Source organism: Microchirus variegatus (genome assembly GCF_963457635.1).
Source record: "Microchirus variegatus genome assembly, chromosome: 10".
NCBI lineage: Eukaryota > Metazoa > Chordata > Actinopteri > Pleuronectiformes > Soleidae > Microchirus > Microchirus variegatus.
The window spans coordinates 10,727,679-10,799,767 of record NC_139811.1 but is presented as its reverse complement, the minus strand read 5'-3'; the positions used below and the strand labels follow the sequence as shown (position 1 = coordinate 10,799,767).

The window sequence follows — 72,089 nt, the reverse complement described above, 5'->3', positions numbered from 1 at the left end:
TTCAAGTTGAAGGTTGAGGGTTCAATTCCTGGCTCTCCTACAATCTTAGAAATAAGTGTTCCACAAGGGCTGAGGTTCTACCTGGAACCATTTGCTTCTGAAAAACCCTTTCCCCAAAGAAAGGGTTTGTCAAGGGTTCTTGGTATCACTAATGGTTCCATAAGAGAACCCTTTAAAACCCCTTTCCTGAATAAAGGGGTTTAAAAGGGTTATTGGTGGAACCCTCCAAAAGGGTTCCAGGTGGAACCTTTATAAAAAGGTTCTACTTGGAGCCAAAAAGGGTTCTCCTACGAGGACAAGCCGAAGAACCATATATGTCTATATATGTCATTGAGCAATACACACTTAAACAAGACACTTATATAGCTCTATGTAAATACAGACCATTACCATCTCTTCTTCTTCTGTTTTTTGTAGTGGAGTAAAAGTAAAAGTTGCTATAATATAAATAACAAAGTAAAGTATAAATATGTGTACTCAATAAACTAAAGAAGTATTTGTACTTTGTCGTATTACAACACAAAAAAGTGCAGCAACACATTCCAAATCAAACCTGACATGCTTATCTGCAGCCCAGGGGTTAGACCACTGTCAACCACAAGAGGGCGCCCCACAGAAGGAAGACTGCCATCCATCAAAACTTTAAAAGTACAAGTCAGTCAACAACGGTATTTAAAGAATAAAGTATGAGCAGCCCTGAAGAGTTTAAAACGGATGGAAAAAGTAATTAAGTTTTGTTGTTTTCTGCATTTATATTAAATCAAATGTACTCAACTGACATGTCCCTGAAGAAGAGACACAACGGCATCAATAAAAGTGTTAAAAAATAATTGAATTCCAGCGAAAGCAAAGTAAAAGACAGTGGATGATGATGATGTAGTGTCACCATATGGACAAAACAGAATGAGAAACACACGAGAAAATACACTTTATGTGAGTAACCCACGCAGGAACACGTTTCCTGTGTCCAAGAAGAACAATAACATTATTTATTATCTGGCACATTTGAGTGCACATAGTTAAATAAATGTGAACTAAGAGAGAAGACGAGACACGCACACATTTGGTGAGTGACTGACAACGCCCCTTTCATTCCTAACGTCCGGAGAATTCTACCAGCAACAAGCGTCACGTTATAGTTCAAATAAACCTGAATTATTACAACAACCAACTACGAAAAGAGCTCTTATACACTACAAAATAGTTATATAAAGAGATGCACGTGTGTTTACAGAGCTCGAGGTGTTTATAAATGATATACTAACCATATGTGAAAGTGTTTAGTATATAAGTAGAGCATGAATGAGGGTGGAAAACACTCAATAAAAGTGCAAATAAGAGAATTGAACTGACTCTGAATGGAGCAGCAGTTAAAACAAAGTGAAATACTGACGTTTACTCACCGAGTTTGGAAAAGAGATGGAAACTGTGTGGAGCTCCAGATGTGACAGAGAAGAGAGAGAGAGGGGGAAGTGGATTTTAGATAATAAATAAGAATAAAGGAGGAAAAAAATCTACAAGTAAGCGATTAAACACAAGAGCGACGAAGCGGGAGCTGGAGTTCTGTTGCGGCGCTAAAGTTGGGAAAAAACTTTTTTTTTCAGAAGCGCAAGTTCGCGCGCGGGTGCGACTGTCGGGATCGCGCGTGGGAGGTTCTGGAGCTGGAGAGGTGGGTGTGGTTTGGAATTAAATATGCTTGTGTGTGTGTGGGGGGGGGGGGTGTGAGAGAGAGAGAGAAATATTCACAACTTACACTGAATACGTTTATAGCTTGAGCGTCTAGTGTGTAAGAATGAGTGACTCCTCCACTCAGTCACTCACTGTCAGGGAACAGTGCAGTGGCGTGCACGGACATTTGGGAGGTCAGGGGGCGGAGATTAAAAAGGGCACCACTGGTGGGGCAGGCACCTCTTGTAATCTTAACGCAGACATGTCCAAAGTGGTGGACCTGCTAAAGCCTGAAAACAAGCTGTTCATTTGAATCCGGTGTGTGAGGACCAGGATTGAGAAACACTGCGGGCTTTAGAGACCACATACTGTATGAATGGCAGCCAATAGAGGTGAATGGTGCTGTCGTTCTGTAAGTTTCGTACCTGCTACACGTGTTAATCAGGATACAAATTAGATGGAGCATGGCTCTTGTGTTTGCTGTATAACAGTATATACGTCGTCTTTTAAGACAGGGGAGGCAATTTTGGTGCATCCATGCATGGCCAGAACGCCAAGTCCGACTCCAGTCCGACTGTGCATATACATGCGGGAGTTATCGGACTATGAATCACATTCCCCATGTATGTTAGTCTACGAGTTTAACTGTTTTACATAACCAAATTACGACTAAAATCGGACTTTTAACATGCATGTAAATGCACTTAGTGACTTGTTATTGACCTCCGCCAAAGAGGTATATGTTTTCGCTGGAGTTTGTTTGTCTGTCTGTCTGTTAGCAACATAACTCGAAAAGTCACTGATGGATTTGGATGACATTTTCAGGAAAAGTCCACAATGGGACCAGGAACAAGTGATTCAATTTTGGGCGTGATCCGAAGTTATCACTGGTTACAAGACTCGCTGTCTGACCCAGGCGCATTGGCAGGGTGTATTTTGTAGGCACTGTGCCTGCAACTTTTTTACAGCAACTTCCCCCTTAATGATGAGGCTAAAATATGTTTATATGTTATATATCTCTCTCTGTTTTTCCGTGTGTGTTGTGTGTAGGAGTGACACATGAGAAGATTTAAAGGTTTAAAGCTCGGCGGGAAAAGTGCCTATAAAAAACATTATGGGAGCCGGAGTTGGGGGGGGGGGGGTTAAAAGTCCTTACAAGTTTCCTTACATGGCAGACGAACTGAGAAGGAGAGAGGAAAACAAACAACAGCTGGGTCAGCCAGAGTAGGAGACAAAAGGGGAAATTAAGAAGAGATGAAAAAGTCAGGAAGAAGAACATGGAGTCAGTCGAGGAGCAGTGGAGAAAACGTGGCTGAAAAGAAATGAGAATGAGTTCTGATTCACACATGTTTTCTTTGGACAAGTCACTTTCCTGTGTTAGTGTAACCTTTGACTCCTTGACTTCTGTTTGTATTCTCCGTCTAATTCTTATTCACCTGGGATTGGTCCGTTTTTAAAGAGGCACAGTGCCTGAAATCAGACTCCCTTTCTGATTTTCTCTGAATAAAGTGTGCCTTTTCACATCGCTCATACTTAACGGGAGCCACATATTTGACTCGCGTGTCTAGAATGTGAAGTTTTCCACGATCAGCGCAGAGAAATCAGCCTCTGCTTCCACGTCTCTGCTTTTGTGCAGAAATACTTGGACCCTCTGTCTTCTCACAGTCAAGCTCAACCAGCTGCTGCACTAAATTTTCTTTATGGCAGCTTCGACAGTCATTCCTGCACACAGGAGCATATTTGGTCAGGGATTTCTTGTGTGTCCCAGACTTAAACCTGCTCTCTGTCTAATCTCTGAGATGTCACGGATAGGAGGCTTTCGGTTAAATCCTTACTATAAGTAGTGTCAGTTAAATGTGTATACATCATTAGAATGAGGTCCCTGACACTAACTGATACTGATTTAAAAGCAGTCCATATAGGTTGGTTGAATTGTTTTAAGTGTAAATTATGTAAGCGTGTTGTAGCAAGAGTTCCAAATGTCTCAGAAATATGTACTAAACTGGAGCTGGGAACTGCAAAGTAAAGGGACGAGGAAGTTTAAAATGAGAGCATCTATTTGTGGAGAGCTGTGAACAAATGGACCAATGTGTAAATGGAATGGATGGAAGACCGTGGAAACCTAAATGAAGGAAGTGATGTATCTAGGATTCATATTTTCGCTGCTTTTGGATAAAACTATTTTCCCAAAGCCTAACTACTATTTTAGCTCTCCCAGACAGTACAAGCAGCCTCATTTAAAACATCGGCTACATAAACAGGGGTCTGACAGGAATGGTGCAAAGGTGCAAGCTGTCATTTTGTGGAGACACTTGTTTATTCCAGGTGAGTTACTCAGGTGTGTTTCACTGTTCCCAGTGTCACTGCATTATTTTGCCAGTGAGGGTGTAAAAAGACTTTTGTTTACATAATACCACGCCCAGCTCTGAAGGCATATCAGCTCCAGGGCTGAGTCGACAAATAACTGTCCCATCAGGTCTTGCCATATATAAATAAATATAATAATAAATATCAACTCTCTCTGTTACTCTCCATACTCACTGTAAGCTCGACAAATGGGGCCTCGTTTGAATAAGTTTTGCTGTGCCGGACAAAGTTCACGCTGTGACTTCAGCACATTAGGCTCTTTGTCACATGTGAGTGGATGGGATTCTTTTGTGAGGTCATATGGAAATGGTTAGTTAGCGCTGGCATGACATGATGAAGAGTGTATTGTGAGGGCACATGCAGCCCATAATTCTTTGCATTTTCTATGGCAGCTGCAACACTGCACTGTTACACTGAGAGTTTGAAAGTTTCTGCAATAGTAGCGCATTCCCAATGTTAACAAGACTGCTTATTATGACAGAACAAATACATTATTCATAAATGCCCATCTTTTGCTTTACGAATCAATTTAATAATTTTTCATTCCACCCTGTGTTGTGTTTTTTATTGTTGTATTTGCATTTTTAAATTTCATTTTAGTTTTATTGTGAAGCTGCAAAACTTGGGTGAAAGGTGCTTTACAAATAAAGTTTATCATAGTATTATTAGTAGTAGTAGTAGTAGGAGTAGTAATATGTTTAAAACTAACTCACTTCTATATATTTTTTCACCATTTATTTTAAATATAAAGTGTATGTATATGCATATAAGTGCGTATATGTGTACATATTCATGGATACATCTATTGTATGTATGTATATTTTCTTGCAGGATGGCATATATATGTGAGTGTTTACTGCTGTGTGTATTTATGCTGATATCTGTGACATTTGTGTGACTGGATAAAAAGTAATTCTACTTCATTCAAATCTATTACTTGACAGCCACACACTCCTATAACAGACAGCAGGAAGGAAAAAGTCATTAGTATTCATTTTCTAGCCTCGGGACACCGTGCTCGTGTTGCTGTGTATTAACAGCCGGTTACCACGGTCAAAAATTCTCGTTAGACCACAAATCACTCTCAGAATGTTAGCACAGGGTCGACGTTACGCAGGGTCGACGTTACGCAAACACACATATGCATATAAGTATAGCATAGATGCAGTGCACAATATGCAATGCACACATATTTGTGGTTTGCAGTCAGGACAGGAATGGATGGAGTCAGCACGTTAAGCTGATGAGACACAACACTGAAGGACTTAACGCAACGATTTCTCTTTCTCGTCCCTTGTTAAAATTGTCATGTGCCGTAAATGTCTGCTCATCTGCAAAAGATGGCAGAATGTTCCAAACTCTTAGGCCCTTGCTTTTTTTTTTTTTTTTTTTTTTTTTAAACACCATAAAACCACTGCTGGTGTGTGTTTTATTTTGTGTCCGCGCGCTGCGTTGTTGTTCGTTTCAACATGGCAAGTGTATGGGCCCACAGCCAGCGCCTGTTTAAACACAAATCAATCCCGTCATCTTCAGCTCCTCAGGCAAATGACCACCTGCCCCCATCCCCTTCAGTGTTGCTCTCACTCAAATACACTTTTCCTACTCACAAAGGAAGGAAGTTGGCGAGGGGGAACAGGTTTAACCTCTCTGCCAGGTGTCAAGTGTTCGGTGTCCACCACACAGGTATAAACACACAGCAAACATTAGAGAACCCCCGCCACACACACACACACACACACACACAGACACATTACACTGTACATCACTGTCAAAACATATCAGTTTCTTTTCATTGTTATGGACCCATATGGAAATAGTAAGGTGTACAATACCCCTATAATGAGACTTTATAGCACAGTGTATAATCTCACCTGGGTCAGATTGTCTCTTCCTTATGATTTAGGAACACATTCGGAATTAAACCAAATGTTATTCTCTGTTATAAAATCTGTTTTTTCCATTATATGCTAAAACATATATACAGATAAGAAAGTGCAACATAGAGTGTCTAACCCTACTGTATATTCAATCTGATGACCGATTTGTGTTTCCATTTTCACCAACTATATAAACACAACTAAGCAAAAAGTAACTATAATGTGATGTGAAACCCATTTCTCATGTGTGGAAATGGTTTCCCACTGCTGAGCTGAATGAATCAGATGTGAAGAGTATGACATAATAAAAGTAGAAAAGGCCTGACCACTGCAACAATCCCTAAAAACACCACGAGCATAGTCAGAAGTGGCAGTTGTCTTCGTAGTCATCTGTATCTCAGTTTTTTTGTTTTGTTTTGTCCACAATAGAGTGCTTATTATGCAAAATGCCCACTTTCATTGCATTGTATTGTCATATTAAAGAGAAATAATAAGCAGCAGCGTCATGTTGTGCCATCATATCCAGTCAGTGTATCTGATCAGTGCAATGTGTGTGTGTGTGTGTGTGTGTGTGTGTGTGTGTGTGTGTGTGTGTGTGTGTGTGTGTGTGTGTGTGTGTGTGTGCGTTTTAATTACTTTTTCCTTTTTGACATGGTTTTAAAAACAAAACTACATTTGAAAAAAAAAACTGCTTTGGCCTGTTTATTTTATCTTCAAAGGTGTCTCCAGCATTTCTACTACCTGGATGTACACAGAGAGGAGGAGATGGAGAGAGAGAGAGGTGTGTGGAGGGGGGGGGGGGTAGTGAAAGAGATCTGCAGGCAGGAAGCAGCCCCCACCTCCCCTGTTCCTGTTTCTCACAGTGTGTGTGTGTAAGAACTTGTATTTATATCTTTGTGAGGTCCAAAAAAACATACACAAGGATTAGGGTTAAAATTAGGTTTAGACTAGGGTTAGGTTAAAGGTTAGGGTTAGGCGGTTAAGTGTGATGTTTAAGTTGTTAGGGTAAGGGGCTATGGAATGCATCATGTCTATAATGTGTCCTCACGAGTCACAAGTTTGTGCATGTGTGTGTGTGTGTGTTTCCATTCTTGGCAATACTGTTGACAATCACCAGGAGGCCGATTGAACAGCACATGAGAGAAAATAAATACTCCGAAAGGAGGTTGTAGGGTGGCTTTATTACTGGAGCACGAGGGGGAAAAAAACACAAAGAAAATGACACAGAAATAATCAGAGTGTGACCAAGTCACGACGGTGTGATTATGGCACAATGCTGGCACTCGAAATGTTTTCTATCCCCTCAGCCTTCCTCCCCTCTGGTGAAATGGGTCAGTGGGTGTGTCAGACTCCACATTCGTCATGTTGTGTTTTTTCTTTGTGTACGAATGTACAACAGGACATCCTTTTTTCTTGTTATCAAAGGCTGTCCATGTGTGAAATAGTGGCTTTATCCATCCATCTTCTACCACTTTATTCTCCACATGAGGGTCGCGAAGAGCTGGTGCCAATCCCTGCTGACACAGGGCGAAAGGTAGTGGTACGAGAGCACGGATGTGCACAGTCTTTTGCCCCATGTGACTAAATTAAAAGTGCATAATAATGCATCAAAAAATTTGCCATTTTAGACAACGCTAATTGTCATTTTGTAGAGACTTGTCAACACGCTGCATGAGAGTTTGGTCATTAAAATCAATCAATAGCTAAATATAAGATCATTTAATTATTCATAATGTGTTTTTTGCACTTGTTAGTGCTGAAATACCAGCACTAACTCGTGTACCAAAGTTTTCCCCCTGTAGTCTTGACATGTATCCACTTTGAAAATCCAGTTTTGGCAGTCAAATAGAAAGAGGAACAAGAGTCCTGAAGGGTGTTTATGGTGGATACCGCCTCGGAAACAAGCAGAAAGTTGAAAGTTGTCTTGTTTTACCAGGTAATATAGGTCGACTTGGAGGAGTTGTGTTTGCATCGACAGCCTGCAGGGGAAACAGTAAGGTCACAAAGAGCAAACACAAAAGAGTCGCTACACAACTCTCTCCTCTCTATATTACACTTCCAATTCAAAGGGTGTGTCATGGACGTACAGTATGTTTGTGGGTGGGGGTGAAGAGGAAAGATCTCGCACAAACACAGGCTGCTTTTCATCGCATTTGCATCCTCGTATTTTCATTTATTTGCCTAAACACGTGGCAGTCGGAGGGAAACGTTGCACACTGTAAAAAAAAAAAAATACAATAAAATGTGGGAAGTAAAGAAACTGGTAGTGACGAGTTATGACGGTTTAATTCTTTTTCAGCGAACACACACTCGTGCAAAAAGGGCAGAGCTGTTCAAATACCACAAGTCAACAAGGAAATTACCACTGGCACAAGTATTACACTGATAAGAGCGCCGCTAATAAGGAGGCACTGTATGGGGAAACACATGCATCATGATTTGCTTGGGCGTTCTCTGTCTGCTCATGAAATACAGGTGCACTCACTTTCACACGCAGCAAATAACTGAAACAAATGTCTTCCACCGCTTAATTAAAAACGACAAAAATAACAAGCGATTTTGTGTCACTTTCATATCTGTAACACAACAAAGTCAAGTCTGTTTATGGTTGCTCTGCGGTGCCAGAAATGAAATCATCAGAACATAACAACTGAAGGTTCATATAAAGCAGGGTCAAACTCATTTTCTCTGAGGGCTACATCAGCATAATTCTTACCCTCAAAGGGCCAGATGTAACTGTCATACAGTATAAATGTAACTAAATGTAACCAAATATAATGTAAAATAAAGGTAACTACTCCGTAACATATTGCTATATGACTTTCTGTATTTATTACTTATTCAAGTTACAAATATGATGCATTATCGATGTAACCCTGTCCGCGATGGTGATGCCGTCACTTTGCTGGTAACGCAATTGCCATGCATTGTGGGAAATGTAGTTTATGGTCAACGCACGCCTTAAAGCAGCATAGATCTATTTTAACACAGATTTTTAAGACCAATTAATCACTCGCGGGCCACATGAAATGACGTGGCGGGCCACATCTGGCCCCCGGGCCTTGAGTTTGACACATGTGATATACAGTATATATATGATCTATAGCCTCTTTTATTTGATATATACTGTGTTAATAATCATTTAATACTGATTTTTGGAAGTGCATAGACATCAAGACATCAGCTCACAATAATACATTAGTATTATACACCTATGTCACCTATATGTCAACACTTCCACAATCGACAAAAAACCTATTACAAAAGTAAAATGAGTAAGTAAATCAAGAATAAATGACGTGTTTGTGACTACGTATGCTTACTATATAGCAGATATCGCAATATATATAGAAGCAGAGTGGCCATTGTCCGTCTCATGTCGCTTCCGCAGAGTGTATGTGCACAAAAACGTTTTTATCTAACCCTGTGCGACCAAAAATAGGCTGTTAGCTTAGATAATCTTCCTTCCTTTACATAAACACACTGACGTGAGACACACACTTACACTCACACACACACACACACACACACACGAATGCCTTCCTTTGAACCAAGATATTGTCATCACAACTGTCCAACAACTGTTGGAGTCTGACACACACACACACACACACAATTTAGTCAGAGAAAGATAAGAATAGTTATTCTGGGGCCACTGTTCTTGTGTCAGGACAGCGAAGACGCCGTCTCATCTGAGGTCACTGTCCAGCCTTATGACCTCTGACTACCTCAGGGTTAGGCATTCTTTTCAATGGGGAAAAAAGAGAAATGAGTCACTCAAAACACATTTTGTGAAGCGACAGCATTTCTGAGGATCAGTTTCGAGCGGGAGAGTCGAGCAAATCTGCTCCCCAGCAGCGGAGAATGTGAAGAGAGGGCAGGGTTAAGAGTTGCAAAATCTGAACGCGAAATGAGGAAATAATCACACTCTAAATAAGTCGTAGAGAGAGACTTTAGTGGAGCTGTGTGGTTGCAGGTTGAATTTGTGGGCTGTTAAAATGGACACTGGGGGACTGGAGGTATGGAGACCCATGGTTTGATGACTGGGATTCCTGACCAGAATAACTGCAAGAAGCATCTGAAATTCCTTTTCCACTTGAGCACAACTGCTGTCCACACCTGCTGCCTCGTGCTGTATATAGTGCGCTTTTTATGTGAATACCGTGCTTCTTTTAGCATTTTACCGTGATCAAATTAAACCTACGCGCACTCCTCCAAGTGCTGGTCTTTTCGACGAGAATGTTTCCATTGCGGCTTTTGTTTGCCTTTAAGTTCCTGCTAATGTATGGCAACTGGGTTTCTAATAAACACATAAATGTTGCATTTTTTTTTTTCAGTCGTTTCAGTTTTACCTTCATCACTGCTGTCAAAATACCTGCAGGCTCTGCCAAGATGGTGCTGAGTGGAGAGACATACAGAGTTTGCTATTTGAGTAACTAATATTGATTTGCATGTGCGTACACACACACACGGGGGTTAGTTCAGCTTTTCCTCATAGGACTCTACACTCATTGAGAGCGCATTATCTCTAACCTCAACCATAACTGGTTAATATCTAACCCTAACATTGACCTAACCACAATTCAAATCTCATCCCTAAACTCAACCAGTTCCTTAAAAATTAGGTTTTGCCTCATGGGGGAGCAGGTTTCAGTCTCCATGAGCACTTCTGGTCCTGACAAATTCAGTGTTTATGCCAGAAAAGGTACCACACACACACTTAATAATTTCAGAAACAGATATAAGGATTTTTGCATGGCACATGTTTATGCTTGTGGGTGTGTGTAGCTTTGCATTTTCGTGAGGTGTGGACAGAACAAACACTGCAGTTTCTGTAGCACACAGAGAAGCATAAACAAAGGTAAAGAGTCTCCCTTTCTCTCTCTCTCTGTGGACTGTTTTCCAGTCCATCCCTGTCAATGAATAATGTTAAGCGTTATGTATAAATGTTGTAATCCCTGTCACTCTCATGCGTTCTCTGGACGCACAAATGTTGTGTGATCAGACACCAGACTGTAGGGCAACAAGGTGTGGATAAAAGGGACGACCTGGTGTGACCTCAACAGCTGAGAATGTCATAACAGAGAGGAGAAAGGGGAGTCAATGAGGGAAGAGGATGGAGGGACGAGGGCAGTGTTTGACGCAGAGGAATCAACTTGAATTGTACATTAAAATAAGCAAAATTGAGATTCTGTCACTCCTACTATCAAGTACGCGTGTCTATAATCCCCCAGAAAAAAAAAAGAATCTTCTGAGATTCAATCTGCTTGTGCGAAATAGAGACAACATCCTCTGATATGATGACAAACAACACGGGGTCAAAGAAAGGTTACAGTTTGGGTTAAAATAAGTTCAGAGTATCAGATAACCAGCTCAATATGTATAGATCTGTAAGTGCCATGGTTACAATAAGACGTGATTGTTGTCATGGCTAAAATAAACAAATGCTACTCAAACTGTTGTGTGTCACTGAACAGAGGTGTGCAAATATAGTAGTATTATAATGTGTAAATGACCACAAGCTACTGAAGGAACTGGATCACTATTTGTTTAGCTGAAATGTTACAGCAACTAAAACACTTTTTTACACTTATTTCATCATATTTCGTGATGTTGTGCAACTGTATAATTTCCCATTCTGTATCTCATTCATTCCGTGCAGCTGATCATCACATAAATGAGTTGTGTAATAACTATGTCTACCCTCACACACACACACACACACACTGTTAAGGGTTATAGAAAAAGTTGTGCTGCATTGTTACCAGTGTGATAACTGCTAAGTGACCAAAATCTGACCTCCATTAGTGTGTGTGTGTCTTGTCCACTCTGAGAAATAAAAGTGCTAAGTAGAACCATATAAGGTTCTTCGGCTTGTCTTCATAGGAGAACCCTTTTTGGCACCAGGTAGAACCTGTTTATAAAGGTACCACCTGAAACTCTTTAGGAGGGTTCCACCAAGGACCCTTTTAAAATCCTTTATTCAGGAAAGGTGTTTTAAAGGGTTCTCTGGATCGAAATGGTTCTTACTGGAACCATTAGTGTTACTACGAACCCTTGAAAAACCCTTTCCTCGGGAAAGAAAGTGAGCTGACTTTAGTCTCAACAAAAAAAAGTATCTCGGAATGACTTGAAATTTACCATCATAATAGTCGGCATCACCCTGAACAAGGATGTGTTGAAAATATTTGCAAACCTCTTAAGGAATAATTTGAATTAATTTTTGAAATTCAGGAAATGATCCATTTGCCCTGATGCACTTTGACAGTGAGCTGACTTTAGTCTCAAAAACAAAAAGTATCTCGGAATGACTTGAAATTTTCCATCATAAAAGTCGGCATCGCCCTGAAAAAGGATCTGTTGAAAATATTTGCAAACCTCTTAAGGAATAATTTTAATGAATTTTTGAAATTCAGGAAATTATCCATATGCCCTGATGAAATTTGACAGTGACTTTCTTCTCAAAAACAAAAAATATCTAGGAATGACTTGAAATTTACCATCATAATATTCAGCATATGTTGCTAATACTGTTAATATATGTATGTTCATAATACTGTTTTTAACATGCAATTTGTTCAGTATGTTACATTTTTAGATGTCATCTTTACATTCAAATAAAATAATGTGCAATCAGAAGCTGCTTTTTCTCTTACATTTTAATCACATGATTGAAAAATCACTAGGTTAATTTTATTATGGTTTGCTTTCCGTGCTTGTGGCCAGGTTCAAACAGAGATTTTGTGAAACCTAAAGTAAATGACATGTAACATGTTTTTCTTAACAAAAGTGCCTTTAACTGTGTGCAATCATATTTTTAATATATTGTAATGTACAAATAATACAAGCTAAATAGTTATTTAATTGTAAAATACAGTGAAAGTAATTTTAAATTTCAGTTTACACTGAATTTTTTCATTTACTGGGCAAAACTGTATATTTCAGTGACAGTAAAACGATGTTAATTTTACAGTAACATCATGGCAACCCAGCTGCCAGTTCTTTACTGTTTTTTTTACAGGAACATTTCTAACAGTGTGGCAGTGGCAGTGGAACACTGCTGCCTTACAAAGACCTGTTTCCTGTTTGAGTTTGCATGTTCTCCTCATGTGTGCTCTGCCCTACAGTTTCCTCCCACAGTCCAAAAAACACACAAAGTTAGTTGGACGTGAACTTCTTTCTGTGAAGCATCAAGATCTGTTTTTTTTTTTTGAAAGCAGAGTATCCATGTGCAGTATGTGGATAACAAGTTTTGGATACAGTGGAAGAAAGAATATACTCATTAACATAAAACCGAGACCAAAATGGAAGAAGAGCAGGTGAAACATGAAGGTTGACCTATCGTTCTACACTATGCGTTGACTTAGCACCCCGCAATTAATTCAGGTTAGTCAGAATCCAGGGTCAGGTGACACAGTGATAAAAACAGTGATACTGTTTGACTGACAGTCTATGCTACATTGTTAGTATAGAAAATCTTCAGTGAGAGGTTGAAATGCTTAATTAGTGTTATATGTTTGAGGAAATCCCACCTTCAGGTGTGTGTAATTTGGTGGGAGTGTAACTGTTATTTTTATATGAAATGTACATTTAATATGATATTTGCTTTTATTTTGAAAACTCAAAAGTTGAGGGGACGATCCAGAGGACCTCGCTGCACCTCGTCTTTTGTGAAAACCTGAAAGGAACATGCGGTTATATTAAATTCTATTGTGTTTAGTTTTCACAGTGGAATTTGAGTTTTAATTCTATTAAACCAGTCCACTCGTGTCTGTGCATAGAGGCTCTCTCATCCCTCTGCACCCATTCCTACTTATGGGAATGTGTCTGTGTCAGCCCCTATCTCTCTTTTGATGTTTATTTTTATCCGTCAGGCCTGCCTCTTGGGGACTTCTCTTTTCTCTTCTTTTCTTCCCCTCCTAAATCAGACTCATCTGTAATTACAGATCCAAGATAAGCCCATGCATCCATGACAAATCAGACATACTTTAATAGAAAGGTACTAATGTTAACTAATATACACCCACTGCCGTCTACAACCTTTAATATTGTCTCTATTCACTGTGTATATCGTTTTCAAAGACAATAGGGCAATCCAGATTTAAATGTTTGTGTTCTGGTAAAACCAAGTCGTGAGTAAAGTCTGTAGACGTCTCATGTTAATAGGTTTGTCAGGCAGTGATGGATGGCCCAACACAAAGAAAATATCACATTACACACTCTTGACTGGGCTAACAGTTGGCTGAGGAGACGGCACAGACAGACACACACTTACACACAACTTCTTTAATACACGCGCACAAAAGGCCGATGATGTTTATAAAGACACATACTGACACAATATTTGGTTTGAGGTCTGTTTTACTCGCATAAAGCACAGGTGCACTCAAACACACACACACACACACACATGCACAACAAATGAGTTCCTTTGTTCTCCGATTGCACAGCTAAACAATGATGCTCTTCTGGCCAATCAGCCTTTCCTAATGTGGCAGGGAGCCAATGGAACAGCTTGTTCTCACATTTTAAAAAACGAGTTTGAATAGAGACAGCCGTTCACTGTAAAGTCCCACATAACATGATACGCAGCGCACACACATAGGCTACAGGTGGTCACCTGTCTGATGAGTGACAAAAGGTTAGAAAAGTGATCCATCAAAGGTGATACGTTTTGAATGTGTTATTCACTATATGCACCATGTTTTGGAGGATATATACTTTCAGCCTCTGGGTTTTTCACTTCCTTGGATGTTATTTGTATACAAACATGTCAATATTAATGCATGATTGGTCAGAATATATATATGTATATTGTCATTTTTCTGTCATTGTCTTTTCCTGTGTGTTCAAAAGTAACTGTTATTTTTTTTTTGTCTGGCATAATTGAATCAACATTACCCCCTAGTGGGCACAGTCAGGCACTACATGTTGTAGACTGGAGCAATAACTCAACCAACTGTCTTAAAATGTAGTAGTCGTTGTTTCATAATATTGACCATCTTTGTTTTACTTTAATATGGTTTATTCCCACATATTATAAACAGCTATATGTTCCCCTTTCCTTGAGCATGTCATCTCAGGGATTGCCTATAGCGTAAAATCAGTAGATCCATAATGAAGAATAATTTCTCTTTTCTCTCTCTCTGATTTCTAAAAATCTTCCCACAACAGTGCAAATTCTTGCCAAAAGCATGTGTATGCGAATAATGTCAGAAAAGCTGTTGTACAGTTTCCGAATGTGTCGCATCACATTTTATGCCAGAGGCGCAAATAAACTAGACGGCACTGAAGTTGGAATGTTGCGCCTATGCGGAACCATTTAAGGGGGACGACTTTGACAGTCGGACGCATATGGCGTAAACATGGCAGAGGTGCTAAATAATGTTCCAGAACGTAAGTTGTATTAAAGTTAAGTTTTGTGGGTGATTTCAATATTTTAGAATTCGTTTAGATGTTCGGTGAATTGTGTTTTACTGCCCCCAATGCGTTTTGTTTAACAATGTGCTTGTCTGTCGCAGTTATAGTGTACCTGTTATGTTTCATCACTGATAATATCCACAGCCCGACTTGAAGGGATGAGTTATTTTGTGTTAAAACGGAATAATGAAGCGCCATAAAGCGTTAATTACGTCAAATAAATGCCATAGGATAAATGTTACTGCAGATAACATGTCGTCCTTAATGCCACAATGTCGCTTAATATTGTGCTGAGTCATTACATGGTCCAGCGTCAGTGTGAATGGTGACTATTCTCCAACGATTTCCTTGAGTAATCAGTTTTGATTAATTAATACATTTTTAATTTCAAACCAAAGTTATAGGAGTTTTGATGGCTACACTTTCAGTCCTGAAAGAGTCCTGTTCCATGTATTTCAGTGTACTTAAAAACGTATTTGAACACACACTAACTGTACTGTTTTGGTTTTGAAATCATTTTAGATTGTCCAGGTACAGCAAGTGAGCAAGCAGGAAAGTCATCGACATGTCAGGGCTGCCCCAACCAGACGCTGTGTGCATCTGGAGCCACCAAGGCTCCTGACCCTGGTATGGCTGTTATGACATCTTGATATTATGGTTATTTGTTGTAAAGTACTGTGCAAAAGTATCGGGGCACCACCAGCTTTGTTGTGTATATGCTGTGATAATTGACATTTGCATTGGGATTATGTGACTGAAAGTTATTCTTATATATTAGCAAACTGTCTCCTGTATTTTATGGATGTGACTCCCACGACTTTTGCAAAGTACTATGTATTAAGAGCTAGATATATTATCAAAATCATAGGGGATTAGTAGCAGACTTCAAGCTGTATTTTGTACTTTTTAAATGTAAATGAATGTCTGTTCAGCAATTGGCTAAAACATTGTATCAGAAACAAATTTTGAACTCTGTACCCAAAAAAGATAAGTGAAATGAATTACTGTCTAATTTGAGAATGTCATGCTGCTCTTTAAAACCTCAACATCCTTCCACTTCTCTCTCAGCCATAGCAGAAATAGGGGCAAAGCTGGCGACAGTCAAACACAAGATCCTTGTTTTGTCCGGAAAAGGAGGCGTGGGGAAGAGCACGTTTAGTGCTCACCTGGCTCACGCCCTGGCAGGAGACAGCACGAAGGAGGTAATATTTTAATTTTCATATTTGGCAAAACGAGGCTGTCTGAGACTTTTTGAAACTCGAACTTTAAAATGTTTAAAGTCAGAGGTTCAGGTCGTCAAGTATTGTGGAGGACTTCAAAATCACATTAATTTTGATAAAGTTAAACTATGATTGAATAATGCATTTGTTTTTAATTTGATTGCACACTCATATTTGAAAGATAGCATAGAATAGAACTTTTTATTTATTTATTTATTCACCAAGGGGGAAGCTTGCCGTCGGCTCACCAGCATTAAAACATAAAATCTTAGAAGGAGGCATACCGAAAGTAAGCACATAGTTGGAATACAATAAAAGGCAGTCATAAAACAAGAAATAAGAGACATTGTAAAAGACAAGACTGTGAGACTGACACAGACGGGGTGTCAGATGTGTATACAGATGCCACATTGTGGACTTGTAACTGGATGGTTGCTGGTTTGGAAGAGGGTCAAGGGCTGAGGTACCCCAGAGCATGGTACCTGTTATGGAAATTGTTGCTGAATAGTAGTCGGAAAATACCAAGAGTGGTGTTTTGTTATTTCTTGCAAGAAAGAGAGAAAGTCAATGAAGCACTGTATGTGTGCGAGTCCAGTGAGGCCTGCACCTGGACCTCTATTTTTAAAGTAGGCGGTGCAGTGGGAGGTAACCACCGCTGCTTTAGTTAGGGTGTCTTTGTAAAAATGGAAGTGGAAATAGTATTTGTTGTTGTTCACTGGGTGCAGATGTGTGCTGCTCAATGCTCCCCTGTCTGTTTTGTGTATTCACTACTGATGTGTGATAAGGATGGGTTAAATGCAGAAGGAGGATTCAGTTAATGTATAATGTTTTGGAGGTGTTTCTAATGTTCTTCTGTGAAACTTAATAGTGTAATTAGTACTGTGATATGGAAAATATAACTGTTTTCCAAGTGAATGTTCAACATTATTGTGCAGCAAGTGACCAGGGTGGACATAACATGGTTTTATTTTAATTAAACCACAGCCAAGGTGGCCATTGACACTGTGTCACTACATATTACTGTAAACACATTACATATCAAAACTAGTCGTCCACTGGTGGAGACTTTGAGGAATGTGAAGAGGCCGCCATCTTCACACACTGTTGGCATTGGAACAGGATTACCAAACTGATCATCACATCTGTGTCTTTATGTTTTTAGGTTGCCCTGCTGGACATAGATATCTGTGGTCCATCCATTCCAAGGATCATGGGCTTGGAGGGAGAACAAGTTAGTAAATATCGGAACTGAAATTTGCAGTAGAACTGCATATAGTAATGAATTAATGTTACAAATGTGTTGAAGGATGGAGGATAGTCTGTGTTAAGCAAAGTGACTGTTTTTGTCAACACATAAAGTATATAGTATAAAATATTGTTTTGTGTTTTCCGCTGCTCCTCTGTAATCTGTTTTCTCGTGTGTAGGTTCATCAGAGTGGCTCAGGCTGGTCTCCAGTGGTGAGTCAATTTCAAAGTGTGCTTTAAAAAAAAACAAAAAAAACTCCAGTGTTGAATTCAGAATTATCATCCATATCATAAACACTGTGTCTTCATTTGTGTGCGTGTGTGTTGTAGTATGTGGAGGACAACTTAGCGGTCATGTCCATCGGCTTCCTGCTCAGTAGCCCCGATGATGCGGTGATCTGGAGAGGACCCAAGAAGAATGGTATGTCTGCGTGCGCGATTAAACTTCTCGTTCAGCGTGTCATGCTGTAACGCGTGTGATTTCCGTCTCCGTCAGGGATGATCAAGCAGTTTTTGAGGGACGTGGACTGGGGGGAGCTGGATTACCTCATTGTGGACACGCCCCCTGGCACCTCTGACGAGCACCTGTCAATTGTCCAGTATCTTAGCGCCACGCACGTGGACGGAGCCGTCATCATTACCACACCACAGGTATGCGCGCACACACATGCTCAAACAAAACCTCTGGAGCACGAGCAGAGGGAAATTTAAATTCTCTACCAATTTTTTTTTAACGGTAAATACCACTTGTGCTTGATGTGGAGATTTCCAACAACCACCTGGAGCGGCTCGTGTAGCTGGTGGTTTTTATGTGAGTCATAGTGACAGTAAAAACTACAACGAGATTAACTGACGACAAAGGAGAGCTGGAGGGGGGATTTGACACTTACTACTCAGAACACACCATTACCACCACACCACTACAGCTTTTGCAGCCTTCTCTGCTAAGCATTTATTGGAATGTCTTTTTAAAAGTCATAAGCGAAGAATTTATGATAGGAGTATTATCATTACAGAAGAGAAGGTCTTTATACAGTGTTGTTTCAGGTGGTTGGAGGTTGATCTCATCTCAGCCGGAAAACCCCTCACTTCTCCACTGCTGCAGCTGTCACCAGCCCCTCCTCTTATCCAATAGATGCACTCGCATGTCAACTGTTGTTGGTGGCAAAAGGAAAGTAATTTTTGGGGAGGTGACGTACATAAGACGGGTGTCAAAAATAACAAGAAGTAAATCGAGATACATTTGGATTCTTTCTTACCAGTTTGTGTAAAGCCTTGAAATATGATGAACTCCTTTAATGACTTGCAGAACTGACATTAAAAAAACAGTTAATTGATAATTATTGTGGTAACAAACAAGGGGTTCCTCTCGAGCTGAGCAACTAAGGATCTAAAACTGAAGCACTGATGTCTACAAAGCAGGCAAAGACAACTAATGCCCATATATAGCAATGTTTTTCAAGGGGGCTTGTTAAAGTCTTGAAGAATACACTTTTACAAAACAAAACTGCACTTTCAGGAAAACGAAAAACCCTCACTATATGACTAAAAGTGCTGCAGGAAGGTTCCACTGTTGCAGCACTATAGACGGACTACATGGACGAGTAAAACCTAGAAAACGCAGATGACTTGGCATTCTTTCTTCTTCACGTTCCTAGTCATATGGAAATCATCAATGTCTATCTCACTCTCAATCTGTCTCAGTCGGATCAAATCTCCATCTGCCGTTAAAACATCCATAAAATGTTTATATTCCCCTCAGCGCTTTGCAGTGCGGCGCAAATCTTTTTTCTGATGCACATCTGTGAACACGTTCAGTCAGCAATCACAGCCGACGTTAACAAGCTCTGTCGACCTCACTCCTTAGCAGTAAATCTATTGTCGTTTTTTTTATTCACAAAGAGCATCGTGTCCCTTTGACTGTGTCTCACTTCACATACAGCTGCGCTGCATCAGTTTTGTCATTGCTATTTTTATAACTGCACTGCAGGCACCTCATTACCTCTGTGTTAGCGACCGCTGATCTAGATTAGAGTCATTTTTGCAAACATGTGCTGTGGTGATTCACCTAATCATCAAACTGCAATGCACTCTAATCGCAAAGCTGTTTCCCCTGAATGCTTTTATTTCACTAAACGTTTTACCAATTAGCAATCACAGGTGATGCTATTTTATCATTAACTCATCAACAGTTGTGCCTCACTGACCAAAGGGTTTCTTCTCCAACTGTAAGGCACTATGTGAATTTGAATTCAATTCAAGTAATAAAATCAGAATCAGAATACTTGATTAATCCTTGTGGGGAATTGGGGTAAATGTATACAATACAGAAAAGAAGAAAATAGTTAAATTAGATTAGGGAACACATATTCACCATTAACTATTCTACATAACCTTATTCTACCACTGTTACGACATGAATTAAGATTATTCCTACATAAGGTGTTAATACGTGCTTAATAATTACTAATAAAGGCCAGTATGCTGCCTGTATGCATGTTAGTAAGCACCTAGTTAATGGTGAATATGTGTTCCATAATCTAAAGTGTTACCGAAAATATTATATGCAATACCCCCAAGATAAACTACAAAAGAAAGTTAAAATAAATCCTGTACATTTTCAGGTGTCTTCTGCTAAAATATACGTTATTTTCTGTATTATCTCTAGTTGGTATGAATATATGTATTAAGTTAAAAGGTATATGTGAATTCCATGGATACATGAAATAATGTCAACAAATGACATCACAAATAATGTAAAATTTCCCATTTTGTGAGGTAATTAAACAGCTCACTGTACTCCATGTTTGAAGTCTGTTCACTCCTTTGTTTTAATCACATCCATTCCCTCCACACTGTGTCACACAGAGGCTGCATTCTTGTTTTTTGTTTTGGCATTTTGTTTCCTGATGCCTAAGTTAGGTCACAACTGGTATCATCAGACAGCAGGAAAAATCACTTCCTCATTCTTTTGACTTTCACTTAACCAAAACAAACCACCTCGCCAGTCTGTTTGTACTGACTGGCCAACTAAACTTCAGTCCTACTTAAACATTGTGGCACATTCAAACACAGCTTTCCTCTCGGGACCACTGATAACTGTCATGGAGGAAGGGAAATTATCAAAATAAATCTTTCTCTTCTGTCTTCTGTTGTGCTCATCTTCTCCCTCTTGCCTGCGCCTGTTTCCCTCTCTAGGAAGTGTCGTTGCAGGATGTCAGAAAGGAGATCAGATTTTGCCAGAAGGTCAAGCTGCCAATCATTGGAGTGGTGGAGAACATGAGTGGCTTCGTCTGTCCTAAATGCAAGGTCAGATTCACACGCCTGACACACACGTATATGAATCGGCTCAGTTCCTTTTGTTAATCAACTTGAGGTGCGAGAATCGTTTCAAAGTTTTGTTTTGTTCTCTTTCGCAGAACACATCACAAATCTTCCCTCCGTCCAGCGGAGGTGCTGAGAAAATGTGTGCAGATCTAAATCTACCCCTCCTCGGAAAGGTACCTTTAGACCCGAGGATAGCTCGAAGCTGTGACGAGGGAAAGTCTTTCCTCGACGAAGTACCCGACTCTCCTGCTGCTAAAGTTTACCAGACAATTGTGCAAAGTGAGTGTTCACAGGAATCGGCACACACGTACCATACTCGAGACAGTTGTGGATTTTAATAGGAAGTCGGACATGGATACATTTCTATCGAATTCCCCTAGTTTTTGATGACACGATGGTTTACTTGATGCCCAATTCCAAAATGAAAGGAGAAGTGATAACTCGACAAATGGGAACTTGTCAAATTAAGCGGAAGAAAGAGGTTTATATCGAAATTAAAACATGGGATTAAAGTTGACGATTCAAATGTGGTTTGTTTAACAAGACGAGATTTCACAGTGACTATTTGAAACGCAGGTACATGTTCTTTGTAAGTCTTCCGTCAAAGTGCCACTTCATCCCCATTCCACTCTTCTTTGCTCCCTCAGGTATCCAGGACTACTGTTCCAACAGTGTGACTGAGCAGCAGGACAAGAGTGAAACACACAAGTGAAATGAACATGTTTATCAAAGCCGGTCAGTATCAATGACACTGCAATTCATCACAAATACAGACTTAAATGAGCTGGTTTTGAAAAAAAAAAAGAGAGCACTATTTTGAATATTTATTCCTGAAATGCAAGTCATTCCTCATCATGTAAACCTCTGAAAACTGGTAGGCAATTTCTTTACTATAACAACAGTAAACAGTTCAACTGTGGATTAATACAAGTTTGCATGAGCGTGAGGATTACAGCAGTAAAATAGTGATCATTGGTTTGACTCAACATGACCTACAGTGCTCATTTAATAATAGGTAAGCAACATAACATAAGGAGGAGTACAATATATCAACATTACGTTGCACCGACACTTGTGGAATTTCTTGTCGATTGTGTTCTTATTCATGTGTAAACTCAGGTAGAGAGGGACCTGTGTGCTGTGCTCCTTCTGCTTCATTTACATGTTACTTTATTTTCTTTTAACAAGAAATAAATACTCTTCCTCAATTACTACATGGTATTTGGGGAAGTTAATACTCAGTCGCATCATGTTTCAATTGAAGCAGTCGCAGATGTGAATAGGATGAGATGGTTTGATGATTGTTCTCGTAAATACAGGGCACCATACATAAATGCATCACATTATCATTTAATTGTAATTTGAGAGACTTGTAACGCTTTTTAAAAATAACTTTGAATTCCAATGTACGCAATGATTCATAAAAAATACTTTGCACACGTCTGTTCACTGATTTATTAAACAAATGACCAAACCGTAAATTACCTATTGAGTTTTCTATTGAAAAGGTTCTTTTTTTGGGGGGTGGTTTTGTCGGATTATTAATGCCAAATTAATTCACTACAAGTCTGTGTGTGTGTAAGTGCATGGTTAGTTCTCTTGTGTACAGGGTTCACTCCAAAAAAAGGTACTTCTGCTACAGAGTGTCATGTGTTCACGATACCACAGACTTACATGAGAAATCAAGAAATGGTAACTGCTGGGTTTTTTGTTTTTTTTCAATCGTTCTTCCTCCACTCATCTTTTATTAATCGCTGAACTTTTACTCACTGTGCTATATGAAAAGAAGCAGAGTGAAGACTGGTTATAGTAGAGAGAAAAGTATTATCCCGTCAAACCAGTTCTAATGCCTTACTGTCGATATGAAAGAGGATAAAGTAGATGTGTATAAACTCCTCGTGGTGTTGCGGAGTTACACACATCGCATGCATTTCTACGTTAATGTTGCTGTTTGTTCACATTTGCTAAGGCCTATGTGTGAATCTACTCCAACTTTATTTATAAAGAACTTTAAAACAACTGAAACAAAGTGCTGTATATCAGAGATAAATCAAATAGAGAAATTTAAGACCTTAAAACAGACAGTGAAGCGATTAAAATACTCTAGAAAATATAAAAACAAGGTGTACAATAAAATCATGTGTACGTGTATATATGTGTGTGTCTGTGTGTATAATATATATGCACACATATCTATATATGTATATATGTAAATGTATATGTGTATATTACATATATATATACACACCATCATATTCGTTGGAAAGTTTCCTCGGTTACTATTGATCTAAGTGTAGTTGATGAGAGAGTGTTTGTGTTTGTGTGCATGCCTGCGACACCATGGTCCAATGGGGTCAAGGACACGGCGACTGCACCGACGACTGATACAGAGGGGGTTGTTGAAAGTGTTGGTTTGTCTTTATGTCAATTTACAGTCACAAACACATTAGAGATGTGTAGATTGGATCAAACTGAGGGTTCTGGTCCAAGTCATTTTGTGTGATAGGTGGATTCAATGTATTGAGTCTGGGGAGATTTAAAAAAAAAAAAAAAAAAAACTTAGCAAAAAAGTGATTTTGTAAGATGAAATATTTGATGATGATGGTGAAACTGTGAGACTTCTCCTATAATCGTTTATTCCAGAGAAAACATGCACCCACACTTCTTCATAAAGATAAAGACGTCACTCTCGCTCTTACGTACGTACACAGACAGACCTCCCCTCCTCTGTTAATGTGATGCCAAGTCCTGAGTAAAATGATCCTGTCTCATTTCAATCAAACACACAATCTTCTTTAGTAGAAAAGTCCAGCTGGTTCTGGTTCTGACTGCTTGAGACTTCTCTTGGGTAAAGGACCAGGAGCAAAATAGAGCAAGAGTCTGCATGGATTCACTGGTGGGGATCACACCTGTCTCTTGACGGCATAGAAAGCAAAATCTTAATTAAAATCCTTAATCTCTATTTAACAATCATGAATACAACATACATTCAAATAAGATGCGCTTTAAGAATAAGAAGAAAGTGATTTAAGGACATGTTCTGAAAATACACTTTTTTCAATAAAGGTTTTGAATTTTTGAATTTGGCAAATCAATCGTTGATAGTAAAACTGAATAAAGACTTATTTATTTACTCTTTTTTTATATATATAATTAATGGCATTTATGACTTAAAACGAATAACTTTATGATATGTTTAAAACAAACCATAGTAGTTTTGAGGGGGTTTTTTCCACTTGCATGAATATGGTATTTATTCATAATTATTATAATGTTGATTAAGTCAGTTGCAATATCAAGTTTATGAATTAAAACTGGCTGTGATTCAAAAGAGGTAACACATACATCTGTGAACATGGAAAAAGCAAAAATACATTTCTGCCCCCTAATTTTGTTATTGCATTAATTTGCAGTTCACAGTCTGTACAGATTAATGAGAGATCATTTACTAGAGGCTGCAGTATTGCTTTAAGAAAAAAATATATATATTCCTCAGAGCATTGTCAATCACTCAGAGGGTGGCTGTATGAGTGTTGAATTAATGCATATGCCAAAAAGTGATAATGAAAGGATGGAGGAGGATTCAGAGGGTGAGGAGGAGGAGGAGGAGTGGTTACAGCAGGTAGAGGAGTCAGAGAGGAGTCTCTGGCAGCACTGACACAGAGGGATGTTATTGCCTCTGGTTCCTTGTATGACATGCAGGGTGTGCGATACATGTCATCAAAGTGAAAGAGCATGAGGAAAAATGTTCTAATATGAACATGGAAGTGGAAACCGAGCTTGCATTCAGTCACAGGACGCTGGATTTGTCCAAAGACGGTTTCACATGGCCGGCGACTACAGACCCAAGCTTCACCATGGACACAGAAGGAGACGCCGACTCTCTAATAAACCACTGTTTATATACAGCCGGATTGTACAGCGAGGACTTCAGCACCTCAGAACCGACAGCAGACGCTTTACATGATGGATACTGCAACATCACGGACACCTGTCGTGGAGGCCGTCTCTGTGCCTGTGGGGTTCATGACCTGATGTTTGACTGCTCTCCAAAAGACCCTCACAATAACCACAGCTCGTTTTACTCGACAAAAGATCACAGCGCGTCGCTGGGTGTCCGAGACAGTTTGGAACACGTCTTAAGGACCGCTTATAGCACAACAACGTGCAGCATTGACAGCAGAACAGATTTACACGAGGATAAAGAGGATGAGGGGAGAGTGGAGTTGCACTGGGGTAAGTTTGCGTGATGTCAGGTTCCTTATTTTGATTCTGCTCAGGAGGACTCACAAAGAAGGTTACTAAATTTAGTATTGCAGTTCATTTGTCAAATATAGATCTGGAATATGCTAAATTAAGCATAACATTAGTTGCTATCAAAATTGCAGTTAAAAAAGAAATGAGTCTGCTATAACGCTATAATATAATATATACTATAGTATATTTAGTGTTCGTTTTTGTGTCGTAGAATTCTAGGTGCTTTCCCATGTCCTTTTGTTGCTTTTCAAAGTGAAAGCTCACAAAAGCCTTTTGTTTACAGTAATGGCAGGTACACTTTCAGTTTCTTTCCCCCCCTCATGGTTAATCGGCCATGCCTGTGTATGTGTGTGTGTGTACACTTGGTATTCCATATGTTGTGGGGACCTAAATCAAGTTGCGTAAGGATTAGGCCAGTCACAATTATGATTAAGGTCAGAGTGAGTCTCCAGGACGGTAATGTACATGTATATGTGTGTATGTATTTGGTATTTGTTACCTCTTCTGTCATTAACGCTGACTTAGTCGGGACCAAATCCAAATCCTGGCCCTGTGTGTGTGTGTGTGTGTGTGTGTGTGTCATGCAGATGGAGAGACTGGTAATAACTGGTTTGGTTTTGATGACCTAAATACTTGGCAGAAAAAATAGGTGGAGCAGGTACTTTCCACTTAAACCTTGGAACCACAACTTCCCGCATTTCCTTGTCCATACCAACGCGGTGCTTTTTCAAAGGCTCGGTAACAATGGGAAATCAACATTTTAGCAGGTTTCTCCAATGCGGACTTAAAACTGCAGTGCATGGCAGTATTTTTGTTGTTGATGTTATCGTTCTGCCTTTGTTTGTAACAGTTAGTACTCGGTTTGTGAACAGAAGCCATTACCTGTTTGCTGTGGTGTGTCATTCATCTGAGAACAGGTTCTGTCAAGCAATACTATCAGACCTGACTGAGGGAGTGAGTTTTTTTTTTATAACACTGTAAATGGAGCATATCGCCACCTAGCATAGCTGAAGCGAACACGTATCAAGCTGGATTCCACACTAGTGCTTGTGTATCGGGACACGGACAAGTGTGCAATGAAATGGCGTAGCTCAACTTAATACTGTAGCTTGAATTAACTTTGCATAGAAACGCACTCCAACCCATTTTCATTTTAGTAGCACAATGTTGCTGTTGCTAAAAAAATCGGAGTATCTGGAATGTCATCCGGTAACGTGCGATGCAAACACTGCCGTACATAAGTCATTATTTATGTATGCCAGAGTGCTACACATAGTGATGTCATTTAAAGGAGTGATAATGCGTGTCATCTTACAGCGAGACTGTAGTGAATTAAGAACTCCTCCGTTATACCCTACATTTTCCAAGCATGCAAGGGACCGGAAAGGAATTCATTTTCCTTCATTTACGTAAAAAACCCTTCCGCTTCAAAACATAAAACGCACAATCTGGCTGGTTTTGGGCTGTTGTAGAAACATGGCAGTGCAGTATGACGCCATCTGTGAAGTACACAAAGGCTTATTCTAAGGCGTAGACCACTAAACGATTATTATCATGAAGGTAGTGTTAAGGTAAAAGAGCTATCCAGCAGTACCACCCTATTTTTATTTTAAACAAAATGCATGCTTTTACAATAATTCTGCCTCTGTGTTATCTAATCAAATACATATGTGTGGTGCCAAATCACAACATACATTACCTCACGGCCTTATCCATCCATTCTCTACTGCTGTATCTTCCACATGAGGTTTCAAAGGGCTGCTGGTGCCAATCCCAGCTGACATGGGGGGAAAGGCGGGGTCCATCTACAAGCAATTGTCCTGATGTGGGAGGAAACCAGAGGACCTGGAGAAAGCCCAGTGCACACATACATACAGGAAGGATATGCAAACTCCATGCAGAAAGGAGAAACCCACCAGTTAACACAACAAGCAAGTACTGGGTGTCAGTTGAGAGAAAATGCTCCTTTTGAAGAGGAAGAATTCTCTGGCAGCAGCAGATTCAGATATGTGCAGTCATTTGGAGAGGAGGGGAGAGGTGTGAAGATGAAGAGTAGTTGTAGTATTGTTATTATAAACCACTCTTTTAGATATGACTGGGCCTGGTTATTTAGTGTTTTGCATGTTAGGATAAGAGAAAGTGAGAGTAATGTGGTCTCTAGTCTCTGTCGCAGCAGTATTTAGAAACAAGTGAAAGCAAATTTGACCCAGAAGCAGACTGCTGCCATACCCCCACCACACCCCACCAAACTGCCTCGGTTTTGCATCTCTAAAGGCGCAGCAGCCAAAGTGAAAGCAAAAGATTGTTAGACTGTGCGGGAGGTTGCGCGCACACAGTGATAAGGTATGAGGACATACGCAGTGGTTGTTGTAATTTACCGAGTTTATCACACAGGGAACCTACACTGCAGCCGGAGTCCAGTGAACCTGAACCTCATCCATTCATGAGAGGCCGAACCGGGCAGGTAGTGAAAGTTATTCCAGCTCTGGTGATTCAGACAAATGGACACGTTTATCCAAATTGCGCAGGCATGGGCAGCACAAGATGTCGGTGTTTTTCTTTGTCATCCACGTTTGTTGGGTGTAGCCTAGATGAGGTCACCATTTAAAGTTAGTCATTGTGCATACTTTTTTTTTTTAAGATGGTAAAAATCTTTTAATGTGCGCATACGTGATTTAATTTGTATTATTTGTGATGCAAATCATTTTCCAAAATGTGACTCCTTGGTTTTCCTTTTTCACAATTCTACCAAATATAATCTTGATGTCCATTTGTTAGTTTGTTATGTGACTTTTCTATGATTATTATTGTTTTGTATGAATATCAGGAGTTAAAAGGCGAGTGACCTCCATTACGCGCGCGTCTCCAATTAGGTTTTAAGGGAGTTCATCCACTCAAATTTCCCTCATTGGTAAGATGTTGCTTCATCTATCAATTAGACAGGTTGCCGTCTCTGTGGAAACTGTGTATTCGAGTCGAAACCGGACCGAACTTTGACGAGTTGTGCGCTGGCGGGGTGCAAATTTACGCACGCGCAGAAAACAGCGGTGGCTGTGCGTACATGCATTATAATTGCGCTGGTAACATGGGTCATGGCTGGTTGTGTTCATGAGTGAACTGTTGTGTTTGTGACAAAGAGGCGCAGAAATGCTTTTTTTTTAATCAGTTGCCAAGTTCCTCATAGTATCCGAGTTTCCTCGTGCTGTGCGTTATCAAGCGTTGAGAACACAAGTGTCTGAGTTATAGGCTGTTTGTTCATCCACTGTTAGATCCAATTGGAGAGATCCAAGTCTAAAGTTCACAGCTGGTTATAGTCTATCTCCTGGTCTGGTGAGTTTTAGGGTCAATTTAGTGTGTGTTTAGTGTGTGTGTGTGTGTGTGTGTGTGTGTGTGTGCGTGTGCCAGGAATGTGAAGGATAACTGCGGTTTCTCATTTGGTTTCACCAAGGCAGTAACAGATCTGACTGCAACTTAAAGCTGTAGCACGCAACTTCTCGATACAGACAAATGGTTAGTTAGCATTCGATCCATTGTCAAACAAGTTCACACAAAGCCTGTCAACTCTACACGACTCTGTGTGCTTCTCAATACAGCAGTGCATTTGTCTCTTGTGTTTCCTGTTGATAAACCCACGCTGAATACACGACCTTCAGGAAGTTATTTGATTTATGTCAAGAGAGACAAAAACAACAGCAATGTAATATTCATGAGCTGTTGAAGCTCAACTTTGTCCACCTTTACTATGCCAGGTAGAAATATGTCCCCTGTTAGTTTGGTAGAATTAGGTGGTTCCCATTTCTGAGTCTTATACAGCCATGAACTTTGGAATGTTAATTTCTTTGATCTGGCAGAGTTTATATATTTGCTCTCCTGGTTTGTCAGTCAAATATGTCTGGACGGAGTAATAAGGTAATAAAGTCAAGTGTCAGATGGTGATTGAGTTTCGCTCCTGAACGTTTTTTGCCACAGGTGGGTTTTGATCCCGGGGCTCTGGTTTCAAAGCACTATGGGGAGCGTTGGTTTGTGTTGTTATTATATATTTATTGTTGTGTTATATCGAAGAAAATTATACTGCGACATATATTGTTATTGAAATAATTCATTGCCAGGTTTAGTCTCAAATAATTAATTGAACATATAATTCTCTCCATGTGTGCGCGCCCATTGGTTTTCTCCAGGTTCTCTGGTTTCCTCCCACAGTCCAAAAACATGCAGATTTGGTGATTAGGCAAAATGTCAGCTGGGATTGGCACCAGCAGCGCCCTCATGTGGAGGGTAAAGCAGTAGAACATGGATGGATGGATGGATGGATATCCTAATGTTAAAGAGACAGGGTTGTGTCCCAGCATCCAGACTAAAGATTCAATATTAGTGCAGTGTTTACTTTTTAAAATGGAGACACAGTGTCATGACTTAAATGACGATGTGTGTGACTTTTCTGCCATTTCTGTGATATCTAATGGGTTAACCAGAAATGTGGGGCTGGAAACAACTCTTCAAATGTGTTTGCCTCCTATAAAACACCTCAAAATGCTTGCAATAAGTTAATCATGGTGACTTTCCATTGTCGTGATAATTGTGTGTATTGCTGTATTGAGAAAAAAGTTTAGTTGTGCCGGCACCATGTTGCGGAAAAGAGGCAAAATGCATAAAATGTGTGGCACTGGACAGCAGCAGCATATCAAATGGGGAGTGATGTAAAGGCTCATTTTCTTGCTTTAATGACAACATTTTTGTGGACATTTTCAAACTGTGCAGATGTGGAAAGCTCCATCACAGAAACATGTTGTGGCAATGACACAGTTTGTTTTAGTTTTAGTTTAGTCACATCTTTGTTTCTTCACGTTTCTCCCATTTGTGTGTCGAACAGATGCCAAGATGCACGAAGTAGATCAGGACCCCTTTGATTTTGGAGAGCTACCAGGTTTGTATTGTTTCACTTTGGTTATTTATTTATTTATTTATCTATCTATCAAGACGTATCAAGGTTTTTTTTTTTAATATATAAAATCTTGTGCATCACTATTAATGATCTGATGTACTTTGCCCTGTTCTGACATGACATTAATCTCTTCAGCCCGCGCTTAACGATACGAGATAGTGTGCGACGCTCTGTCACGATGCAACATGAAGGAAATAATGTTCCTAATAATGTTTTTAAAGCAACGCCATGTGACCTTTTGAGCTTTGAGTCATGGCTTCAAACAACTCAATTGAAACTTGTGTTTGTTATTTATTGAAATACAAAGAGAGCATAGGATCCTGGTGACTGCCTGTGCCCATAGGACACCAGGGCTGTGACTTCTTTATTCATGCAGATGAAAGAGGGAATGTGGAATTGACATGACACAACTTGAAACCATCAGATAAATGCCAGTGATTTTTCTCATACTAACGACTCTCTTTTTGTGTGTATTTAGATGACCTATCTGAATTCATGAACGATGATTACCTATTGGGTAAGTTGCAAAACAGACTGGAACATACATTATTTTGGATTTTATACTTCACACACAACATCAACATTTAAGCACACATAACATAAACCCTTAGAACACAGAGCTTTTAGGCTGATTTTCCCCCATTACTATGTTAAAATCTATGTAAAGAGGCTATACGTTAATTTTCACCAACTATGTAAACACACCTGAACAAAAAGTACTCAAAACCTTTAAAATCGGACTGAATTTGTGAAATTTGGGAATAGGTCAAAGTTCATAAAAAGAAAATTCAAAACTATTTAGTGACTTCTGCATAATCACTGCTCCCAGTTTTTTTGCAATGTATTATGAATCATAACTTTGACTCAACAACACATTAGAAGATGAAAAATGCATAAACCTATAAACACACACCACCAGGATGTCCATATAAGGAGTTGTGTATTATACCCCTAGCCACAAGCCCCACTCAGCATCTGCACAATACACAACATTAATAATTAGATGACTTACGAACAATCACATTACTGTAATCCAATAATGAATGCACAGTTGATCTACTGTCTAATTCCCCTTATTCCCTCTCTGACTCAGGCACGGACATTTTCTTTGGTGATTCGTGGTTGAATAGTGAGGAATCCAGCAACTTCAGTAAGAATCTCTTTCCATTTTTACGATTGACACATGGCAAACAAAAGATCATACTGAAGAAGAAGACATGCACACATTGAGTTCACCTTTTAATTTAGGGTATGAATGAAATAACATTCTTATAAAAGGTGTTTAATCTGCTCCTGTGGATGATTTCACTCTGCCATCTTAAAATTGGAGTGCATAACCTTCAAGTACTGACACATCGGTTGCACTCATACCGTTGTCAAATGATAACTTTTTCTGGCGGTGATTCACGTTGTTCACTGAAAGTGCCTCTTCTCTGCTTTCACATCTTCAAAACTAAAATAAAGACTGGTTACTGTGTCTGCTCCGCTGACTCCTAACCCAGACGTCTTCCTTTGTGACCTTTGTGTTTTTTAGGTGACGTCGCCGTGCCGACAGATCAGCCATGCCCTGGCAACCACCAGCAGAGGCCGAGGCACGAGCTAAGTGAACAGAAAATCCACAGGCGAAAAAGACAGAGAGGTTAATAACCAGTCACTAACTAGCACTAACAGGGTAACTTGCAGCTGCAGAGAACCTCACGTTTGCATGAATCCAGTCGTCTAATTTCTTTATTTACTTTGTTTTCCAGTTGCCCGCTCACAGCAGTGCACTGATGCAAACACACCGACCAGACCGAAGAGACGCAGAGCAGCAGGTGACCTACCCACACTGCTTATATATCTTATTGTTATCACCATTGTTATCATTATTATGGCATATTATTGTTTATTATTTTGTGAAGCAGAAAACAAAAAGGAAAGTGAGTCCCGGTGAAATAACTTGCACATTGTTCCATTGGCTCAGAGCTCATCAAATAGTTAATGTTTATAAATTTTTTATTGTTTCGTATAGTTTCACATCACTTTGATTCACTCGTCGTTACATCTCTCTGAGTCTGGGTCCATGGTTTTACGTCATTGTAAAATCAGTTTATTATGTGCAAAAGAAGCGAGAAACTCAGCAGCAGCAGCAGCAGCAGTCGTTCTCTTCGTTACAAACATTATTTCTTGTCAAATTAAGTTCAGTAATCTGATAGTAATCACATATTTGAGTCCACAGATTAAAAATAGATGGACATTTCACTATAGCTCACCATTTTATTTGCATATCGTCTCACCAGGTCTCGCTGTGGTGTCAGACTTACGGTAATAATTTGTCAAACTGGTCAAATGTGTGTTTCGTCTCAGTAAATCACATTTAAAATCATACAGCGTGCTCAAAAACATTATCAGTCTCAGGAATCTTACTTGATTCTATATAGATGTAAAACTCATGCTATGGTTCCCAAATCAGTGCTTAAAAAGTAAAAAAAAACAAAAAAACATCCAACGCTTTAAAGCTGTAGTGTGTAACTTTTGATAAGCAAATGTCCGTCACATTCAGACCCTTATTATATGTTGTTTTTATATGAATTTCTTCATTATTCCAGAGGACCACATAACAGGACACACATATTAAATACAACAATAGAATGCATGTGGAATCACATTGGAGATCCATTAAGAAGCAGCTGATTACTCCAGGAATAAATGACAATTTAAACCATTTCTATCATGAACTGGTCCCTCAGAGTTCCAGTGCTATTCCAGGGATTTTGCTGCACACTTTCGTGATGCACTGTAAGCGTTTTTTTAACCGAAAAGAAAGTGACCTGTGCCTGCAGATAAAAGAGAAAGTAATAAGAGATTTGATAAAACAAGAGCTCTCTGAACATGAATGAGTGAAGAAGGGAGATAACGAAAGAGAATGATTGAAATATGGACCTGGAATTGTCTTTTCATAAAGCTCTGCACACTCATTAATCAACCATTTAACTTATTATTTTTGCAGATAAACCACAAGCAAAGGAGTTGCAGGATGAAGCAGTTTGCAAACAAAGTAAGTCTCCTTTACGCCTGCTTATTATGTAAGCTGATATATATATTTAAACATTTAAAAATGAAAAAATTGGACACTTGAAAATGCATTAAACGCAGAAAAACATCTGAGCAATATTCGCATGAAAGTTAAAGCTGTATTGGTTTGGTCTTTGGAAAACAGGCTCTGTCAAGCAAAACTATCAGACCTGACTGAGGGAGTGTTTGTGTTCATACAGCAGTAGAGCTTTGCATGGGTGCTCCGTCGTGTTTTTCATTTGTAGCTGTTGCCTCCGTCCGTCTCGATCTCTACCAAATCACTGGAGTGCAGTGAGAGAATATCTAAACGCCGCAACACTGGGAAAGTACAGAGAAAGTCATCATTGTGGGGACTCATGTGACGAAGGTTTGAGTGGAACATTTCCTCAGATGCATTGACCCGTGGTCGAAGTTGCATGTCGACGGGGCCTTTTTTTTTTTTTTTTTTTAATCGGTTCCTTTGGCACTGGAATCCAGATCAAGAAAAAGGAAGTTTTAATTTTGTAGACGTCGGTTTGGAGATCTCATCTTTCAGCAAAAAAGGAGAACTCTCACCTCGCCTGACTTCCTCCATTTGTTCGTTTTTGGAGCATTCAATGTAGTCATTTGTCATTCAAGATAAGGTACAAAGTTGTAGAGGCCACTATATTGTGTTATCTTCTGCTATTGTCGCACCCTCACTCACTGTTGCATAATGTTATCTGGCAGAGTTTGAATTACACCATGACATTCGGGGGGAGCCCTACTGAAGGTGGCGCCGCTACTCAACACGTGTGTGTGGCAGTGTGGTCGTTTCATAGTACAATGAAAATAATATCTCTCTATTTATTTATTTGTGGAGTCATTGACAAATGCTTGAAATTGGTTTGTAATGATTGATATATATTTTTTACTGCAAAGTCTGTAACCACAGAGTCAGAACGGTAAAGCTTGACAAAACTGCATTTTCCCTCTCTGCCTCTTCAACATGGAAAAGCATTTACAGTAAAGATGTGCAACCGCTTGGGGATTTTAAACTTATTTTAAGGTCCATAGAGATCTTTGTTCCTGTTTTTAGTAGCTTCCATTTGTCTCTTTTACTTGCATTTTACTTGCATTGCACAGACGGACTGTAACTGTTATTATATTATATGTCTTGAAACATATTTCCTTTTAGAATGAGATCCTGCGTCAGCAGTGATTAAAGGAAGAAAAGAATTAGGACACCCTGATTATTAAGTGACTTTTAAGCTCTAAAAGTAAAAGCTTGTTTTTGTTGTTGTTGTTGATCATTCTCCCTTGTTTATATGCTCAAGGTTAAAAAGTTAAAAAGTTTATTTCTTGCTATTTAACAGTCACTGATGCAGGACCAGAGACGACCTGCCTAACAACCACTCCACCAAGGATTGTTCACCTCCATCCTTCCCTTCAGCTCATCACCATCCCAGATGCTCCGGGATGTCGGGTCATTCAGACTCTGAGGTTCCCCCCTCCTGTTATTAGTCTTCCACTCCCCAATGCGACTCCTCCACCTACATACATCTTAGGTGAGTCACGTATTTATTTTCAAACGTACAAAGTTGCAAAGCTTATACCATTTAGTTGCTGTTGACATTCTGTGACAGGTGTTTGATTGTGGGGGGGAAAAGGAAACTTAGTTGGCGTACAAATTCCCCTAAAAATAGCTGTGACTGTAAATACTGTAATGTCTACAGTACTTTGTTGAAACTTTACCAACTTTTTCCCCTAAAGGGACAGATATTCCATGGTTGTCGTTAATTTATAAATGACAATGACACAATACAATAAACATACACACCCAATCTGCAGTTTATGGAACACAATAAGTTCCCAATCTTAGACATTTCTTTTGCTCTAATTTCTGTTTTGTTCAATGTCTGTTCCATCACTGTCATACTATTTACTGTGTACTACAATATGTATATGTGCATATATGTATATGTGTGTGTGTGTGTGTGTGTGTGTGTGAGTGTGTGTGTGTGTGTGTGTGTGTGTGTGTGTATATATATATATATAATGTATGTATGTGTATATATGTATATATTTACGTGTATGTATGTGTATATATGTATATATATATATACGTATATATATGTATTTGTAAGTATGTGTGTGTGTATATGTATGTATGTATGTGTATATATGTTTGTGTATGTATGTATATGTATATATATGTATGTATGTGTATGTATGTATATATGTGTGTATATGTATACATATATGTATGTGTATATATGTGTATATATATATTTGTATATGTATATGTATATGTATATATATATAATTATTAATTTATTAATTTATTCCACTGTACTGTATTGACAGTCCATGCTCTAATCTCTATTCCTAACACAGTCCCTTCTGCCTCACCACTCTGCAAACGCCAGTTGCAGCCACTCTCCCCTGGTGAGTAAAAAAATGTGTCGTACATCGTTATGGTTCCCAACATGGACACCACCTTCCACCAACTGCTACGTTCTTTCCTCTCTTCTGTCTGCAGTGGATGATGCAGTAGCGCCGGTCCAAATGAGTTCATCACCACCAGGATCTCTGTCAGACTCCACCAGCAGATCTATGTCTTCCCATCGTATTTTACCACTCGACCCCAAAAATGGTGTGCATCAGTGTTACTTGCTTGATGAGCACATCTAATGAGTAGTTCAACCATTCGATGTATTGCTATGTTATGATTATGGCTTTGTGAATTTCAGAGACGTCCCCATGTAAAGAATCCCCTTCTCCTCCGTCTCCCGTTCTCCATGATATTCCACGTAAGTTACAACATGTTTGTCTAAAGAAAAAAGAAAATGGAGAGGCAAATTGGCACACAGTTGTGTTTGTTTTTCAGAGGCTGTAAAAGACTACATTCAAGAAGTCAAAGACCACATGAGTCACTCTTGCCTGGACATAGAGGAGGGCCTTAATCTGAACTCGCATTATGTGGATATGCAAGTGAGCCAGAGAGAGTTTCTTCGCTCTGGGAAAAACACGAACAAAAACCTGGACAAGGAGCTAATCATTATGGGAGATGCAGATCGACAAAAAAGCTTGTTGGGACATCGACAGGTGAGAGTCATCGCTGTTAATCGTTAGCTCTTTTTACGCAGTGACATTTGAAAGTGTCTAAGTGTTTAACATGGTTACAGATATCTCAATTGCTGGAGTGTGGGCTGCCAAAGTTTTCAAAATAAAGAAATAAGATGCCGCACTTGTCACCTGTGTTGTGTTCGTACACAAACCACACACACAGCTGTGAAACTCGCATGATGAGAGGAGACGGCAAGGCAACAATAACTGACCGTTAAAAACATTATATACATTAAATATCCACACCAAAAATGTGTACGAGAGAGAGAGAAATAGAGCATTAACCAACCTTGGCTGAAGCATTTGTTTTGTTTTGCTTCCCTGTCTGGTAGAAAATTATTTACACCAGCACGTCTGTCATCAACTTCCTCTTTTCGTTCTGTCATCTATATTTAATCCATCACTGCAGACCCTCATTTTTTCTTTTACTCTGGTTGAGATGTTTTTGAGCGAAGTACTGAGGGTTTTTTTTAGGTTCACTTTAATTAGATATTTCTGACACTCAGCAAGTGGCTGTTCTTTGCTCGCTCTGCTGGCCCCCTCATTGGTCAAATGGTATGATCTGTTCAGGGTGTACCCCGCCTTTCACGTTATGTCAGTTGGGATTGGCACCAGCGCCCCCTCATGTGGAGGATAAAGCAGTAGAAAATGCACGAATGGATATGTGAAATAAGTCATCAACACTGCTAAAATCACTAATGGTAACTCTGTCTGACCTTTAATGTTGATCTCTGTCCTCCCAGATCTTCAGGGACGTGAATGGAGATAACGCTAAGCGCTACATACTGCTGCTTGGCAATGCAGGCATGGGAAAAACCACTCTCATCAAGAAGCTGTGCCTGGACTGGTCCACAGACTGCATCCCACAGTTTGACTTTGTCTTCTTATTAGATGGCAAAGCTCTCTCTTTAACGAAGCCGATCCATAGCCTTCAGAGCCTTCTTTTAAGTCTCTCCTCCTTTGTTCCCTCTTGCATGGACCCCGACGCAGTTTACGCCGAAATCCTTGCGGCCCCTAAGCGTGTGCTCATCATTTTTGATGGCTTCGATGAGTTGCGGAACTATGAATCTCTACTTCAGACTCAAGACAAAGAGTCGATGGCATCGCTGCAGAAAGACGGTAAAGTCGAAACCTATACCGTAAGGCAGCTATACTCTGCCATCCTTCAAAGGGTACTTCTTCCTGGATGCACTCTGCTGCTTAATACACGGCCAAGAGGAACGGCCAATCAGCTCCTACGCCGGGTGGATAGCTTCCTGGAGGTTTGTGGCTTCACTCCCACGGATATCGAGACTTATTTGTCCCAGTACTTCACAGATCCTGCCCTCAGAGCATCTGCTTTGGACTGCCTGAAGAACTCCAGCTATCTACATCTCCTCTGCTCGAACCCTGGACTGTGTCGGTTTGTTTGCTTGGTGTTGGAACAGTCCAAAACTATGAGCGACCTATCAAAAACTCTGACAGGTCTCTGCCATCAAGTGGTTCTCTCCAAAATAAAAAGGGCCAATGTGGAAAATTCATCCACACCTCTGCAATCTGGAGATGAAACAGAGGTACAAAACTCAATGAATGACACACTGAAAAAGAGCCAAAAACAGACTTGTGGTCGCAACGACGCTCACTCTCGCAGCCGAAGAACAAGAGGGAAGAAAAAGCTGGAGCAAGAAGTGGATAAAGTGGGTCGAGAAGAGTGCGTCGGAACCGAGCAGACAGAGTTGCTCTCGCAGCTTAGCTCTTTGGCCTGGGAGGGGGTCAAAGCCAATTCGTCCATCCTTCCCACAGGAAAGATCTTATCTGAAAAACTCAGGGATTTCGGCCTCAAGTCGAGGCTTTTCCTCTCGTACCCTCTGAGGAGGACGCCAGTTATATCACGCGCTAAGACGGACGGGGAAGGAGGAGACGACGAGGGAGACTTTGATGCCACTGCTGACCACATCATGTTGTGGGCCAACCCCTTTCTTCAGAGCTACCTGGCAGGTGCACATCTATCTCTGTCAAGGTAAAAAAATAAAACATTCTGCGATGTTTCATTTCATATCAACAAATGTTAAAACTTACGTGAATCGTTTGTTTTAAGCTCACTCTCTGTTCCTCCAGGAATGTGTCGGACCGCACCTTCCTCCACACCCTGCCATTCCACTCGGGCTCCAAGGGACGTCGGCGACCACAAAGGGAGGAACTAGAACTCAGTCAGCGATTCGCAGTTGGCCTCCTGTTTCACAACAGAACGACGCTGCAGACGCTTCACTCGCACACAGAGACGTCCTTCAGGGACACCGTGGTCAGCAAGCAGGCCGTCGTGGCCAAACACCTGCAAGGCCTCTCGCTCGGTGACCTGAGTCCTTCCCAGGTCCTGGAGGCCTGTCACTACGTGTATGAAGCGAGTTTCAGTGACACTTCAGTCAACACACGAATGGTTTCTCACCTCGTGGCGACTCTTCCAGAGGTTTTGTCATTTCGTGAGGTTCCACTCAAACCGCCGGACGTGTTCATCGTGCAGAGCATACTGGTGAAGGGTGAAGCCGAAGGTCGACGTTTCTGCTTGGATCTGGAGGATTCTGGGATTCAGGTTTCTGGACTGAGGACACTGGTGGGGCTCAACAACATCAACACATACAGGTACTTATTTCACTCCCATATCTCAAAAATCAAGGACTTCCTCCACTGAAACAACCATCGTCCAGTCATTGCATAACAATGCCAGTATGGATCTGGAGCTGTTAAGCTTTAGGTTGCTAATTATGATGCTTATTCCAAGTGAAGGTTTGGTTTTGATCCCAAGCTTCGCTCGTCTACATGCTGATGTGACCCTGAGCAAAACATTCACCCCAAATTGAGATGCATGACTCTAAATTTATATGCACTGCATGAATGGATGAATGGCATACTTTTCAGTGGTCATTAAGACAAGCAATCAAGATAAGCAGTGCCTAAAAGGGAGTAAAAGTACAAGTATCATACCAAAAAAATGACTTTGGTAGAAGTTGAAGTCACTTTTTTATTATGTTACTGAAGTAAAAGTATTAAAGTATATGACATTTACTGTACTTAAGTATCAAAAGTAACTTTCTGATATAAAATGTACTTACGTTTTCAAAGTAAAAGTACTAAAAAAAGTGAGGAGTTGGGATTGAGCCCTGGTAGCTCAGTGGTAGTGCGGGTTGTCTTTAAACTGGAAGGTTGTGGGTTTAATTCCTGGCTCTGCTTGTCTATATGTGTCCTTGAGCAAGACGCAACCCCATGTTGCAGCGTGTGAATGGGTATGAAAGATGGACGAATGAGTGAAAACTATAGTGTAAAACAGATGATCAAGACTAGAAAAGCTATATATACAGATCATTAACAAGTCTTCTTCTTCTTCCGATTGTTTTTGGTAGTAACGAGTAACAAAGATGGTTAGAGGAAATGTAGTGGAGTAGTGCTTTTTTTTGCCCGTTTATCCCCTCATGATTGTACACATAGTCACTTAATACAAATGTCTGACCCTTTGAATCTTGGCTTGTTCCTGTAGGGCGTGCATTTCCGATGTAATCACCCTGTGGGAGCAGCTCGTGCAGCGCGGGGAGGAGGGGCTCCTGCGAGGGGCGGTGTCCAAGTTCAAGATCCACCCTCTGAAAGTCACACAGGTGTGTCAGGTGCAGCACCTGGCAAAGCTGGTGGACATTCATGTGCACAAGAGGCTGCAGGACAGGTAATTTCCTCACTCTCTGTCTCTCTCTCACACACTCACACACACAAACTACATCCTTACTTTGCAACTTTGCTGAAGTGTGTGTGTGTGTGTGTGTTTATTTGTAGTTGCACCCAATCGGATTCCATCCTGGCAGAAGGGGTACCAGCTGTCAAGGAACTACACAAGCTGGAGTTTGAGTAAGACAGGACACTATTTAAGATGATGATGATGATGATGATGATGATGATGATGATGATGATGATGATCTCTCCAGGCTGGGCCCAGAGAAAGGTCCACTGGGTCTTCCTATGCTGTGGGAGCTCCTGCCAGGTCTACACAACCTGAAGCACCTAGAGTGAGTTCATGTCAAATTCTCTCTCCCAGTCTTTTTGTGTATATTACGTCTGTGTCTGACAGTTGTTCTCTCTTTTTATTTTTTTTTATTTTAAATGACCCAGTCTTGAGAATAGTAAGATAGGGGACAAAGGATCAGAGAAATTGGCCGCTGCTTTAACGTCACTTTGTTCCTTGGAAATACTGAAGTGAGTGCTTCGGAACTAAATATCTGAACATAAACAATACAAAAGATTTTAGTAGTGAGATCTGAGAGAGCTAACATGACCTACTTCCTTCTGGTTTCCAGTCTGTCTCAGAATTGTATAGGAGACCAAGGGGTGAAAAAACTATCAAGCACGGTGAAGTGTCTGCCCAAGCTGCACCGTTTAAGGTTAATAATACACACGGGCGTCCCACCCACTGCACCCACACAACAAAAACCCATACAAACACACACGTCATCAACCCTCAGAATTTCACTTCTTCTTTTTTTTAAAATCTTTTTCAAGTCTCTACAGTAATGTGATTTCTGATGAAGGGGCTGAAAGTTTGGCAGCTGTTCTCCCACACATGTCCTCTCTCGCCGACCTGGAGTAAGTCAAAGTATAGATAGTCATGTTTTCAAGTAGTTACAATACATCAATAAATCATGAGTTTTGATTTTAAAAAACGCTCATTTTGGACAGTGTGAAGTACAACAAGCTGACCGATGTTGGAGCACAGAGTCTCGGAGCCAGTCTGAGAAACTGTCAAAAGATCAAAACTTTAAGGTGAGAAAAGTGCATCTTTCTCCTGATCATGTCATATTACTGAACACTTTAAAAAAGAATCATTTTCACACCTTCTTTCTTCTTTGACTCTCCTTGAATCTCAGAATGTGGAACCAGTGTATTCCATGTGGAGTGTTTGAGCGTCTGCAGCAGCAGGACAGCCGCATCCTCTGCCATTAAAGCAACGCGAATGAAACGATACGTGGAGAATTAATTGCTGCTCTGTTCCATTTTTTGGTTTTCTCTTTTCTAACATTCCACACAGCGATCGAAAGATCCGTCGATGATCTACCGGTCAGCGTGTACGAGTGTGTGGTCGTGCTATAGCAGACTTTCAAGAAGCATATTTGCACTATGATGTTGCGTTTTTTTATGTAAAAAAACACATCAAACAATTTGCTGAAGTTGTTTTTCTATTTGCGTTTCTGTTGAGATGACGATGATATTGTCGACAGTCATCTGACACTTTGTTTTTGTTTTTTTTTACTTATCATTTCACTTGTTTACTAAATGTATCAGTGTATGCACTTATTTTCACTTCCTTCCCATCAGGTTTCTGTTCCCTTTATAGATGACTACTGACCTTTAATAGTGTTACATGTCTACAACTAAATATCTGGCTGTAGAGGTTTTGCCTAAATGCACTTTTATTGAGTTCATACAAAAAGAAATGCTAATTATGTGAGTTTATTTTGCAATTTTCTATATTTTACATAAATTTTTTAATGTAAACTTTACACTGTATTGAGCGATGCTGCATGCTTGAAATAGTTGTATCCTTGCCCTGTCTTGGCCAGGACACTCTTGCAAAAGAAATTAAGATTGTATTTTTTTAATCTGATTTCCTTTTGACAAAGCATAAACTATACACTCCAACAAGCTGCTGTTGTTGCTCTCTGGCGCTCTCTTGTGGACTGAGACTGACACGACAACAACACATGACTATAATAGCCATATCAAATGAATGTAAGCCAGGATGATCTACAAACATTTCCAAAAAATAATAATAATACAGGTGGCAAATGTTCATTTGTGAGTTTATTATTTTCCAGCATGATGGAAACCAATTACATACTTTCTCAATCATGTATTAACTGTTCACTTTGCATCTACAGGAAGCCTGTACCTGATTCTTTTGATCGGATTTCTTACAAATATAAAGAATATTTTCGTATCCTGAGCTTCAGTGCGATGTGGTTTAAAACACTTTTCAGAGAAATTCAAGGACCTAATGATTTATGCAAACATTGTTTATTTCATCACGTGTTATATATTATTGAATGGCAGCCATAATTCAAAAAAAATAATTTTTCACCAGTGATTCACACCGATCGATCCCTTCATGAACTTTTGAAATAGGGAGTCATTTTTTTGGATGGAATACAAAGTCAAAAATATCTGTACCATCTGACTACACTGTCATCCACATATTAAAAATAAGATTTTTTTTATTACATTCCTTTTTGTGTTTCATTATGGCTTTTGCTTTTAGATTATTAAGCATCGGTGAAGTCTAACACTGTGAGTGAAAAATACATGTGCACATATTTCGAAATGTATTTTTGAAGTGGAATAATGCTTCTACTTTTCAGTCACTGTTCTGGAATTTCTTTTAGCCGTTTTTTTAGTGCTCTTCAGCAACCGACTGCACAGAATGTCCAAGGCTTACAAATATCTGGTTAATCCCTTTACAAGTATTGCTGACATTAGTTTTTTTTTTCTTTCATCCATCCACAACCTATAACCTCCTTAGTATAACCATCAAATTACCCTGTTGCTTAAAACCACTTTACTGCTGGCAAAGTCATTCACTTAAGAGATCGATAAAAACAGAATTTGATAATAATAATAAAAAAATAAAAACACAACCAGTGACGTGTAAAATCATGTATGCAACAGATGGACACATCAAACATCCTTACCCTTATATTTCTATTAAAAATATAAGGGTTCAGTCATATATTCCTTATACTGATCAAATTTGGCACACACATGGCCAGCTGGCAAAACTCAAATTGGCTAATAAAAAAACAAATAGTCAAACATAAACAAAGACATTTCTGTCTTACAACGAACAGTTGTTAGCAGATTCTGATTTATACGAGTTTGAAGACGGATATAATCTATGGGTTTAAATCCTTTGTCCAGTGTCCCGTGTTATTGTGCACAGAGAGATCTTCACTGCGCTCCTGAGCAAGTGTACATACAGTATAATCTCTGAAGCCTAACGCACAGTATGCATTACCGGCCTCAAAAGATACATTTCAAATGATGCCTCGAGTATGCATGATCCTGCAAAGCAGCAATTAACTCAGTATTCTGACATAAAATGACAAAAACAACTTGTTCTGTGCATGAAGTATGAAGTATGCGGTATTTTTCCCCCCTACACTTTAACAGTACTTCTGAGACATCTTGGATGAAGCACATCACACTGTTTTATTCCATGTCCTTCGTCATTCAGCCACCAGATCTTTGCATTGCCTGGGTAAACGTTGGCCATCTCTCTCCACCTGCAGCACACTGTGTCTCCTTATTATTGTTCATTGTGTCCACAGTGAGGAACGCAAATGCCAAAATGTGATGTCTCTGGTGTCTGGCGCGAGTCCGCTGGACTGATGGACAGCCGATCCAGTGCAAATCACTCTTTCCATGGCACAGTCATCGTTCGGCCTCAGGCTACCTTAGTTTGAGCTGAGACACCCTGTAAATGACACACACATATAGAGAGTTGCACAGGTGTTGCAGTTAATGAACAACAGGCTTTGAAAATGTCTCCAATGGGTGTCAAAAACAACATGATGGTGGAGCATAAATTCAAAACCTGTTTCAACATCACTTGGCTTTGAGATTTGATATCATGTGTACGTAATAAAGAGGCCAGTGAGTGTAAGTCAGATGGCTTACTCTGCTCACCTTTTAACAGTTGCATCTGTGTCAGAAAGGCAACAACAGCAGCATCTTCTTGGATGGGTCCCCCTCCACATCAGGAGCCAGGGATGGATCACGCTGCCTCCACCTGTCCCGCACATTTGCATCATCATCATCATCATCAGAAGATGCTCCTTCCTTCAGTTCCGCAAAGTCACTCAATATATCCCTCGAACACATCCAGCTCCATGTCCGTGTCGTAGGGCACAGAGGCCGGGTCGGAGAGCACCCCGAGGTCCACCAGCGCCTGGTCCATGTCCTCAGGCAGAAATACTATCCCTACATTCAGGACGATGTACTCCATTAGAAAGGCATAGTAAAGGATCAAGACGTTCACAAAGAACAAGCCCAGATAAAACATATATGGGATGTCGTCCAATAGAGATTCCACCGAATCTAATTGGGCATAAACTTGTTGTGTCATAGAAAATAAAGACAGCCACGGGTTGGGTTCTTTATGACTGTGCGGGACGTGGCGGACTCCAGTTGCTAGGGTCACCGCGGTGATGATGCTAGGGTGTCCATTTCGCTTCGTCCTGACCTGGACAGTGTTTGGGACAAGAAAACCGCCATGTCCATAGCTAATAATAACTCAGGCAAGCTCAACGCATTCTCGACATTGGTTGCTTGCGCATGCACGCACTGGCGAACTGGCATATGGCTAAAAACAGAGGCATACGGTGCTAGCAGATGGAAACGACAACATTTCGGGGGGGAAATATATACATAAAAAAGTCGTACACGCAGCCACACTGTGACAAAACACTCACAAACACGCAGAACTGCCGTTGTTTCTATTGCTAAACGACCCCTCTAACATTTTTGCTAACTGCATCAAAACATTCCTCACCACAAAGCGACACACGCAGACTCGGCTTGTGATTGGTCCTTTGGTTAACAAGCTCTGTCGCGATTGGCCTTTGAAGGTGTCAATTAAAATTAGAACCGCCCATCTGATCTCGGCGAACGTGTCGAGTGTTTCAATCGTCACTGCTAAACAGGAAAGTACACTTTGTAGTTTTCTCTACTGTCGTTTGTCTGTCGTATAAACTGACCAGTCGTAGCAAAAAAAACTACAACTCCCACAGAAACTAAACCCAGACTGTAACGAAATGCCTGCTATCGCCGCCCATCACCTTCTGTTTGCTAAGTAGCCACCAGTAAGTGAAAGTGGGTGTAATGGAGAGTTGCGGACACTAACCTGAGCGACTACACGCGCTTTGGCATAAACATTAGCCCCTTGACAACATTAACCATGTTCGGCCGCTCACGGAGCTGGGTTGGAGGGCAGGGGAAAACGAAAAACATTCACTCCTTGGACCATCTAAAGTGAGTAACTAGCATCAGATACGCTAACGCTAGCCTCTGTGATAACTGGTTGATAACCCATGTCAGCGTTAACGTTAGCCCAGTTAACAACAGCGAAATCACCAGCAGCCATTTAATAGTTATGATACATCACAGCTGCGACCACTGTGTCTGTGTTGTCCGTATTCTGCTTGATTAATTTGATATACTCCGCTAGCTAGCTCGTTTTTGTTAGCTTTTCACTGAAAATCCAATCTGAAAACGTCTCTGTTCATCGTAATAAAAGTAACAGGTGTATATAGCAAAGGTTGCAAGAGAGAGGTCGATGAGCACACGCCTACTGAGTTCTGATACCCCGTAGGCAAAGTAACAGTATTTCACTACACAAACAGGGAATGAACAATTGACTCAAGATTAGAGGCTACATTTGTGTGACATATTGTTCTGTCTTTTTTGTCTATTTTAATTTACAGTTGTGAAAATGTGTATATATCACAGTATTATCATAGCAAATGCTGTCATTGTCCTTTTAGTTGATTTATTAATCTGATCTTTGTTGGTGGTGACACATAATGTTGGTGGTGACACATAATGTCTCGATCGCAATCACAATCTTTTGTCTAAGAGTCTAAATGCAAATATGTGCAAGTTCACCTATTAAAGGGAGTTATATATTTACTGCTTTCTTACCATCTTTCTTCATCAGGTATATGTACCATGTCCTGACCAAAAACACCACTGTGACAGACCACAACCGAAACCTATTGGTGGAGACCATCCGCTCCATTACAGAGATCCTCATCTGGGGGGACCAGAATGACAGCTCTGTGTTTGAGTGAGTCTTTTATATTGCATGATTGATATTATGATCTACCACTGCTCTAAGAAGTAACTTAACAATAATAATAATAATAATAATAATGCATTATATTTGAATGCGCCTTTCCATAGACATGGAAGAGTGATCATCTTAGATCATGTTTGATCAGCCAATCTGGAATTTAAATCCTTCTCTGTTTTAAACTTAAGGACCAGATCAGAGTCCCACTTCTGAAGATTCCAGAGCATTCATTCCTGTAGAATGCTTCAGTTCACATGCCATTTTCAGGAGAAAAATTAAAAATATTAATCCAAGCTTTTTTGTCATAATCCCATGTGACCACAGTGCTTTGTTTCTGATCAGAAGTATCCACCTCTGGCTTTGAAATGTAAAACAGGAAATGGCTTTTAGAGAATCCACAGATAATCTTGCTGCAGTAGCAATGGATGGTTGCTAAATTTTTAGTTCAATAATTTGGTACAATTGCAGTTTTTTTAAAGCGCTGAACTGAGATTCATCCTTAATGGAACGTCGTCCATCCTTCTATGGTAAAAGGAATTAAAGTGTTCTTGCCTTTTAAAATGGTAAAACATAATGAGGAATAAGATGCAAATAGTTTGCTCATGGCAATTGTGCAGATATGGTGCGTGTCTTGTCTTGTAATTTAGAGATATACAAGTAAGGGTTCAAATGTGGGACTCAAAGGATATACATGTGTATTTTAACTAATAATACATATTAGATCAAGTCATGATGAATCCTGTATGTTTGTGTTTGTGTTCAGCTTCTTCCTGGAGAAGAACATGTTTGCTTTCTTCCTGAACATCCTGCGCCAGAAATCAGGACGTTATGTCTGTGTCCAACTCCTCCAGACCCTCAACATACTGTTTGAGAACATTAGTCATGAAACATCTTTATGTAAGTATTTGGTTTTACATGATTGAAAACTGAATGATGAAATTAATACATGTACCTTATACTGTACATTATTATAAGATCCGCACCTAATGTTGTTGCTATGTAAAAGATGACTCAGCTACACTGTCATTTATCTTGTATAAACTAGGCCAAGTTTGCATTTAGAAAACTGGTGTGATATTAAAGAAGTAACAGCTGTGGTAATGTCTTAGCTGGAGCAATCTTCACTGTACAGAGAATACCTTCCTTTCGGCAGAGTAAAATTTAAGCAGCAAAGCTTTAATGTTTCAGATTTGCGGCGTTCTACAACCATCTGTCTCTGCTTTAATATGTTCTGTGTGAATTGTCTGGATTAGGTTATTTCTCTTCTCTTCCGTTCTCTTCTCTCTTACCTTCCATTTCTCCTCCCCTCAGATTACCTCTTGTCAAACAACCACGTGAACTCCATCATTGTTCACAAGTTTGACTTCTCAGATGAGGAGATCATGGCTTATTACATCTCCTTCCTCAAGACTCTGTCACTTAAACTCAACAACCACACCGTGCACTTCTTCTATAATGAGGTAAGGCCATTGGGGTTTCAGAGGGAAGAAAGAGGCAAAAGAGCTATAGTTTACTGACAACAACCCTTATCACGGGCTCTCTGTGAGGGACAAACACAAAGGAAGGAAGATATGCTTAGAAGCAAGAGAGTCATTGATGGAACAGATTAGTAAAACCACAAAATGGTCTGAAGAGGCCGTCTCTACGCAACATTAATACTCATGTTCTCCTACAGCTGTACGTAATAATTTCCTGTAAATTGTTGTGTTACATAACCTAGAGCCAGGTAAATTTGTCTCGAGGAATCTAGATGTTTATCTGTCTTTGCATTTTTTTTTGCAAGTCAACCTTTGTTTGAAGTTATCAGACTGCTGGTATTTATTGGTCTTCAGTTTTGCACATTTCCTGTGTCAAAACACCAGCTTCCTGTGGAGACAACAGGCAAACGAGTAACTTAACTGAACAACTAAAATGTACCCTTATGTGAGGAAATGTTTTAATTGTTTACAGTAATGTTGAAGACTGGCCTGTTTAGTTTATCCTATGGTATGATCATACATCAGTCATACGAAGTGTATGTGAGTGTGAGTAGATGTTTAATGGGTTGTAATGGATGGTATTACCAAAGACTACTGAAGAATGTGAATATTCTCAAATTATGTTTCAGCAGTATCTGTAGTCCCTTCACTGGTCTGTGTGTGCTGGGCAAAGTTATTGGTGTACTGTTGATGGTAGTTTTACCCCTGAGGCTCAAACCAGACCCAGCTGCGTAGATATCAAATCTCATGTTATGTTATGAAGTTATAACATCTTTTTTTTTATCAGCTGAACTAAAACTGAATCACTCTTAATAAGTCTCACACTTATCTCTTCATTTATTAATTATGATATTTAGACTTTGATGATTTATAGGTAGATTTCCACCAGAGGGCGCCATTAGATAGTTGCTAAATTGACTCCTCAGTTTCTGTCAGATCTAGTGGGAACATAGCTAGTGTTTAAACTCTGGGTTCGGTTTCAGTTTCAGATTTCTTCATTTATTGTGACCTCTGAGGGACTGTTGATTCACTGATGTGGAGGTTACAGTCACTGAGGAAGTTTTGGGTCGAGAAACAGACACTGACACACAGAGAGAGAGATAAATGGAAGATGTCACTTGGTCCTTCGAGTACTAACTGCAGCATGAGGTTGTGTTAATACTGTACATGCTGATGCAGTGTATTGGTAGATTGTTTGTAGCTTTATCCTTGCTGAATGTCATGCTGTCAGAATGGGCCCAGAAGACCAACATCCAAAATTACTGTGTGTTCTTAAACTTTATACTAATTAATTTTTTAACCTATATACATGAATGGCATACACATTTTGCATGTTAGCAGCATGCTCACTTATCCACATAACCAATTAACTTGAATTTGAGTTGTTCCATAAGGTAACAACATTTGAATATAGTACTTAATGCTAATTCTTTAACACCTGTTAAACCCAGTGTTACAAATATATTTAGTATTTCTCTCTCTGTTGTCATTTGATGTCTGAGCCTGGCAGTGCAATGTCATGCCTTGCTCTCACTGGAACCCTCCCTCTCTCTCCGTCTCCCACACACAGCACACTAATGACTTTGCCCTGTACACCGAGGCCATTAAGTTTTTCAACCACCCAGAAAGCATGGTCCGCATCGCCGTCCGCACCATCACGCTCAACGTGTACAAAGGTGAGTGCAAGGAACATGCATGCACACGTAGTAGCCACATACACACACACACACTGGATGCAGGGACTGCTTGCCACCTCCTCTTGTACCCTTTCTCTCCTCTTGCTGCTACTTCTGGTGCATGAGCATGACTAACAGGTAATGTCTTGGCCTTTTGTTAGTTATTAAACTCCAATCTATTAGCCGAACAACACCCCAAAACTTTAATTTAGTCCCAACTGATTCCTTCTAAGGCATAATTTTACCCATTTCTTACGTTTTCAATGGGTCTATTCAATATTCAAAGAAACACGAGGAGACATAAGACTTTTAAGCCAGCCACATTTATGTATGCTGTGTTTTGTGTCATCTTTCATAAGGTAGCGGCCTTTTCAAGTGGAATCCCCAGACATCAGGTCTTCCGCACTCACTGTAAACCTCCAACTCTCAGCTTAAATTGCTGATGAACGGATGCTTTGTTGTAATATTTCCAGTTAAAATTGGCCAATGTTTATTTTAAACACAAGTGTTTTTATTATTTATGTCCCTTATTTTACACGTTTCTCATGACATGATAAGTTAAGACATATAAGATATAATGAGCTAATAATAGGATATGATGAAGTTAAATAATCCTTTCTTATGCCTACTTTCGGCACATTCATTCAAACATTTGCCCTCACATTTGTTTTATGTGTACTTCAAGGATATTCAGCCAGCATTGAATATGCTCACAATTACATGCATCTGCACTATTAGTATGTCTTTTTTTATACTAACAAATTAGCTACACTCCATGTGCTGTTATTCTTGCTTTTACTTTGTAATGACAGAGTTCAGCATCACAGATTCATTGAGCCCATATTGATCTGTAAATGAGCTAACACTTGTGTGCTGTGCTGTGCCGTGTCAGCCTCTGCCTCTCCTCCCCGCCGTTTCTCTGAGCTCCTCACAGCCTCAGAGCAAAAAGCTGTCACTCCAGTTGCGGATGGGTGGTGCTTTGTTCTTCTCTTGTACATTACGCTTCCCTGTTACGTAACATTACATTGCCTCATTATTGACTGTGGCTTTGTGTCTGGTTCTTTATTTGTAGTATAACTTGTTCTGCATGTAACATTTTTGTACAGTGCAACTTTTTTTGATTACGTTGTCCATTGTCTTGACTCTTGTAACTTCCAACAGTGATATCATTGTGGATGGCACAACTGATTTCATCTATAATAGAAATACAAGTCTATAATCATGAAGCAATTATATGGAATGTACATGTATAAATAGTACTCTAGCCTCAGGTAATGAATTGTTTGGATTATGTTTCATGTATTTTACATTACTCTTATTTAAAATACATCGCTCTATAAATTATGTTCAATCCACCTTATTCCTGTGGGCCATGATACCTTTTCTGTTTTTTGGTGTTACTTTTATACCAAAACGACTTGACCACAGCTTGTATACACCAGCATATGAAGCCACTTTATTAACTCTGTTACACCCACAGGATTAAGGTGGATATGTGTTTGTTTATGTTTTGTGTATTATTTGTAATAATAAAACTGTATTCTATCAAATGAAGGAACATATCCATATATAGGCATCATACAGTTTTACTGCCATTCACTGTACTGATTTCTAAGGATTGGCACAGAAAAACCCTTATTGGTCAACCTGTAAATGGAACAATTGTATATTTTGGCTTAATAATTCACAAATTAACCCATTACTGATGCTTTCTACTCATCCACACTGTGTTGATATTTCTAACTCCAATTATGTTACTTGTACACCAGCTTTTGTTTAGATGTCATTCATAACCATTTTGTTTGTGTATCATGATGATAAAACACAGCAAAAAGTCATTTTAGTGCTAAAGTAAAACGTATCAAGGTGACATTAATTTTGCCTTTCCAGGTATGCTATTGTTTGCTGTTTATTTGTTCAGATAACTGCAGGATCCTCCCCACCTCACACAGCCAGCCACCCCCTTACTTACATTAACCCTGTGTCTGTTTCCCCCCCCCTCCCTCCTCTTCAAAAACCACTCCTACTCTTCCTCTTCTTGTCTCCCTCCTCCTCCTCCTCCCCCTCCCTCCTCCCTCTACGCGCCCCATCTGCCTAACTCCAGTTTCATGTAAGTTGGTTCCATTCATTAAGTGTTTATCTTAGGGCTGGGTATTGTTAAAACATGATTTGTTTTACATATTGTTGTCATGTCAGTGTTAGCTGATTTTATTGTGAGAATTGTCATTATGGATTGATTTGGATTCCTCCAAATATTAAGTTACTGCAAAATTTGGTTTTAAAATGAGTTTGCATCTGGTATCACATATCTGTTTGCTGATACCCAGCCCTATTTATATATAATGGTGTGTTTGTCATAAATGTACTGGTATGAATTTGCAATTCTTCTTTTAGACCATTCTTAATCACCCGCTTACATATATGAACACTCAGGAAAAACCTTGCATGCATGTCTTTTTAATTTGGTTTTTCTTGGGATCACTGTTGCACAGATTTAATTTCATCAGAGCCTCCACATGGTACTTGTGATGGGTTTGATAGTCACTGTGGTCACTGTGGTTATGGAGCCAGTATCTCCTGCATTGTTTTCTTACTTCACCCACTAATGGGCAAAGTTTGAATGACACAGTTACTCTGTCGCAATGTGTTGCTTTGTTTCCTTCTATGATGTAATTGATTCACTCATTTGTTCATTCATTACTTGTCTCAGCAGTTATGACCATGCAAATCTGGCTCAGGTCTTTCTCGGGTCTATAGATCGCTTTTCATGCAAACGTATTGGCTGTTGTGACTTGTGATGTGAAGTTTGATTCTAAAAGTTTACTCGTCTAATTACACCCCACGAATCAAACTGCTTTCTTCCACATGGGACCTCCCTTTACTTTGCATCAAAATAATCGATTGGCTGACTCAGTTCCTGTACTTCATATGTTTTTTGTTTTTTTTTATTTTTTTAATCTCTTAATTTCTTTGGTATTTGTTTTCTTTAAATCCCATTTAATTGTTATGGTTGGATAATCAACAATTACTTGTGTGTGTGCGTGCATGCATGCATGTGTTCCTTGGTAACAACATGTGTTCTCTCTCCAGTGGACAACCAGCACATGCTGCACTATATCCGAGATAAGACAGCAGTCCCTTATTTCAGCAACCTGGTGTGGTTTATTGGCAGCCATGTCATCGAACTGGACAAGTGTGTGCAGACAGACGAAGAGTGAGTGTCGTAAATCTTTCTTTTTGTTTCCAAGTGTAATTTTCTCACTGTGACCTCTCAGTGTGAACGTTGTTATTATCCAGGTGCTCACCTCCCTCTCCCTCTCCAGACATAGGAACAGGGGAAAGTTAAGTGACCTGGTAGCAGAGCACCTTGACCACCTGCACTACCTGAATGACATCCTCATCATCAACTGTGAATTTCTTAATGACGTGTTGACAGACCACCTCCTCAATCGTCTGTTCCTGCCCCTCTACGTGTACTCTTTGGTCAGTCCCGAGACGGTATGTTTTCCTTACATGCATGCTATGCGCTGATCAAGTCAAAGTATAAAGCATCTATCCTGGCCGAAGCTTTTTTTTTTCTATCTCTTAAGAAATGATTGGTTATAAAATAGTTTCATTGGATTTTGCCAGTATATTTTTTGCTAAATTGTAACTCAGCGCAATGATTAATGTCATAGTACGTCATTTACTCTTGCAGTTACTCAATAAATGATGTAGTCTGTTAAATGTCGAAAACAAATCTCAGGATTGGCCCTCATTTATGAAAAGCGTAAAAACTGGTGCAGATTCATTGTAAATATTGTACGCAACGCAAGTCTCACGTGTGATTCATGAAACCTGCGTATGCTACCTAATCCGGATTTACACCTGATCATCCTTTGATAAATGAAATGGGGTTGACGAGCTGAATTTTGAATATAATGTATCCATTTGTGAAATTACACAAGTCATCGTATAATAAAGCGTATTGCTTGAGCGGATCAGAAAGTTTCTTAGGTGCATTATGTTATAAATCTAAAGCAACTGGCCATAAAATCCTCCTAATATGTCACAGAGACTCAAAAATAATATTCATATAACAAACTGAACTCACCAACAACAACAGTACAGCCAAAATATTTGCATAAAAAAAAATCTTTTGCGGACTGCAAATGTTTATGTTTTAAAATCATGTTTTGGCATGAAGCACCACCTACCGCCATCTACCAATCATTGCAGTCAGTAGAGTCTCAGCTGCCGACCAACCACGGGTTGCCAGTTACGTCAGAAAACGAAACCTAAAAGACCTCGGTATTTTGAATTTGAATGTAGTAACCGTTTTTGGCCACATTCTTACATACGGCACCTTTAAACATGGCTATATGCTATGGAGAATGTCAGCACTTAAAGATAGTGTAGGTGATAGCAGTTATTCAGCTCCAACCATCAACACCAAACCATAGTTGGTTTCTTTCCTCATCAATCTTTCCTCACTCTCTCCACTCAGAATGCATTTTACTCAATGAAAGTGCTTCATGTGCTTCTATTTTTCAGTCCGAGGAGAGAAAAATCAACCCACAGGTGTCTCTTTACCTGCTGTCGCAAGTAAGCAACACACAAATAGTTCACACACTGAATGATGACATTGTTAAAAATGTATTTTCTAACAGAATTGACTTTGACATGTATTTGTTTCACATATCATTTCAGTTTTAAATGAATTTCTGTTACATAGGTTTAATAAAAGTATCGCTTGGTGCTTTTCAGGTGTTTCTGATCATCCATTATAAGCCACTGGTCAGCGCCCTCGCTGATGTCATTCTGAATGGGGACCTGTCTGTCTTCGTCCCACAGACAGACATACAAAGCACACACAAGAACATGGTAAAATACTAACACACACACACATACACACACAGTCCCTCACTGTGTATGATGTTGTTTCCCTGTCTTCTTTGTATCTCCCTCTTCTGTCCCCTAACCTTCCCCATCATAGTCCCCTCACCAGTCTTTTTTCAAATTCTCTTTTTTCCTGTGATTCATTTTCTCTCCCTCATCACCCTTCCCCCACTTCTTAATTTTTTTTTCGACTGTTTGTAAAGCCAGGTGGGTGTGCTTGAGGTAGTGAGCGTTTCTGAGAATCCTTGTGGTTATTCTGTGTGTGTGTGTGTGTGTGTGTGACTGTGTGCGTGTCTGTGTGTGTGTATACACGTGAAATGTATATCTCTTGAGGACCTTTTCAGGACCAGTAGTCTTCATGGAGACCAAAAATCTAGTCCTAATGAAAAAGGGAACTATGACTAGGTTCAAGTTAGGGTTAGTCATGAACTGGTCATGGTTACGGTTAGGGGTAAGGCTTTGTGTGGGCTGTTCATATGAATGGAATGGAAGTCAGTGCAAGTCTTTTAAACAAACCTGTATAAAACCATATAAACCTATGTCTTTGGGGACATATTGTCTGGGCCTCACACATTTAAAGTGCTTTTTTATATATATATATATACCAATACCAATACCTGGTGTTAGGGTTAGAATTGGGGTAGGGTTGGGGTTATGGGCTAGGGAATGCATTATGTTTATGAGGTGTTCTCACTAAGTCAAATAACAAGTTTGTGCATGTGCGTTTGAGTGCTAAACCCATGGATTTTGTAAGAAATCACAACAGTAGTAGTCAGACCATAATTAGCGTGTGCTCGCTCGCTATTTATGTTTTCTCTGTAAATACCTGTGTTTCTGACTTAACTCATATTAATTTCTGCACAATTTCACATTTAACAAAAAACACGCCTCTGTCTCTTACTGGAGATGTCTTCTTGGATAATAATAATAAGTTGAGTGCATTCTTTCTGGGTTGTGTTTGCCACATCCGATAGAACTACTGTTTTGTTATTGTTTGATATCTTTTTTTTTTTTTTTTCTTTTTTTTTGGTAGATGAAACAGAAAAGGCAGGGGCGCTACTTCTGTGCAGGTGGTCAAAATGGTACTTCCTGTTTGTCTGTGATGTGGCAGGAAATTAGGTCACATGGTGGAACACTGAGCTGGCTCACCTACCGCTGATCTCTTTCCTGGAAGAAGTTTGTCTCTCTTTCTTTCTTTCTTTCTTTCTTTCTGTCTCTCTCTTTCTTTCTCTATCTCTCCCTCTCTATCTATCTATCTATCTCTTGCAAATGCACCAGTTACAGGTGCATAACGTGAGCAGGCTAAAGTTGTTTTCATTTATTTCTACTTTGCCGTGAGTGTGTGCGTGTGTGTGCGCGTTTATGGTTCGTCTCACATGTTCCCTGACCTCCATTAATTTCTCAGCATCAGTTCAGAGTGTGTGAGCGGTTTACCAGAACATAGTCAGCTCACAGGTGCAACACACACACCGATACTAGTCTGTGGTTTTTGCCTGACGACACAAACACTGTTTTCAGCAGCAGCTGTAGTACAGGTCTGCTGAAACATACGCAGTGACACAGAGAGATGACATAGAAGTGTGCTGCCAATTATTATTCTATTGCAATAAGCCACTCAGGCTATTAGCATTATTCGGCTTAAGGGCAATATTCAAAAAAAAAAATAGGACTGACTTAAACAGAACTACAGACTGTTGAAACACATTTTAATGTCTGACAGCCACGTTGTGTTTTTAGTCGCAGTCCTATTAAGATTATTTCTGTGAATGCAATACATATAGAGTTGTAGCAGTTAACTAATGAAGACATTAAGCAGTATACAGTAAGTGATTATTCCTCACAATTAAAAGAGGAAATGAAGGTTACTCAATCATCAAAGTAATCGTTTCTTTACTGAGTTTTACTGCAAGTCTTTGCTCAGCATTTTATGATATAGCAGCTGTTTCCTGCGTGTGGTTGTATGTGTGTGATCTATATTTTTGTTTCACATAATGAGGGCCAAGTGCGAAGTGTGTCAGGTTCCAGTATGGCCTTGCACTGCGGAATTGACCTCAACTTTGACGATAGTGCACGATAGTGTGTAAGGCACAAATACAAGAAGCTATAGGCACATCCGTTTACAAGGTTTTTTTGTGTGTGTGTATGTGTGTGTGTATACGTTTCTCAGGCGTGGTCATGTGTGTGTTTTTTACGCCTGCTCATCTACTAGTGAAATCTAGCAGTGATGAAACTTTCTGGGAACAGGACGGTTACTATTGAATGCATAGGCGACCAATTTCTAACAAATGACACCCCTCATACTATCTATTTTTCTACGGATTGTTTAACCATCAATTCTTCTATTATTAAGCCCAAATTGTGCAGTATGGTTCAGGGTTATTACTGTACTTCCACTGCAGATGGGAACGCCAAGCAGCAAACAAAGTTTCCTCAGCTCTATCTCAACCAAAAATATCTAAGAAATCACACAATAAAAAATTATTTGATGAATTTTGTGATAAGCTGATTTTACTTTTCAGATATCATCTCTTATCTATTTCCTCTGTGTCCTTGTCTTCCTGTTCAGGCCAGTGGAGGAGGGGTGCGTCGGTTCACTAAGCCCATAGAGTCTTTGGAGCGCTCCTTGGAGCTGTCCCGCCACCGTGGCCGCAAGAAAACCCAGAAGAGGCCAAACTACAAGAATTTGGGCGAAGAGGAGGATGAAGAAAGGGCTGGGGGAGGGGGAGGAAGTGGTGGACTTGGAGGAGAGGAGAACTGGGATGACAGTGTCAGAGGAGAGAGGGATGCAGGTCGGGAGAGGGAGAAGGGAAAAGGTACAGAGGGAGTAGGAGGAGGAGGTGGGAGTTCTAAGGGAAACAGAGCGAGTGGGGAGACGGCGGAAGGTGAGTGTGTGTGTCCTCGGACACAGCAGTACAGGAGTGTGTTTGTGAGTGTTTCTTTGCCATCAATCAGACACCGTCTCCCATGATGCATCGTGGTTACCCAACAAACCACCACAGCAGCTGCCCTCGTCTCCAAACAGAAAAGAGAGCATCAAACTCTGTTAAAACAAAAACTTCAACTGCAAAGAAAAAGCAGATTTAATACAAAATTCCTCCTTGACTAGTTTTGAGATGATTTGCTGCATTCCATGTTAGTACCTTTTAATTTCCCCCACGGTTACCATGGCCACCTCAACCTTCATGGCAGCCGACTGTCCTTTTCCACGGTGACACACCATCCATCCTGTGCTCCTCACCTTTCCGCCTGTCTCTCACTCTTGTTCTGTGTGCATGCGTTTATGTTCATATCCATGGCCAGGTCTGTGTGCGTGTGTGTGTAGGTGAAATGTGGTAATTTCACTCTGAATTGATTCCTTCCTATTAGACTGTTTATGCATAGAGGATACGTTACACAAAGCAACATATTGGACATTCACAGAAGAGTTTCTGACTACATCATGAGCTACATGAGAACATATAGTTTCATTGATTGAAAAAATTACACCTACCATTGTCATCTGATCAATTAAAAAGGGAATTGTGAAGGCGAGATGGTTAATTTTTAAGTGTTCGCTTAATAAACTGCTAAGCATTGAAGATCAACTTTTCTCTCTAATAGTCAGACACTGATTGAATGATCGGCACATCAGTGCAATCTATTTCGTCACTCGTACTTAGTGAAGGGTGGGAAGGAAGCACTTTAGACTGTTCACAATAATCATGAGCACAGTTGTGACATTTGCTCATGTTGCGCATGTGTGATGTGAATGTAAATATGTATAAAAAATAAACCGAACAATCTTGACACTAGGCTACCTAATGTTATGCCACTAAGTACTAAGTGTGTGTGTATATTTGTGTGCACAGAGATCGAGATGGTGGTCATGGAGAAGTGTAAGGTGTCTGAGTTGACGGAGCAGAACATCACCGATGAAGAGAAGACGGCCGCAGCCACTCGCACACGTGCACAGAGGAGCAGGTATGTGCGTGCTGAACATGTTGAACATGCTGAACTGGTGTTCCATGCAAAGAGTGTGGATTGTTGATGTTTGTTTTTTTTCTCTCTGTTTGCAGACCATTCTTGGACATGGTGTACAGTGCCCTTGACTGCACCAATGATGACTATCATGCCCTGTTTGTCCTTTGCCTGCTGTATGCTGTCTCACACAGCAAAGGTTGTCTTTATTTCCATTCATAATGTGTTAATTTTTTGTGGTTTAAGTGGCTCAGTTTAGACGGTGACATTTTATTCTCTTTGCAACATGCAACATCTTCCATGTGTTCTGCAGGTATAAACCTCGATCTTCTGGAGCGGCTGCAGCTTCCAGTCCCTGACCAGGAGAGGAGCTCCTACAGCCTGGTGCTCGTAGAGAGACTAATCAGAGTTATGAGCCACGCTGCGCAGCCAGGTAACACACAGAGACGTACAAAAGCAAAGCCACTATGGAACTAAAAGTATTTGTTCTCATTACTTACCAATGTTGTTCCTTTGTATAGACGGTAGGGTGCGTCTTGCCACATTGGAGTTGAGCTGCCTTTTGTTAAAGCAGTCCGTGCTGTCTGGAAACCACTGTATAATCAAAGATGTTCACCTGGCCTGCCTGGAGGTACAGACCATACAAAACAACTACATCACATAACATGCATGTATTACACACAATCACAGAAACAGCCATAACAATCAATTTTCTTCAAGTTCTAACTCATTACTCAAGAATTATTATGTGCTAATGTTGAATTAACAGTTTGATAACTTCAAACTCTCCCTTACTCAATATTAATACATGAATAATGCTTCATAGATTTGGTCACGTGTTATACAACTTTAGAAGGTGCTTTCAAATAAATGTATACAACATAATTTGTTATCTTGTCTGACGTATTTTGTTTTTAATTTTATGTTTGTTCCTCAAGGGTGCAAGAGAAGAAAGTCTGCATTTACTGCGGCGATTCTACAAGGTGAGCGTCAACAATAATATGCACTGATATTCACCCGTTAACATGAACCAGTATTTATTATAAATGAAACCATTTGCCGGAAAATATAATGGGTAGAACTGAAAGTGTTTCCAGTTTAGATTCCTGTACTATACAACGCCATTGGTCACATAATGAAAATGCTTAGGGTTCAGTTGCGGCTTTCTGTTTCTCTTTGAGTGTCCTTAGATATCAGTTCTAATCAGGTGGAGGACCTAAGTTTGGCAGAGTCTTTATGGAGTCAGTCAGTATGCTGTCCAGCTAATCTCTGGTCTGTTGTGTGCAGCATAAAAGACACTGACTGTTACACTGGGAGGCTCTCAATCCAAGTGCTTGGTCTGCACGCATGAGATTAATCATTATGCTAATGTCTGAGTATTTGTGAACCAAAATTGGGTAATAATGTTAATTTAAAAGAGCTACAATGTTCTATTACATCACCTTTTTTATAATGATTTCATTTCCTAGTGGGATTTTACACACAAACACTCTCTAATCTGTGATAACTTTATGAATAATGGAGTGGAATGTCATTATTTTGTTTATTTGTAATGTATTTGTATTTGCTTCCCATTTGTTATGTTATCACAGGGAGAGGAGATCTTCCTGGACATGTTTGAAGATGAATACAGGAGCATGATGGTAAGTCATTCTGCTTTTTAAACATGTAGCCTGATGAACCTCAGCTTTGACATTTTTGTTGATGGTATATGGCTGCTGTGCCCAGGTGTGTGTGTGCTCTGCAATCATATTTGTGTTTGTGTCGCAGAGTAAACCTCTCAACGTCGAGTATCTAATGATGGACGCCTCAGTACTGCTACCACCCACCGGCACGCCTTTGACTGGCATCGATTTTGTCAAGAGGCTGCCATGCGGGGACGTAGAGAAGACACGCAGGGTGCGTCCACTCACACTTCATCACAGTCCATAATCCATGTCCGAAACTGTTGTCCTCTGTTACTTCTTTAATTCATTCACAGTCACAGTATTTGGTTGCCAAAAAGAGAATTTGAAACATAAGCAAATGTTAAGCGTTGAAGTCTGAAATAAAGCTCACATAAAGATCATGTGGTCATAATATTTTGGAATGCATTCTGTTTTTTGTTTTTTTTATTTTAAGTGGTTTATTGTAACTGTTAGACAGGAAACTTCATATCTTCAATATCACATGTCTGCATGCTTGTGTGTGTGTGCATGTGTTTTAACTTCTCCAATTTTTTCACAGGCAATCCGTGTGTTCTTCATGTTGCGGTCACTGTCGCTTCAGCTTCAGGGAGAACCTGAGACGCAGCTTCCTCTGACCAGACCTGAAGACCTCATCAAAACAGATGATGTCTTAGACCTCAGTAAGACACACACACACACATTCATGCATGTATAGACACAGATGTACAGTGGAAGTCTTTTTATGTGGTCAAAAAATAAGCTTACACTGATTTACTTTTCTGAAAGAGACTTCAGAGAGAAATAGTGTGAGGACAACATAAAGGTGGAGATTATGTTTAAAAACAAAGACATAAGATCTGCAAAGTTTAAGTTATTCTGGCCCTTTCCCCATTCTCTCACTCGCACATGCTCTTAGTGCAAAACAGGCATAGAATTAGTCTGTACAGCGTGCACATGCAAGCACCATCGACCACAACAGCATTGAAATGAGATGCTTTTATATGCACAGCTTCCCACACACAGTGTGACACCCTCAACAACATCTTAATGTACACGTGTGTGGATGCTATGGAAACTCGCATGCGGTTAGTGCTGTCTAACATAATCTCACTTGTACAACACAGCACATTCATGTGAACAGGAGGGTTGGTACTGACTGAACTTTGTACATCTTGTAGTTTATACATGATGTAATCAGTTTTGGTTGGGAGTGTCGTTATCTACCATTGCTCTGAATATTTCGGCCCCTTCAGACCTGGTTTTTACATCCATCATCAGTGATCTGATTGCAAGCAGACAGCCTTTAATAGGACTACAAATCAATGAACTCAATGCATCCTTGTTGCACCTCCTTTGACTTTGCCAGATCCCATCATTTACCAGGTTGCTTCCAGGAAGAATTGTTCAAACTTGAAAAACTAAATAATTCCAGGTCTGAGCAGGGTCTTATTATCAGCATTAACCGCACATGGAACTCGTTTTTGGTCTGCATCCCTTCTCCTACAGTCCTTCCTATATTTGTTCACTGGTTGTCGAGATGATTCACAGAATAAATTTGGGACCAATCAGATGCCTGCCTGACAACACTGACCAATGGATAAGAACCTGAACATTAGGTTCTGACAAATTCCTGTACAGGACTGTTTTTTTGTACTTATTTGAGAATATAGTGACTTTTAAAATGGAAAAGGTGTTGAATGAACCATCAGGGTGTACATTTAAACACAGGCTTTTATAAAAGTTGTTAAATGTAGTGCACATTACCTTTGTGTGTGTATCGTGCATATTTACGTTCCTCTTAAACCATAAAAAGAATGTTGTAGAGCAACGCTGTCTGCAATTAGTGTGACGACAAAAATGTTTTTCGTAAAGCTGTGCCTAAGTGTTTAGGGACACTTTTATCACAAATCTCACAGGAATAATAATCATTAGAAGTCGTGTTTTAGCTTAATTGTTCTGACTAATAAATTAAAAAAAACAATTAAATAAGTAGCCATAGTGTTGTCTGATTAGTTTCTGGGTTGGGTTATTATATTTAGCCTTAGATGAAGTGGTGACCATGAGTGTTCAAGAACAGGCAGGAAGTTCACCCCTCTTATTCCTTATATGAAAGGAGTCCACTTCCTCTTTCTTAAAATAGTTGATTCGAATTAGCAGAATAACTCAGAAGGAAAGTGAGGTTCACCACAAATTCTAATGCAGTATCCAAATTATACTGACTTGTCCTCTGAAGCAAGAAAAGAAAATCTAGTTGTTTTCTTTTCCTCTTTCACACTTAATTTGCTCTCCTTTTGATGCTTTCCATCTTACACCATTTGGTGGTTTGTTGGACTCAACCACCAGGATGAGTGGTTTTGAAAATCACACACAAGAACATTTTTTACTTTAAGTACTGCACACAAAGTTTGTGTTTTTGTCTGCATTAGGTTTTTAATCTTTGGTATTTCAAATGTATTAAAGCCGTTCTTGTACCAATGAAAACCGCTTCTTAGAAACATGCACAACACATGACATGTTTGTTGTAACTGGGTTATTAATATAATAGTGTTCGTTGACGTGGGTGAAGTTGACACATCTGTGATGACTGTGCTGAAGTTCCATTACTGCCTGATTAACATGAATTGTTCAAACCCTATTTGTCACGCAATTAACAGCTATAACTATCTCACAGATTCAAAGAAAGTGCAAATGAATTACTGTGTTGATGACCTAATTTAGATCCTTTGGCTTCGTTCATGCTATCCCACCAAGTTTCATGAATATTGGCACACAGCTACGAGATGATATCCTCCTTGGCTGAGGTAATCTTCTGATATCCATAAATGAAGAAATCACCTGTCAGAGAAATGGGAACATACCTTTTGAAACCAAATGCCTTTTAAAAGAGTCTCTCAAATCAGTCAGTGGTTGAAACTGTGATTGTTGTAATGTTAGAGCTATGATCATTCTTGCATTTTGACTTCACCCATTTGTGGTTAGAGAGACGTCTTTGTTGCCTTTCCTTTTCTGTGTTCTTTTTTTTTCCTTCACCGAGTCACTATCACTTTCATTGAAGTAAAGTCGTTGACTAAGAACACACTCTTGCAGAGTAATTGTGGGGAGAGGGAGGGGTTTTTCCTCATGGGTTGGGACATTTGAACCTTCCAACCACAAAGTCTCTTTCTACCCATCAGGCCCTGTTTCACCACAACCTATGTGTTGAATCAATAAGCATATGGTGCAGTGTGTACCTGTGTGTTGTGTCAACTGGAAGTGAACTGTCGTATTCCCATCAGCAGGAAATTGTCCTCAGTTGTGAAAGTTTACTTATTAAGCAAGGGGGGACCTAACCTTGGTTGCACACATGTGACTCAAAAGACACTAATTTACAAAGATGCTGTTGAACATGTGGTAACTGCATTATGATTGCTGAGTAAAACAGTGGTAAAAACTCACTTTTGAGTTTTGAGTTTAATTTCTTTCTTGCAATTAATTTTACATCACAGATTTCTATTGAACATGCCCTGGGTTGATTCTTCCTTCTCACACATGCTCAATTCATTGACAGCCGTAAGTAAGGGTTTGTGCGTTGTGGCAGTTTGAGTAAAGACTTAGATGGAGGGAGTGCCGTGTACTCGATGTTGACAACTGCTCATTACGCTGTTGTCTGGTGCCTGTTCTGTGCTTGTCCTCAATAGTTTCAGTCACATCTTGCTTGGCTGTGGTTGGAAAAAGGAGAAGAGGAGATTTGTTTAAAAGAAAACAACATTTCACAATAAATAATATTCGCAGTGAATTCTACAGTATGATTGATGATTAATTATGAAAGCTGGAAAAACCAGCCTCAAGACACAAGCAGGAGGATGGAGACATTGTGTCTGTATGTCCTCTTCCTGTTTGCTCCAACATAAACTGTTAATATATGTCTTCTGAGAAAAGGAGTGAATCTAAAAGAAACTTGACTAATACTTGGAACTATAGTCTACCATCTGACAAGTCTGTTACAGGAATTTTGAAAGACTCCACATTCCTTTCTGGATCAGCTGACCAAAGATGTTACTTGATATAGTCAACGAGTTGTCTTTTGCCTGTCTCACACTTTGAAGCCTTTTAAACCAGGCCACCTGACCCACCCCCATATTTTGTCAGCAGAAGTTACACAGAAGTTGTAGGAGGGTAGGTTTTTTTCCCTTAGCTGGTCTGGGGATTCAGTCTGTGAAACTTCCCTCTTTATGAATATTTAGCCATGAGCTAAGTACTGTGCTGCCTTTTTTTTTTAGCTGTGGTACTTTTTCTGTGTCTAAAGTCAAGTTCCTGGTTAACACATTGATCATTTAAAATGTGTTAATGAACCTCATGAGAAAAATCATGTGTGTTATTCATACCTCCAACAGCTGTCACAGAAAGTTGTGTTTTCCCAAAACAAAAAGACTTTAACGAATACCCCATTTGAATACGTTGTTGTAAAGTTTAATTAGCCAGATTACTCAACAAGACTTAAATTACAGTTTTGGACATCAGTGTGGTGTTACTGAAACCACTTGCGTGATATTTCAACCAAAACCAGTGGTTGCTGAACGGTGTGTTATCACTTCCGTATTTTTACGTTTGATTCTCTTGCAGATTTCATGGTAAACTGAAGTGAAAGGCTGAGGTGTGGGGTGTTCTCTTTCTTATCACTTCATCGTCATGCTCCCCGACACGTGGGAGAAAGGTGTCTTCTCTGTCATTTCGAATGTGTCTCTCATATCTACACTACCGTTCAAAAAAGTTTGGGGTCACCTATACATTTGTGTTTTCCATTAAAAGTCACACTTTTATTCATCAAGAGTTGCAAAATTATTAGAAAATATAGTCAAGACATTGACAAGATGGATTTTCTGGAAATGAGCCTCTATATACCTATGTACATATTCCATTAAAAAACATACGTTTGCAGCTACAATAGTCGTTTACCACATTAACAAAGTATAGAATGTATTTCTGGTTCATTTAATGTTATATTAATTGAAAAAAAAAAGTGCTTTTCCTTCAAAAATAAGGACATTTCTAAGTGCCCCCAAACCTTTGAACAGCAGTGTGTACATTATACAGTATAATTACTCAGCAGTTTATTTAGAACACACAGATACAGTATCTAATACGACAACTGAATTCTGTAATTATATGTGGTGATATTACTCTCTGATCTTTTAAGGTCTGAAGTAAACAGCCGTACCATGACCTGAATGACATAACAGTTCATTTACATTTATTTCTGTCATTGTTTCTCAGATAATAGTGACCTCATAGCCTGTATGGTGGTCAGTAAAGATTTCGGCCAGGCCCAGAGGTTCCTCGCTGTGGACGTGTACCAGATGAGTCTGGTCGAGCCAGAAACCAAACGCCTTGGGTGGGGTGTGGTCAAGTTTGCTGGACTCTTGCAAGTAAGAGAACATGTTTTCATTCAGAAGGAATCTAGTATCTTTTGTGAAACCAATATTGTGAGTGTTGTCATGATGTTTCTTGTGTGTTTTGAACCTTTTTTATTAATGAATGTCATGTTTACGTTTACGATTGTTCCTAAGCTAATTTCCTGCCCCAGCTATTTTCTACTCCTTTATATTCTGTATGTCTTTTTACATTCTGTATCTCATGTTCTTCCTTCTCCTATTTGTTTCCTTTTCTTTCTGTCACTTTGTCTCTGCCGTTGTCTGTCTCTTACTCGCTGCTCAAACGCAAAAAAAAACAAAACGTATGTCTGTCTGCCCTTATCGCCTCTCTCACCAGGACATGCAGGTGTCTGGCGTAGAGGACGACAGCAGAGCGTTGAACATCGTCATCCATAAGCCCAGCTCCAACCCGCACGCCAAGCCCCTGCCCATCCTGCAGGCCAACTTCATCTTTGCCGACCACATCCGATGCATCATTGCCAAGCAGAGGCTGGCCAAAGGTCGCATCCAGGCCCGACGCATGAAGATGCAGAGGATCGCTGGTGAGTAAATCGATGAGTCGTTTGGTCCAGGAAATGTCAGAAAACGTTGATCAGTGTTTGTCAAACCTGGAAATTACGATGTTCTTGAATGTCTTGTTTTGTCCACAAACAAAAATTATTTAGTTTGAATGATTTCTTTGTTATTTGGAGCAAAGAAGCAAAGAAATTATTCATATTTAAGAAGCTAAAACAATCAAAAATCTTGTTTGAATAATGAAAAAAGCTTCAAAGCGATTATCGATTATCAGAATAGTTGACGATTAATTTAGTAATTGATTAATCTTTTCAGCTCTACTTGGTACACATGCAAAAGAAAGCTTCACAACCCAGTAAATGAAAGGACAAAAAATAGAAAATCTTTTATCCATTAAGTCCCTGGTCCTTCTCTGTTGTCTCTATTCACACAAAAGTAATGAATTAATCACTATTTTTCTCCAAATTACACTTTCCAATCAGTCCCTTACCGTGACATTCCCCCTTAATTAACTTATTGTAAGTTCTGTATATCCCTGTGCTTTCTGTGTATACATGCAGCCCTGTTGGACCTGCCAGTGCAGCCCAGTGCGACAGAGGTGTTAGGTTTCGGTCAAACAACCAACGCTTCACCCAGTGGCCTGCCTTTCCGATTCTACGAGCAGTCGAGACGAGCCCCGAACGACCCCACGGCAAGCAGATCGGTGTTTGCCTCCGTGGATAAAGTACCAGGTAATTTCCACATCACCGGGGGTCTAATTCCAAAGAGTCAGTACAATAAAGCATTGGTGCTAATTTTAGACCCCCTTATTGACTCACACTGGATATTTTATGAGAACTATTATGATCAGTGATTGAATGCATGGTAACTGTTACTGTATTAAGAATTGTCACCATGAGTCTTAGAGGAAACTTAGTCAGAAATTTTCCCTTATCTTTAAACCAAGTATTGATAGAGGAAGTGGAAAAGGGTTTGTGATTTGATCTGTAGTGTTTGCTGAAGTTTTTCTTCTTTTAAATGACTTTACCCTTTTTGATGTCGAATATCAATAGGTGTCAATTTACAGTCAGTTCCTGACAAGTCGTTCTCTCTGGTTACTGCCGTTTCTAAACAGAACGAACAGAAAAGTTCAGCTTTCAGCACTGGGTGAAATTCTATTCCTATTTCATGAGGTCAATGTTTATTCAAATTTATTTGTAGTCGATATGTCCCCAGGTTTTGCGGTGGCTCACTGTGTGTCGCAGCACAGTCCCTCGCCCCTCTCGTCACCCTCACCCCCCTCCAGTGGTAGTGGAAGCACAGGAAGATGTGACTCTGTAACTGCAAGCACTATATCCGCTCAAAGCCCCACAGGTAACACTTCCGTTACGTCTACAGTCCCTTCTTATAGAAATCAGAGTTAGAAATTAGCCTTTTTTTGCCCTTTTTTTGCCTAAATATTTCATGCGCATTTTGGATAATTTACAGGGCAAAATGTTGTGAAATACCATGTTTCTTATTTAGAATAAACTTTCATGTGACCTGCGCTACCATACCGGTATAGATTCTAAACCTGAAATTAATCAAACTGAAAGTTATATTGCATTGACCAATATTAGATTATTACTTCGTTTCAGTTTGAATATTATAATCAAAGTAGGTAACTCTTTCTTTTACAGTCCCCTAATTGAATTCCCCTAAATGAATTTACATAAGTGTCAGGTAATTGCTAATGGTAATAAGAAAGTAAATACAATCAAACTATTGCCAACATGTGGGGTATTTACCCGGTAACTATATGGTAAATGTTAGTGTATTATTGGGTTATAAGCTGGTAATAATAATATCTACCCTTGTAGATTTACCTACTTATCACCAGTAGTTATTACCAATAACGCTTTATAATTTACTGGGTAAATACCCAGTATTTTGGTCATTGGTTTTCATTGTTTTTAACTTCTTATTATAGGTTAATACCTATTAACACATTTCTGTTACCATATGTTTACTGGATAAATAGCTAGTAATTAGGGGACTGTACCTACCTTCTTATTACCAGCGGTAATTACCCAATAACACACTTTAATTTACTTTATAGTTACCAGGTAAATGCCCAGTATTTTGGCCATAGTTTCATTGTATTTACTTTTTATTACCATTGGTAATTACCTAGTAACACTTTTGTGTTACAATGAATTTACCAAGTAAATACCTGGTAGGGGACTGTAAAAGAAAGGGTTACCTAAAAGTAATATAGTTCTGAAAGTACATGACAATCACTACAAGAAATCATTACCGAGCATCTGTTAAATGTATCTAAACTGAAATCCTGAAATACTTTTGTAGGATTACAGGGTTGTGATGTGTGTGTGCTACAAAAACCTTCGCTTCATCTGCTTTTCAGGGGCATTAAAATCTCCCGTCCTGCAAATTTTCAAGAGCTATTTTGGAAATGTCAAGGGCATTTTGCCCTGACTAAATTCCTTCTCTGATAGGAACTGCATCATAGTCCAGAATCTGTGTGTTCTAATAATAATAATACACAGATTCTCGAGGAGAGAGTAAATCAGTTTTTTGGGGGGAAAATGACAAATGACTTATGGCTACATCACCAATGTTTTATCAGCACTATACCACAGTCACACACCTGAGTATTAGCTGTCACTATAATACAACTATATGCAGAGATTACAGTGGCTTGCACTGGTGCATTCCGGAAAAGTCATTTTTATGTCGTAATCTCCCAGCACTTATTTTATAGATGAGTGTGAGACTTTAAACTTAAGTGCATAATTTACATCAACCCAACAATTGCATCCCCATCTACACCCACTCTGCTGAGAAGATATTTGCATATAGAGCAGTGAAATTTCACAAGTTGAGATGCATTTATATATGCCCAGATGTGTGCACTGTGTGTCTACCTGTGCTGTTCCTTTCTATGCAATTGCTGACACACACATATATGCACCTGTTCAACTGGTTATAGAGGGAATTTGTGCCACAGACATACTGTGTGTGCACAACACATAGTTTGAAGATTCACGTTAACTCCACTGACGACCAGAGCCTGTGTTGTTTTACCTCTCATGTGTAAGAGTAAGTAAGTAAACTTATACCAAGAGAGAGAGAGATACGTGTTAAAACCTCACATTGGCTCACATTTAAATGGATCCATAAAGGCATGTCAAACATCTCATCACAAACATTTATTTGAGTTGACTCTTATTCGGTTATACAGGAGCAAGATCTTTTCACATACTCTCAATTACTGGGTTGTTTTAAGGACTATATTCACTTTAAATTGTCTTTGCTTATAATAACTTGAAGTGCATGAGTGCACTGGAAAAAGTCCATGGTGCATGGAAGTTGAAGTGCTGAATGACGCAGCACTTCATTGTTGTTGTTCTCCTCACAAACTACACTTGTTAGATAACAACTATCAGTGCTGTTGCTGCCCCTTCTTGTGCTAACTCTTCTTGCTTCTCCTCTGCACCGATGACACATTTGAAACAAGCTCAGCCTTATTCTTTACTCTAGAAAGAATGAAAGCAAAAGGGGAGGGGCTTTCTAAGTTTGCCTGAAGTGAAATGTTTAGCAAAATTCTGAAGAAACTTCCCTGGAATCAATATTCCAGGAAAGTGAATTGTTTTTGTGTTTTTTTTTTAGTTTCAGTTGCATAAGATGGTTCATTTAATCTGTTGTCTAACTTATCAGCAAACCATACTTTTTCCCTTTGTTAAATCGCTGGCTAAAAATGATATACTGGTATATTTAAACACTATATATCCTGTTATTTATAACCACACACTAACACAGCCACTGCAAACTGCTCCATAACCTTTTTCATGCTTGTTAATTGCATCTTTGCATCCACCATCTGAAGCATGTATTAACAAGTCTGACAGTCGATGATAGGTCTGTTGTCGGGGTACGTGTTTGTCTGTGTGTACTTGTACTGCCATAAACACTGACCTTGTCAGGACCAGTAGTCCTCATGGAGACCAAAACCTGGTCCTAATGAGGCGGAATCTCCGTTCTGAGGAACTGGATAAGTTTTAGACTGAGGATTTAAATTATAGTTAGGTTAAGGGTGGGCATTATCTGACTGTGGTTAAGGATAATACTATATTTAGGCAGAATGCAGAAGTACACTACCGTTCAAAAGTTTTGGGTCACTTAGAAATCGGCTTATTTTTGAAGGAAAAGCACTTTTTTTTTTCTTTTTTTTTTCAATGAATATAACTTTCAATGAATCAGAAATGCACTCTATGCATAATGTGGTAAACGACTATTCTAGCTGCAAACGTCTGTTTTTTAATGGAATATGTACATAGGTGTATTTTCCAGCAACCATCTCTCCAGTGTTCTAATGGTACATTGTGTTTGCTAATCGCGTTAGAAGGCTATTGGATGATTTTTAAAAAAACCTTGAAAACAGTTTTGCTAATTCTTTGACTATATTTTCTATTTGTTTTGCAACTCTTTTGATGAATAAAAGTGTGACTTTTAATGGGAAACACAAAAAAACTGTATAGGTGACCCCAAACCTTTTGAGCGGTAGTGTATAGCTACGCTAACCTGTGTGTTAGCGTAACCACCTGGAGCACAGCAGGTCAGCCTCGCTCTCTCTACACTGTGCTCGCCTTAATAGAGGAGACATTGCTTTCCTGTCCTCTGCAAAGAATCAAACACAAGCATGGATTTACAACAAGGTATAAACAGTATTGTGTGATTCTAGTTCACATTTGATAATGTATTGATTCAGAAAAAGAATGTATCTTTTGAGGTTTTTGTCCTTACGGTAAACCTGTGCCTCAATCTGTCCTCTCCTCCGCTCCACTAGATGATGGCACATTTTTGGACCACACGCCGCCATTATCCTCAGGTGGAGAAGGAGGTGGAGATGTAACTCCAGTCTACTCGTCTACTCCTTCAACCCCACTCCCGACTCACGCCCTCGCCCCGAGCCTCACGCCAGCTTCCCAGCCCACCATCTCCCTCCTCACCGACAACAACGCGGACAGCCTCAGCGTGGAGTCGCTCACGCTGCTGCCGCCTGCCGACTCGCCGCACCTGCACCCGTGCACCAGCCACAGTCCGGCGACGCTCTCCCTCCTCCAGAGACCGGGCGCCTCCATCGCAGAGGAGGAAGAGGAAGAGGAGGAGTCACTGATGGATGTGACGGTAAAAGAGGAAGCCTCGACGACAGAGTTGGTCACACCCGTTGACGAGGCCGCAGAAGGTGAGGACACACATTCAGAGGCGGACAGAGACTCGATCTCTGCTGCACCGCTGCAAACGACAGACGACTCCATAGAGAACGCAGAAGACACAGAGACTGACACGCTAGACTCACCAGAGCTGGATTAAACATGTAAAGTTTATGCACTTAAAATCATCTCTGACAGTGAAAGTGAGGTAGTGTAACTATCCTGCTTGGCTGCAGTATATTTTCACGATGCGACGTGTTGGACTTGTGTGACGTGGAGGCTATTTTTTTGGGAGGCGTCTTTCTCAACATTTGTCTCGAAGAGAGAGACTTGTGTTTTTTTTTATGCACAGAGAGAACACAAGATAACAGACACTGGTCCAACTCAAGGGAGGCTCAAAAGCACATTTGGGTTTTTGTGCACTCGTCCTGTCGTGAGATTGTTTTTAGCGCGTGTGTTAATGCGCACAACCAGCAATGTTTTGTACTCATCCTGATCGATACACACACACACCATTTTTGCATCTTATGTTCACACAACAGTACCCTAACAGGTAACACTTTATATTAAATACACACTATTAGCATGAGTTAAGCATTAATAAATATTCAATTCATCATTTATAACGCATGAATGCTCATTCGTATGTAGTTTATAAACACAGTTTTAAATGTTTTATTCGGTATCCAAATAGCTGCTGTACTCAAGCAGCCAATCAGCATCCACCTCAAACAAACGAGACTTTTCCTCAGTACATGCTAACACAGCTGTGTATAAACTACGTACTAATGAGTATCCATGCGTTATATGTGATGAATTCAATATTTATCAATGCTTAACTAATGCTGATAGTGTGTACTTATTATAAAGTGTTTCCCTATAATGCTAATAAGTATACAGTGCACACACAGTCGGCTTTTATTCTCTGCATGTCACACCCATGAGCAGTTACTGCCACCAAGAACTGCCACTGGGTTTGTGTGTGTGTGTG

General features: G+C 39.8%; 4 protein-coding genes across 5 annotated transcripts; 3 read left to right on the top strand and 1 right to left on the bottom strand.

The window, feature by feature from the left end:
• The first annotated feature begins 15,257 nt into the window (after positions 1-15,257).
• Positions 15,258-22,407, top strand: nubp1 (nucleotide binding protein 1 (MinD homolog, E. coli)). The gene is made up of 10 exons (XM_083896593.1): positions 15,258-15,308; positions 15,855-15,959; positions 16,401-16,534; positions 17,715-17,783; positions 17,978-18,010; positions 18,128-18,218; positions 18,294-18,448; positions 20,996-21,106; positions 21,217-21,403; positions 21,772-22,407. The coding sequence occupies exons 1-10, from the start codon at positions 15,278-15,280 to the stop codon at positions 21,834-21,836; spliced, it is 981 nt and encodes a 326-aa protein (XP_083752719.1). The 5' UTR covers positions 15,258-15,277; the 3' UTR covers positions 21,837-22,407.
• A 2,478-nt stretch (positions 22,408-24,885) lies between these two features.
• Positions 24,886-41,423, top strand: ciita (class II, major histocompatibility complex, transactivator; the record flags this gene model as incomplete). The annotated part of the gene is made up of 20 exons (XM_083896568.1): positions 24,886-25,360; positions 30,252-30,305; positions 30,802-30,840; positions 31,417-31,473; positions 31,858-31,926; positions 34,712-34,903; positions 35,733-35,783; positions 35,878-35,991; positions 36,089-36,148; positions 36,226-36,443; positions 37,208-38,463; positions 38,562-39,083; positions 39,976-40,155; positions 40,263-40,334; positions 40,412-40,492; positions 40,596-40,679; positions 40,781-40,864; positions 40,983-41,066; positions 41,160-41,243; positions 41,348-41,423. 20 exons carry the CDS (start codon positions 24,886-24,888, stop codon positions 41,421-41,423), a joined length of 3,852 nt encoding a protein of 1,283 aa, XP_083752694.1.
• Positions 41,424-42,175: 752 nt separating this feature from the next.
• Positions 42,176-44,981, bottom strand: dexi (Dexi homolog (mouse)). Its single transcript, XM_083896842.1, has 2 exons — positions 44,160-44,981; positions 42,176-43,947 (listed from the first exon to the last, which is right to left on the bottom strand). Exon 1 carries the CDS (start codon positions 44,596-44,598, stop codon positions 44,329-44,331), a length of 270 nt encoding a protein of 89 aa, XP_083752968.1. The 5' UTR covers positions 44,599-44,981; the 3' UTR covers positions 42,176-43,947; positions 44,160-44,328.
• Positions 44,982-45,374: 393 nt separating this feature from the next.
• On the top strand, positions 45,375-71,721 carry clec16a (C-type lectin domain containing 16A). Of its 2 annotated transcripts, none has more exons than XM_083897075.1 (23): positions 45,375-45,503; positions 46,189-46,317; positions 47,087-47,220; positions 47,635-47,783; positions 49,372-49,477; positions 52,568-52,691; positions 52,801-52,960; positions 54,011-54,061; positions 54,224-54,340; positions 56,922-57,168; positions 58,204-58,315; positions 58,411-58,511; positions 58,626-58,745; positions 58,834-58,943; positions 59,251-59,295; positions 59,905-59,955; positions 60,083-60,211; positions 60,539-60,659; positions 65,233-65,384; positions 65,728-65,932; positions 66,467-66,637; positions 67,122-67,259; positions 70,732-71,721. In XM_083897075.1, the coding sequence occupies exons 1-23, from the start codon at positions 45,430-45,432 to the stop codon at positions 71,256-71,258; spliced, it is 3,273 nt and encodes a 1,090-aa protein (XP_083753201.1). In that variant the 5' UTR covers positions 45,375-45,429; the 3' UTR covers positions 71,259-71,721. The 2 variants fall into 2 exon arrangements, with proteins under 2 accessions (XP_083753201.1, XP_083753200.1); XM_083897074.1 differs by having other exon boundaries at positions 52,801-52,975.
• The last annotated feature ends 368 nt before the right edge of the window (positions 71,722-72,089 follow it).

Bases quoted from the DNA above. Each gene is read 5' to 3' on its own strand.
- clec16a (XM_083897074.1), top strand. From the start codon at position 45,430: ATGTTCGGCCGCTCACGGAGCTGGGTTGGAGGGCAGGGGAAAACGAAA. The intron at 52,976-54,010 runs GTATGTTTTCCT...TCTATTTTTCAG, and splicing joins CTTTGGTCAGTCCCGAGACG to TCCGAGGAGAGAAAAATCAA. The intron at 58,316-58,410 runs GTATGTGCGTGC...CTCTGTTTGCAG, and splicing joins ACACGTGCACAGAGGAGCAG to ACCATTCTTGGACATGGTGT.
- nubp1 (XM_083896593.1), top strand. From the start codon at position 15,278: ATGGCAGAGGTGCTAAATAATGTTCCAGAAC. The intron at 15,960-16,400 runs GTATGGCTGTTA...CTTCTCTCTCAG, and splicing joins CACCAAGGCTCCTGACCCTG to CCATAGCAGAAATAGGGGCA. The intron at 18,011-18,127 runs GTGAGTCAATTT...TGTGTGTTGTAG, and splicing joins GCTCAGGCTGGTCTCCAGTG to TATGTGGAGGACAACTTAGC.
- dexi (XM_083896842.1), bottom strand. From the start codon at position 44,598: ATGACACAACAAGTTTATGCCCAATTAGATTCGGTGGAATCTCTATTG.